This window comes from Gadus chalcogrammus, chromosome 9, assembly GCF_026213295.1.
Source record: "Gadus chalcogrammus isolate NIFS_2021 chromosome 9, NIFS_Gcha_1.0, whole genome shotgun sequence".
Classification (NCBI taxonomy): domain Eukaryota; kingdom Metazoa; phylum Chordata; class Actinopteri; order Gadiformes; family Gadidae; genus Gadus; species Gadus chalcogrammus.
In genome coordinates, this window is record NC_079420.1 from 22845905 (window position 1) to 22917993 (window position 72089).

Below are 72089 nucleotides of genomic sequence, written 5' to 3' on the forward strand. Positions count from 1 at the left end.
CCCATCGGAGGCTAAAGTTTATAAGTGTACCAAGCGACAATTGTGGGAGGTGGCTGAGCATTATGGATTGGAGGGTCTGCGGAAAGATTTAGGAAAAGAGGAACTACAGGAATTGATAAGATCGGGTTTGGTAGAGAAGTCTATTATAAGAACTCAGACTGAGCCCTCTACACCAAACGACTCGGATGAAGATTCGCGTTCTGGGGACAAGGATTTGAGTTTCGAACAAAAAATGGCGCTCAGGCGTTTCGAGGCGGAGCAGAGGCATCTAGACCGTGAAGCTGATTTAGAGCGGAGGCGTCTTGCTTTGGAAATCGAGAGACTGAGAACCGAGTCTGAACTTCAGAGAGAGAAGTTTAGATTAATTGCAGAGGGGAAAATGCGGGGTACTGAAGCTGGGGAGTCAAGATCGGGCGCAGAGGGAAACCTCTCTAATATGATTAGGTTTTTACCAAGATTTAACGACCGAGACCCAGACATTTTCTTCTCCCTCTTTGAGGGGATTGCCGATCAGCGGGAGTGGGATGATGCGGAGCGCACTTTGCTTCTACAAGCAGTTCTCGAGGGGCGCGCCCAAGACGCATATGTGGCGTTGTCAGTGGTTGAAGGTAGGTGTTACAAGTCGGTGAAGGCAGCAGTATTGCGGGCTTACGAACAAGTGCCAGAGTTTTACAGACAGCATTTTAGAAATTGGAGAAAAGGTGACCGGCAAACATACTCTGAGGTGGCCAGAGACCTTGTTGGTTATTTTAACCGATGGTGTTCCGCAGTCAATGTAGTAACCTTGGAACAACTGAGTGATTTGGTGGTATTGGAGCAGTTTAAAAACATTGTACCAGAGCATCTGGCTGCCTTTATAAATGAGCACAAGGTTAAGACGGCCGCGGAGGCTGCCGTACTCTCGGACGAGTATGCTTTAACTCATAGACCTGTCATTCACGATCGGGATGAGCGTCGGACCACTCGGTACAATGGGAAAGATAGTGGTCAGGCTGTGTTTAGACAGGATTCCTCATATAGGAATAAGGCTGACAATGAAAGGTGCCATTATTGTGATGAAAGTGGTCATTGGAAGAGGTACTGTCCGTCACTACGGTATAGACTTCCAGCCAAGTCAAATTTCAGCGGGCCATCCTCCGCTAATGGGGTTGGATGCGTGGCGAATGTTCGGCAGTCAAACCCCACACCCAACGTTGAGCAGGTGAACAAAGACCCTACGGAGGGTACTGCCTCGAAAGGGGGTTCAGGCGGTGGGGTGTTAGATCTTCCTGGGGAAGGTCAGTGTTTTTCTGAATCCGCCATCGGGCACGTAGGTGAAGGCTACGGACCGTTTATTACGGACGGATTTGTTTCACTTGTAGGTAGTTCAGAGAAGAGGCCGGTAAAGATTTTGCGGGGTACTGGTGCTACTGAAACTTTTGTTGTTGAGTCCGTTTTGCCATTCTCAGGGCAGTCGAGCACGTGGAATGTTGTGCTAATTCGAGGCATGGGAGTGCAGACTATGTCTGTTCCCCTCCACCATATCGAACTAAGTTCTGATCTGGTGAAGGGGAATGTTGTTGTCGGCGTGTGCCCTGCGTTGCCTGTACTGGGAGTGCATATCATTTTGGGCAACAAATTGGCAGGAGATCGTGTCTGGCCAAGTGGGCCAGCACTACCAATAGTGACCATCGAGCCGTCTCAAAGTTCACAAGGCCGCGGTATATCGTGCAGTTCAAAGCGAGAAACGACGCCACCAAAGTCGGATCAGAGCGAAGGAGAAGATGCTCTTGACGGCAGACATTCTACTGAGCAGAAACTAGGAAGCAGCGATGAAAGTAAATCTGACTCTGAGGAAGAGGAGCAGAAACTTTGGGAGGAGACTCAGATTTTCAAGGGACTCAAAAGACGTCCAGGTGAACAGAGTCCTTCAGGCAGTGAAGCCAGCAACTACAGCAGCAGCAGCAGAAGCCGGAGGAGAAACCAACACAGGCAGAAGAAGGCCGGCTTCAACTACCCAGAGAGCCTGCCGCCTGTCGGAGGCCTGAAACGGAGGCTTGAGGGAAAGCTGGAGTCGCTGAAGGAGGTGCACCGAGCGCGGCAGGCGAAGCTGAGGAGGATGGAGGGGGACGTGGAGAACGCCAGGAGCTCCATGGAGAACCTGGAGGGCAGCGCCTCGGACAAGCGGCTCCGCTTCTACAGGGCCATGACCCAGTACACCAACAACCTGGTGGAGTGTCTCCAGGAGAAGGTGGTGGAGATCAACTTGTTGGAGCTGGAGCTGCACACTCTCCTGGCAGACCAGATGGAGTCACTGTTGGCAGACCGGAGGAAGAGTGTCTGAGAGCGGGCCGCTCACCTGCAGCAGCCCTACAATATTCAGATTCGCCACATACGGGGCGTGGACAACGTTATGGCAGATGCTTTGTCCCGCGCTCCGGAGTTGATGGAGTAGGTGGTTGGTTTCATACATATAGGCATGGGGTTATTTCTCTCCTTCCCTGTCCCTCTTAAAGTGCTTTTCCGGGCCCGGTTTTGCTGTGGGACAGGAGTCTTGGGGGGAGATAACTGGTGGTAGTTGGGTTTTGATGTTTTGGATTGATTGGTTATTGTTTTTATTTTGATCGATTATTTTATGTGGTTGTTTCTTTGGAACAGAATCCCATTTAGGTGGGCTTCTGTTTTAAGGGGGGGATGTGACGACCCAGTTGGGTCTTTGACCCCGCCCCTGCTGTGTGTGCCTGTGTTTCTCTCCCTCCTGATTAGGAGATTGTGGGCAGGTGTGGGATGGACCGGTGGCAGTATAAAGAGCCTGCCCAGACAGCAGACGTGGCTTCTCCCTCCTCCCAGCATTGGCTTTCCTTTGGCTTCCTTTGTATTCACATGGACTGATATTTACATTACCTTTTAGGTTACTTACATTTATACTGACTTGCACCACACTTCTTATTGTTAAGTTTATTATATAATAAATTACTTATTATTGTGAAAATAGCGTGGTCTCCCCGGTTCATGTTGCATGCATGGAGCCAGCATGTCACAATACACACACTGTAACGCAAGTGTTTCTTGTCGGTTCTTTGACGTGTCTTGTATTTCCACAACGAGACTGTTGTGGGGGTTATCTGAGCCATGGTTGAGAAGGAATTGGGGGAAAGGAACTTTGGCTTTGACTCGCTGAAGTACATGAACTGCGACATGCCGCCGGTTGCCGCGAGGCACCATCGCCCGGCAGCGGGCAGCCGGCAGCGGGCAGCCGGCAGCGGGCAGCGCCCGGTTCAGTCGACTTCAGGTTGATGTGAAAGTGGAAGAACCAGAGACGTCGCAGAACCCGACAAAGTCGTTTGTGATTCATAATATCGTCTGGAGGCGCACACAGCTTTTGGCCGTGATAATATGTATTAAATGATATAGATTTCTATGTATTATATGATATTATTTAGATATAGAGCTCCAGGACTGTAACGCAAGTGTTGTACACTTCCTTATTATTTGGATAACCGTTCTGCTTTTGGTGTTATGGCGCATAACACGTCGGACTCTCGTCTCTGGTATTTCTACAACGAGACTCGTATTGGGGGTTATCTCAGCCATGGTTGAGAAGGAATTGGGGGAAAGGAACTTTGGCTTTGACTCGCTGAAGTACATGAACTGCGACATGCCGCCGGTTGCCGCGAGGCACCATCGCCCGTCAGCGGGCAGCCGGCAGCAGGCAGCGCGCGGTTCAGTCGACTTCAGGTTGATGTGAAAGTGGAAGAACCAGAGACGTCGCAGAACCCGACAAAGTCGTTTGTGATTCATAATATCGTCTGGAGGCGCACACAGCTTTTGGCCGTGATAATATGTATTAAATGATATAGATTTCTATGTATTATAGGATATTATTTAGATACAGAGATCCAGGACTGTAACGCAAGTGTTGTACACTTCCTTGTTATTTGGATAACCGTTCTGCTTTTTGTGTTATGGCGCATAAAACGTCGGTAACCCTTCCTTTTACAGTCCCCTAATTACTAGGTATTTACCCGGTACATACATGGTAAATCATAGTGTATTACTGGGTAATTACCACTGGTAATAAGAAGGTAAATACAGAGGTAGTTACCCGGTAAATACATGGTAAATCATAGTGTATTACTGGGTAATTACCACTGTTTATAAGAAGGTAAATACAGAGGAATTATCCGGTAAATTATAGTGTATTACTGCGTAATTACCACTGGTAATAAGAAGGTAAATACAGAGGAATTACAGCTGATGTACCAAGTAAAACCTCCACTATCACCCATCAACCCAACTAAGTAGCGTGTAGTTGTAACTGTTTTAGGTTGGTAATAACTCCGATTTTGTGTACTTCCTAGGAAATTAGGCAACCAATTCTTAGAAACATCTATTATCCAAGGTTTATGTTGGTAACAGCCCAAATTTAATGATGTACTATCTAGAAATTAGCATAGTACTTTCCATTAAAATATTTTTTCTTAGTTATTATTCATAGCTACACCCATTTAGAAAGGGTTTATTCGATTTACCACTATGGAATTACTTACCTGGTGACAACCTCTGCAGGAAGTTTTCCTCTAGTGTCATGGTACATCTTCTTAAATACTGGGTACGAAGCCGTTTGTTTCCATGGTAGCAGGTTCTTACCATATAATTTATAATAGATACATTTCATTATCCATGCAGTCAACACAAACATGTACCATGTACGTTATGCGACGTTACCAAGTAAAACACAACAATTTACCCAGTAAGTAAGCTGAAACTGTACTGTAAAAGGAAGCCTTGTTTGTTTCCATGGTATTACCAGGTTCTTACCATATAATTTATAATAGATAAATTCCATTGTCCATGCAGTCGACACAAACTTGTACCAAGTACGTTCTGCGACGTTACCAAGTAAAACACGACAATTTACCCAGTAAGTAAGCTGAAACTGTACTGTAAAAGGAAGCCTCGTTTGTTTCCATGGTATTACCAGGTTCTTACCATATCATTTATAAAAGATACATTCCATTGTCCATGCAGTCAACATAAACTTGTACCATGTACGTTCTGCGACGTTACCAAGTAATACACGACAATTTACCCAGTAATTAAGCTGAAACTGTACTGTAAATGGAAGCCTTGTTTGTTTCCATGGTATTACCTGTGCCCTGTACCACGAAGCTCGCTTAGAGGGTTAGCGAGGTATGTTGAGCTCCAAGCCTGGGTTAGTTGTACCACGAAAGTCGATCTCTTTTTAGTGTCGCTGTATCACCATGGTGACTTATGCTGGCAACCAAACCTGGTCGGGAGCAGTTTTTCGGCTTAGTCTAGCCGGAGATCGGCTACTTAAATCGGCGTGCGCATCTTCCTAGCCCCTACTCTGACAATGGCGTCACCATTTGTGGGTGTTCCCGTGGACCCGGCGTACTTCTCGTACAGGCGTCTCTCCGGAGACAGAGGGTTAGGGACAGAACCGATCCCTTGGCATTGTCTGACGATATTCAGATTTCAGACTTTATTGTCATTGTACAAACAACGAAATTGGGGTTCTTCATGAGAGATACAGATTCTCATCAGAGGGTGTTCGTTATTTGATCGTCCTTTTGGACCTTATGTAGACAATGATTACTGTTGCGCATTGTGTCTCCTCGACAGAGTGCTAGAGTGGAGGTAGCGCGTCAGTCTTGAATTTCTGCGCGGGGGGTTCGACTCCCAAGTGACGCGAATTTATGTGAAGCTTAAAAAGTCCTAATTCTCATGCATATGGAATACTTCATCGCTAAAGCATATGAAATTATATTTTTGTGCTTATTTCGAACTTGAACCCATATTTTCAAGGCCGTGCTGGCACCACATCTATGGGGGTAAAATGCATGATGATAGACCGGCGAATTTGAACCCCGGTCGCTGGCGTTCGGGTCTTATACTAATCCACTACGCTACAAACGCTACCTCTCAGCGGTCGAAAACATGCGATATATTTCTTAAATAGGGTGTATTTAAAGTGAATTCCCTAAATGATAGAATAAGGCAGGATGGACGTTGCTTATGCATTTTTAAATCATCATCATTCTATTTGGATTAATGGCGAACAATTCTGCATTTGGCATAGTTATTTTACAGACAATATGCAGAATCTTTTCACTTATACGCATATAGACTGCTTGATCTATCGTAAAGGTGAGAAAAATGACGCAAAAAATGCCCCTTTCACGTGAACGCGCACTGAACCTAAAGCGGAAAACCTGGTTCAACTAATTGAATCTAAAGTGAGCTTCGTGGTACCATTTAACTCTGATTGCGAGTTGCGGCTCTGTCGAGCCAGGTTTTCCCAAGAAAGCCTGGGTATGTTCAGCGAGCTTCGTTTTTTTTGTGTTTTTTCATAAAACACATGACAGTGTTATGGCAAGTGACCACAAGGAAGACTGCTTCAACCTCTACAATTTGAATAAGTGGTGAATTCCATGCAGCAATCTGCCTATGGGAGCATCTTTGTGGTCATTCACAAACCAATGAGTCCACTCGATGAATGAGAGATGGCTCTTTAGTGTCTTCTCCGTGAGGTATCCCTGCAGTCTCCACATCTGGGATTTGAAGGCTGACCAAGACCTGACCAGGTACCTCCAAATCTCCCCTTCCATACTGTAATAAAGAATCAGAAGACAAGAAAATAAACATTAGGACTGTCAATTAATGAACATTTCTAGAACATGTAGAACTCAAAGATTATTTTGTTTATCAGTTAAAAAAGGATGCTGGTCCTCTGGCCATTGTGTTTGGTCATATAGAAAAGAGAAAAAGGCATAGCCATAAATACAGTTAATAGGACGGGAGGGGTTAGCTCCGGTTAGCTCTTTAGCATCGAGCTAGCGGAGCTTCTGTCATTCAAATAACTCGGACATGTTGTTAACCTATAACACCCAATTTATTAAAATATCCGGATTTAATCGGGCTCTCTCCCATAAGTACAGTTAATAGGACGGGAAGAGACAGGCTCTGTTAGCCCCGGTTAGTGCGATGCTAAAGAGCAGCTCTACCGGAGCATGCCATCTCAACAGGTGCAAGTTAGCCTCCGGTTTGATATTCGCCAGATATTCGGTTTACCACCCAATCGGATTCATCAACATAAGTGCAATACATTACGGGCTTAGTATGTTGAGGACGGTTTAGGACACCGTATCACGAAAAATCACAAACACATGTTGGCGCTGTCACGTTAAAATTGTACCGGGGGCGAAAATTGTACCGGCCTACGTCATCGTTTGTTTACATCCTGACAACCTGCCCGGCAACAGACGACACGATGCAGAAAACATGTTTCCAAACGACGAAATAACATAATACAGATAGCGGATCGCTATCTGTATTATGATAGATAGCGATAACAATTGTTTTTACTTTATATTTGTATTGTATTTAATTGTTTAATCGAAACAATAAAAAAAATTGCCCGCGAAACGGGCGATCGCGTCAAATGACAAATGTTTTGCCCGCGAAACGGGCAATCGTGTCAAATGACGTAGGAGGGTTCTTGAAACATAATACAGATAACGGATCGCTAGATAACACTTGTTTTTACTTTATATTTGTATTGTATTTAATTGTTTAATCGAATTTAGCTAGTAAACTGAGTGTTTTAAGCAGGTTTCATAGTCTAGAATGTTCAAGAACCTTCCTACGTGATTTGACGCGTCATTTGACGCGATCGCCCGTTATGCGGGCAATTTTTTTTATTGTTTCGATTAAACAATTAAATACAATACAAATATAAAGTAAAAACAAGTGTTATCGCTATCTATCATAATACAGATAGCGATCCGCTATCTGTATTATGTTATTTCGTCGTTTGGAAACATGTTTTCTGCATCGCGTCGTCTGTTGCCGGGCAGGTTGTCAGGTTGTCAGGATGTAAACAAACGATGACGTAGGCCGGTACAATTTTCGCCCCCGGTACAATTTTAACGTGACAGCGCCATCGATGTCTGTGCAACAACGTCATTTACGTTCTGGCTGCTACCTGTTTTAGGGACCGTCAGCAAATTACATTCACCGACTGGTGGCAGAGACGTTACCATGGAATTGTTTCAGGAAATTAATCACACAAATATATTGCAATATAGTTTTTTAATCATAATGCAGTTAATAGTTTAATATTCGACAAAAATCGACTAAACTATATTTGAAATTATTAATTGCATCCCGTTTAACAATAATGCAATATATTAGCAAGGTACCGTAGTAACTGCAGTAAGTAGCAGGCTACCATTGGCAACTACTACTACAATCAGGTGACAAAATGTATTTTTTTGTGATTCTTATGTTATTTCATATGATTTATTTCCAGAAACAATTCCATGGTAACATCTCTGCCACCAGTCGGTGAGTGTAACTTGTTGACGGTCCCTAGAACAGGTAGCAGCCAGAACGTAAATGACGTTGTTGCACAGACATCGATGGCGACAACATGTGTTTATGATTTTCGCGATACGGTGTCCTAAACCGTCCTCAACATACTAAGCCCGTAATGTATTGCACATGTTGATGAATCCGATTGGGTGGTAAACCGAATATCTGGCGAATATCAAACCGGAGGCTAACTTGCACCTGTTGAAGTGGCATGCTCCGGTAGAGCTGCTCTTTAGCATCGCGCTAACCGGGGCTAACAGAGCCTGTCTCTTCCCGTCCTATTAACTGTACTTATGGGAGAGAGCCCGATTAAATCCGGATATTTTAATAAATTGGGTGTTATAGGTTTTAAACAACATGTCCGAGTTATTTGAATGACAGAAGCTCCGCTAGCTCGATGCTAAAGTGCTAACCGGAGCTAACAGCCTGTCCCCTCCCGTCCTATTAAAGGCCCACTATGCAACTTTTTTAGCCAAAATTACATTAAGTATGCAGGTTGAGAGTTATGCTGATGGTTCTGCATCCATTTCTGGGTCGATTGGTGGGTGTGTCATTTTCCCATGTCGCCTCTACAGTGAAAAAGCGCATATGCAACTTGATGTGTTCGGACCGAGCGCACCCGGATGTGACGCGGCGGAAGTATCCTCGAAAATGTAGTCAGATTGTAGTTTCGAAAATGCTTTACGGCACAGACACACACCCAAACATGGCACCGGCTAGATATAAACAGCCAGTTGCGAGGCAATTGTTGCATTCATCATGGATCAATCGACTAATGGTACGGACACACCAGCGTTACTCGCGTTATCCAACGCGAGTAACGCGCCTAACCTGACGCTTGATCATTGTGTGTCACAAAAATGGTTCAACGCGCCCAACGCGCCTGTGGCTGCGCTAGAGTCCGAGGTAGGAAACCCAAACGCCGCCGTGTTTGGGTGCATGATAGAGTTTAGATCGGGTTAGATTAAATAATCTCGGATATAAATAACGATCTCATCTCATCGTCATCCGTTTTTTCCGGGGTCGGGTCGCGGGGGGAGCAGCTCAAGCAGGGGGCTCCAGACTTCCCTTTCCCGGGCCACATTGACCAGCTCTGACGGGGGGATCCCGAGGCATTCCCAGGCCAGTGTTGACATATAATCTCTCCACCTAGTCCTGGGTCTTCCCCGAGGTCTCCTCCCCACTGGACGTGCCTGAAACACCTCCCAATGGAGGCGCCTAGTGGGTATCCTTGCCAGATGCCCGAACCAACTCAGCTGACTCCTTTCTAAGTAAAGGAGCAGCGGCTCTAATCCGAGTTCCTCACGGATGACTGAGCTTCTCACCCTATTGCGAGACGCCAGCCACCCTTCTGAGAAAACTCATCTCGGCCGCTTGTACCCGCGATCTCGTCCTTTCGGCCATCACCCAACCCTCATGACCATAGGTGAGGATAGGAACGAAGATCGACCGGTAGATCGAGGGCTCAGCTCTCTTTTCGTAACAACGGTGCGGTAAAGCGAACGCAATACCGCCCCCGCTGCTCCGATTCTCCGGCCAATCTCACGCTCCATAGTACCCTCACTCGCGAACAAGACCCCGAGGTACTTGAACTCCTTCACTTGGGCTAAGGACTCATAAATAACGATAATCAGGTTAAATAACTTCACATGGTGTGTCTCTCAACCATTTTGTTGTGAGCCCTGTAAAATTGTTTTCTCGACCGTTTTGTTGTGAACCCTGTATGTTTCTAGCTTGCTTGGTTGCAACCAAGTTTCCATGGGTGTTTTGCTGTTCGTCCGTCTCGTCCCCCAGATACAGACTGAATCCCCGAATCCAGGTTCTTGTTTATTTAGATTATTATGTTGGCCAAACCTCTTACACTGATTGTTGTGTTCAACCTAAGATATAACAATTATAATCTAGGATATAAATTCTCCCCGTCAACTATAAAAAATGATGGATTTATGTTTATTGCAATACAAATACACCATTTAAAAAATGTATAACCTTGCCTACACTTTATGAACATCTACTTCGGACATGGCTCCACGCATTCGCCGGCTTCTTTGAAAACAAATGCACATGGCTCGCGTAGAAGTGCATGGGGAAGGGTCGTCAACGAGTTGTTACGACAGTGTTGTGAAATATCTACTACGAAGCTGTAGGGGGCGCTGTGTAGAGAAATGTGCGTGCCAAAACCAAGAAAACAACGAAGAAATTCCCAAAGTTGCATAGTGGGCCTTTAACTGTATTTATGGCTATGCCTTTTTCTCTTTTCAATATGACCATGCACAATGGCCAGAGGACCAGCATCCTTTTTAAACTGATAAACAAAATACTCTTAGAGTTCTACATGTTCTAGAAATGTTCATTAATTGACAGTCCTAATGTTTATTTTCTTGTCTTCTGATTCTTTATTACAGTATGGAAGGGGAGATTTGGAGGTACCTGGTCAGGTCTTGGTCAGCCTTCAAATCCCAGATGTGGAGACTGCAGGGATACCTCACAGAGAAGACACTAAAGAGTCATCTCTCATTCATCGAGTGGACTCATTGGTTTGCGAATGACCACAAAGATGCTCCCATAGGCAGATTGCTGCATGGCATTCACCACTTATTCAAATTGAAGAGGTTGAAGCAGTCTTCCTTGTGGTCACTTGCCATAACAATGTCATGTGTTTTATGAAAAAACCATCAGTAACATTTAAATTGAGTTGATGTGGACGGCTCTTTTTTTTGTCCGATTTCTTCAGTGTTCAGTGCCTGTTTGTGAGATATGCATTGTTTGAAAGATAAGCCTTTGATTTTGTTTAATTTTAATATGCCTTTCATCAACAGTGGTTTGGGGTTTTATAACTAATATAATTAAATCGCTTAACTACTGGTGAACGATGTTGCAGAACATATATGGTTTGTGTTGATGGCATGGAAAAGGGAATTACCAGTTACAACTTATATGGTAAGAGCCTGGTAATACCATGGAAACAAACAAGGCTTCCTTTTACAGTACAGTTTCAGCTTACTTACTGGGTAAATTGTCGTGTTTTACTTGGTTAGTCGCAGAACGTACATGGTACAAGTTTTTGTTGACTGCATGGAAAAGGGAATAATGTATTACAAATGATATGGTAAGAACCTGGTAATACCATGGAAACAAACGAGGCTTCCTTTTACAGTACAGTTTCAGCTTAATTACTGGGTAAATTGTCGTGTTTTACTTGGTAACGTTGCAGAACGTACATGGTACAAGTTTGTGTTGACTGCATGGAAAAGGGAATAATGTATTACAAATTATAAGGTAAGAACCTGGTAATACCATGGAAACAAACAAGGCTTCCTTTTACAGTACAGTTTCAGCTTAATTACTGGGTAAATTGTCGTGTTTAACTTGGTAACATCGCAGAACGTACATGGTACAAGTTTGTGTTGACTGCATGTAAAAGGGAATAATGTATTACAAATTATATGGTAAGAACCTGGTAATACCATGGAAACAAACGAGGCTTCCTTTTACAGTACAGTTTCCGCTTAATTACTCGGTAAATTGTCGTGTTTAACTTGGTAACATCGCAGAACGTACATGGTACAAGTTTGTGTTGACTGCATGTAAAAGGGAATAATGTATTACAAATTATATGGTAAGAACCTGGTAATACCATGGAAATAAACGAGGCTTCCTTTTACAGTACAGTTTCATCTTAATTACTGGGTAAATTGGTGTGTTTTACTTGGTAACGTCGCAGAACGTACATGGTACAAGTTTGTGTTGACTGCATGGATAATGGAATGTATCTATTATAAATTATATGGTAAGAACCTGGTAATACCATGGAAACAAACGGCTTTGTACCCAGTATTTAAGAAGATGTACCATAACACTAGAGGAAAACTGTTCCTGCAGAGGTTGTTACCAGGTAAGTAATTCCATAGTGGTAAATCGAATAAACCCTTTCTAAATGGGTGTAGCTACGAATAATAACTAAGAAAAAGTATTTTATTGGAAAGCACTATGCTAATTTCTAGATAGTACATCATTGCTAATTTCTAGATAGTACATCATTAAACTTGGGCTGTTAACAACATAAACCTTGGATAATAGGTGTTTATAAGAATTGGTTGCCTAATTTCCTAGGAAGTACACAATATCTGAGTTATTACCAACCTAAAACAGTTACAACTACACGCTACTTAGTTGAGTTAATGGGTAATAGTGGAGGTTTTACTTAGTACTTCAGCTGTAATTCCTCTGTATTTACCTTCTTATTACCAGTGGTAATTACACAGTAATACACTATAATTTACCGGATAATTCCTCTGTATTTACCTTCTTATTACCAGTGGTAATTACCCAGTAAAACACTATGATTTACCATGTATGTACCGGGTAAATACCTAGTAATTAGGGGACTGTAAAAGGAAGGGTTACCAACACGTCGGACTCTCGTCTCTGGTATTTCTACAACAAGACTCGTATTGGGGGTTATCTCAGCCAAGGTTGAGAATGAATTGGGGGGAAGGAACTTTGGCTTTGACTCCCTCAAGAACATGAACCACGACATGGCGGAGAAAGGGATTGTTGGCGGCGAATGTCTCCCGCTTAAGACCCGCTGAGGGACCACCGCCGGAGGCGGAGGTGCCTATGCGCTGCCCGGCAACGATCCCTTTCTCCTCCTTGTCGCGGTTCAGTCTACTTCACATTGATGAGGACGTTGAAGAACCAGGAACGTCGAAGAACCCACTGACAACCCCAATTCCCAGAATCCCCCGCGGCTCCGGAACACGGCGTATCTTATATTAATCTTTATTATCTGAATGGGAAATGCAATATTTTAGGAGAGATACACCATTAAACGCGTTTCCAATGACATTTCTTGCGAGAAATGTACATTTTCCTTACATAATCTTCAGTCAGTGAATGTGTATGATCTTTATTAATCTTTATTATCTGAATGGGAAATGCAATATTTTAGGACCGATTCACCGTTAAACGTGTTTCTAATAACATTTCTAGCGAGAAATATACTTTTTACTTGCATAATCTTCAGTCAGTGATTGTGTCTGATCTTTAGTTTTATAGTTATTAGGATTTGATCGGCTCGCTCGCATGTTTCAACAACGTCAGGTTGTTAGGAATAGGGACGCTGCTTTCGCCAAACTAGCAGCTCACGTGCTTCCTGCGTTTGTGTTATTAAACTGTTACTTTATGTAACTTTTAATGATATCATCTTGTTAGAAACACGTATATCTGAGAGCCAACCCAGTCGCCAAAAGCATACGTTGACAGTGTACGTTTCGTGAACACTGGATTACGTCGCATTTCAACATAAAATAGCGTGTTATACACACACGCACGCACACACACACACGCACACGCACGCACAGACACACACAGACACAGACACACACACACACACCCGCACACGGTGTATTTCGCTGCTAAAACAACAACAAAATTCCCTCAAATATTATTACTAAAGAACCGTTTTCCAAAGAACGAAATGTAAACCAATGCATTCTGAATGGGAGTGTTTCTCCGATTTTTCCATGCTACACAGAACGAAATGTAAACCCATGCAAATAAAGACTTCATGGTCATAATAATTTAAATATCATTAATCTCCTGAGTGTGTTGGGTGGTATTCTATTTTTTTCAACGGGGCTGCATCCAGTCACTTGACCGTCATGGTTGCTATGGTGGTTGCTATCGACCGCCCCCTCTAATCCTTACATGGCTCTAAAAACCACACGGCAAAGGAGCTGCCGTAAATTGTGTTGTTTTTGTCGTAAACTGGGGTCCGACGGTTAAAAAATAGACAGATATTCCGAGGTATCCTTAAAAGGCAGCTTGGATGTTTTTATTTTCTGCAGTTTAGACTTATTCTATAACCTATTTTTGAAAGCAAAACACCAAGTTCATTGATTTAACGAGGCAGGGTTATTTGAAACAATTTATTCAATAAATATTTGTGAGAGGTCATTCCTTCTCCTGAGTTTGCTTCCTATTTATGTCTAGTGTACACCCCTACTGTCCAAAAGCATCCCCCCCCCCCCCCATATGGATTTGGAGAGTTGTTGCCACGTCCCAGTGGTGGAAGTATCATATAATATGAAAGAGGGCATTCAATTATACTACAATGATCAATTAGGAGGCCGAAGCCCTAAAGGAAGTGATGCAATAGGTGACTGAGGCGAGAACATTTAAGTAAACTGTACCTTGGGGTCTCTTATATATCAAAGGGGGTTTCAAAGGACGCATATACGCTTCAACCTGTGGCTCCAGCCCTACAGGAAATGACTCAGCAAGTGCTCCATCTCGTTGCACCTGCACCCAGCAGCTCGCTTGCAAGATTTTGGCCTGAAGTTCTTCCCAGACCTATACCCTAACAGTCCAACATGCATATCTGAGAATCAGGCCTCTCTTCAATAATGACAAAATGTTATGAGAGAAATACAGATTCACTTTTTGTTATCTCATAAGCGGCGTGGTGCCGGCTCCTTTTGACCTTTTGACCCCAGACTTCAAAGACGTGGCCACAGGCCAGCTGTGTCTGCACACATTAAGCCACAAATGTACACCTCCATCCCACAAAAAATGGGGCCTAGAAACTAACCTCTGTCTTATGTACAGTGACTGTACTGTTGGAGGTCATGCCCCTTTTCCGGCCTTTTCGAGATAGCTAGGGATGCTAAAATGTTTACACACATTTCCCGGGGCCCCGAGAACGACATATCAAAGATTTGTAGTTCTAGCCCATAGAGAAAAAAAGTTTTCCCAAATGGACTGTCATTTGGACAAAGCCCCTCAGAAGTGTTGCCTGCGAGACCTAATGGTTCAGAATGTGGTGGAAAAACAGTTTTTGAGATAGGAACGTCCTACCGCCCTGAAATTTGAATACCATATTCTAGGGCCTAACTGGGACCCCCGCACCGAAACTTGGCCCGGTCGGACCCCGAGTGCAGGAAGGGGGGGCCTGGACTTTCATAATCTTCGCTCGGTGAATGTAAAGGATGTTTGGTCGGATGTTATGACGAAGAATCATAATGTGAATGGGAATATTCTATTAATGTCTTGATATCATCTTTCGTCTCAACACTTCTGCTGCAGCCGCTTAAAGTCTCACTCCGAGAACCTTAAAATATGAATCAATCCATCAGAAGTATGAAAATATCTTCCCGGTCGTGCAACAGGGCAAACAAGGTGTCCTTTGACATCTACGATTCGATTGCAACAGTGCACATGATCATATTTGAATATGTTTCGGGGTAGTAATTAGCTGTCGATTTTGGAGGCCTTTATCAATAATGACCAGCTATAGATTTGCTTCCCGATGGAGATTTTTGACAAATTACATGTTAATTAGCATCTACACGTTAAGCTGAGTCCAATGAGATCAAGCTCGGCCTCTTGCTACATCGAGATCATGTCCTAAACCTAGATGTACCATGTAAAATACATGTTACCATTAGCTAGAGTGTCATGCTTGGTGTCATTGGACTCAGCTCAACGTGTAGATGCTAAATAACATGTCATTTGTCACAAATTTTTTCATCAATAGCTTCTCATTATTGATTAAGGCCTCCAATTTCGACAGCTAATTACTACCATTAAACATGTTCGAATATGCTCATGTGTGGCACCGTTGCAATCGCCTGGAAGCGTAGATGTTGAAGGACACCTTGTTCGTCCTCCTACGCCACCGGGAAGATATTTACATGCTTCTGATTGACCCCAGAAGTCTGGGGTCAAAAGGTCAAAAGGAGACGGCACCAGCCCCGTTGAAAAAAATAGAATACCACCCAACACACTCAGGAGATTAATGATATTTAAATTATTATGACCATGAAGTCTTTATTTGCATGGGTTTACATTTCGTTCTGTGTAGCATGGAAAAATCTGAGAAACACTCCCATTCAGAATGCATTGGTTTACATTTCGTTCTTTGGAAAACGGTTCTTTAGTAATAATATTTGAGGGAATATTTTTTGTTGTTGTTTTAGCAGCGAAATGCACCGTGTGCGTGTGTGTGTGTGTGTGTGTGTGTGTGTGTGTGTGTGTCTGTGTCTGTGTCTGTGTGTGTCTGTGCGTGCGTGTGCGTGTGTGTGCTTGTGTGTGTGTGTGTGCGTGCGTGTGTGTGTATAACACGCTATTTTATGTTGAAATGCGACGTAATCCAGTGTTCACGAAACGTACACTGTCAACGTATGCTTTTGGCGACTGGGTTGGCTCTCAGATATACGTGTTTCTAACAAGATGATATCATTAAAAGTTACATAAAGTAACAGTTTAATAACACAAACGCAGGAAGCACGTGAGCTGCTAGTTTAGCGAAAGCAGCGTCCCTATTCCTAACAACCTGATGTCGTTGAAACATGCGAGCGAGCCGATCAAATCCTAATAACTATAAAACTAAAGATCAGACACAATCACTGACTGAAGATTATGCATGTAAAAAGTATATTTCTCGCTAGAAATGTTATTAGAAACACGTTTAACGGTGAATCGGTCCTAAAATATTGCATTTCCCATTCAGATAATAAAGATTAATAAAGATCATACACATTCACTGACTGAAGATTATGTAAGGAAAATGTACATTTCTCGCTAGAAATGTCATTAGAAACGCGTTTAATGGTGTATCTCTCCTAGAATATTGCATTTCCCATTCAGATAATAAAGATTAATATAGGCTACGCCGTGTTCCGGAGCCGCGGGGGATTCTGGGAATTGGGGTTGTCAGTTGACAAAAGGGGCTTTTGTTAACTTGTTTTGTTGTTAGGATTAAGTGGGGTTAATGGGTTCGGGATGTTATGTGGTTGTGTGTTGTTCTATTAACATTGTTCGTGTGTTCATTGTTGTCGACACCGTCACCGAGAGTGACGTGACCATCGTTTCGTGCAGCTGTTCCGTGTTGAAGTCTCGTTCAATAAAAACCAACTCTCGTTGTCGAGCGTTCAATAAAAACCAACTCTCGTTGTCGAGCGTGCCCCCCCCCCACTACAAACGTGTCTCCCCCATGGACATAATAAAGGTCTCCCCCCCCCCCCCCTCAACAAACGTGTCGCCCCCCCCCCCCCCCCCCCTACAATCGTGTCGTCGTCGTCCACCTCAACAAACGTGTCTCCCCCCCCCCCCCGGTCAACAACAGTCTACCTCCCCCCCCCCCCCCTAAACAATCGTGTCCACAATTTGCCGCGAAAGCCGTGAAACCCAAACCCCGAAACCCGCCTCCACAGCGGCACGCGTGGATACTGTAGGTATAACACGCTATTTTTTACGTTGAAATGCTACGTATCCAGTGTTCATGGAAACGTACACCGTCAACGTATTTTCTTGGCGACTGGGTTGCTTCACCTGAGTATATTTCACTCTTGTTTTCAATGTCTGGTGATACTTTCAGACCGTCCCATATAGCTTATTAAATATTTCCAGAACAACCGTGCCAAACAGCTTTTTCTAATTCCAAACCGTTTGGCCGTGCAGACAATCAAACTTATCGGCAAAGCCTGGCCGCCATGTTGAAAGTGGCCAATATCAACATTACATATCCACAGGCCAAAAGTGTTGTCCAATCATCGTGAAACTTGCCATATTTGATCTTCAGACCAAGCCGAACAAACGTGCCGAACAGCTTTTTCTAATTCAAAACCGTTTGACGGCAAAGCCGCCTAACAGGGAGTAAGCCTGTTCTCAGCAACTCTTTAGCATATCATAGCCAAATTTGCTACATAGACTCATGACATCATTCTGGGGACAGTCAAACAATTTGGTGACCTTTGACCTCAGGGGGACGTTTGTTGGCGCCGCCGAGGAAGAATCGCATTGTGCGTTCACACCAAACGCGACGGAGCGACAAGATCCCATACAAAGTGAACGTAGAGACGCGTATCGGGCGAATTTTTCGCGAGAGAAAACCGGCGAGAGGTTTTTGTCGTGATGACAGCCAATCAGCGTTCAACAGCGTGACAACTGAGTGACATGTGAAACGTAACAGCCAATCAGCGTTCAACGGTCAAACTGAGTGCAGTGCAGTCCGGGGTGAACTGCGGCATGGAGGAGAAAGTGATTGTTGCAGTTAGCGACTCTATATATAATAGTATATAATATAATATAATTGCATATATAATCACGGCCAACAGCTCTGTCGCCTCCGGATGGCCGTAGCGTGGGGAGCTCTCATAGGGATTGGGCTTCTCTGGGTTTGTTTACCGGCGTTGCTATGGTTTCCGGTCTTGTGTGTTCCAACGGTTTATTAAGTAGGCCCATCTAATAAATCTCTGTCTAATCAATGCTTCATGTTGTTTATGTCAGTTGAATTTTGATACAAGTTGAATGCAAATGAGCACTGTTAGCATTCCAAAAGGCACAAGCTCTTACTTGACTGTTTTCAGTCTATGTTTTTAGTTTTCCGGCACATAATGATGGCATTTGTACGACGGAGTATTAGGGCCACACATGTAGAATTTTTGTTTTTTGCCGTGAAGAGATTAAAGTTGACGCGTCGATTTTAACGTCAACATGCCGACATTAAACTCGAAATGTCGAGAATAAAGTTGTAATGTCATGTCGAATTTAATCTCAACATGTCGAGATTAAAGTCGACATTCAACTCGAAATGTCTAGAATACAGTTGAAATGAGTTAGGAGGGATAGCAACCGCTCCAAGGGCCTGCACTGAATCCAATCGCTTGTGTAGATAATTTGGCAAAATTGTATTTCAGAATCGGTATGAACATGGGAAATGGGCAGATGCAAAGATACAGATGGTTGCACCTCCGTGCAATACATAAAGGTTGTGTTGCATCGCAAAATACAGCAAGACAATTGATCAAATTGCTTGATCCTGAGGCTGTGGAGCAAAGGCGTGCCCGGCGTCTGAGGCGCAGGCAATATCACAGCAAAGGTCCGAAATGCACTCTGGCATATGGATGCGTACGATAAACTAAAGCCATACGGCATTTCCATCAGTGGTTGCATTGAAGTTTTTAGTCGCCATATTGTTTGGATGGAGGCCTACGCCACAAACAATGACCCCAGGATTATTTCCGACTACTTCGTGTCATCAGCTGCACGCTTGGGAGGATGCCCGGAGCGTCTGCGTGCTGACCTGACAGAGGAACGGAAAATGGACAGGTCGAGATTAAAGTCGATATGATGTTTCCACTTTATTTTCGACATTTCGAGTTTAAAGTCGACACGTCGAGATTAAAGTCGACATGAGATTTCAACTTTATTCTCGACATTTCGAGTTTAATGTCCACATGTTGACTTTAAAGTCGACGTGTCGACTTTAATATTTAAATATTTAAAAAAAAAAAAATCTTCACGTGTGGCCCTAATACTCTGTCGTACATTTGGGCTTAAAAAGCCAAACATATTTTTTTTTTGTCTAGACCAATTGATTTGAAAATGTACAATTTCCTAATACTAGACGCACTTCTGATCAGATATTAAAGAGATTTAATACAAACAAACACATTTGTACTTATTTTCTCACCCAATGAGAATCGATAAGAGAATCGATAAGGAATCCGATCGATAATCGGAATCGTGAAATTCTTATCAATTCCCATCCCTACCGATACGGTCGTCATGTAGCCACCTAGCCAATTACCTCCGTCCGGCAGAATTAGTTTGGTTTGCGGATTACAGAGAAGGTCGTCATGTAGCCAACCAGTTGATTACGTCCGTCCAGCAGAGTTAGTTTACCGATTACCGATACGGTCGTCATCTAGCCACCAAGCCGATTACGTCCGTCCGGCAGAATTAACTTATCCAGTCCCATTATGCTTGACACCCACATTGCTGCATGCAGCTATATTATTGATATTGATTTGTTCTTAACCACTGTCAATAAACAGTGGTGATTTTCCTGGCATTTTGGCAAAGACAGGTGTTATCTCAAACCGTATTCTCTTTTGGGTTCCATCGTGACTATTAGTTTGTGTAGTGTTACACTTTGTGTGTTCTCTGCTTTCCATTTTCATTTTGGAGGTATTGCATATTCTCGAAGAAAGTTGTCCAATCCCGGGTTGCTTTGAACTCACTTCATTTATTATAAAGTCGTCGGCATGTTTCGGCATGGTAAGTGAAGCTATACGGAGGGAATTCTAGGAATTGTGTAGAACACGTGTGAGAGATAATAACTCTGGCTACTATGGGCCACGGGCAGAGGCCCGTGACCCTTCGCGGGTGTCGCTGAAAATCTCTGGCCACTATTCACCCCTTGTCCTCAGGTAGAGACCGCCAAGTGGGCGTGGCCTAGTGGGCGTGGCCGGGGTGCCGTAATGGCTTCGGCTTCTTCTTATATATAAAAGTGCTGCTATCTGTGGCTGGAGCAGCCTCCAATAAGGTCTTGCTCCCCTTGTGGCTATGTATAGTATTTACGGCTTATATGTTTGGTCCTGCATCATTTTGGTCTATGTGTGGGTAGCTTAGATTCTTAAAATACGTAACAATCCCTCCTTGGTCATCTTAGATGACCATACAATAATATTTTAAATCATAAACACCATTTACCACACCGAAAACATAGTCAAATTAGGATCAATCATCAACACCATCAACCGTGTGGAAAACTCTTGAATAGAGGAAAAAACCACAACGCGCTCATAATACTGAGACGGCATTCACCTTGTGGGTCTCATTGGGAATACAGGTCATTATTTAACAATACAACAATGAACATAAATCTTGTTATCATACAATCACATGGCCAAACAGCACACAAACAAAACTATTCATAGAAATCCTGAGCTAATACTTTTGGTCATGTGCTACAAGGTCATACAATTTTCATCATGTGCAAAAGTAAAGTAAAAATTGGTAGTCATAATACAATTTTAAAAAATGCAAGATTATTGATAGCCTAGCATGGATTCGGGTGGTTCAGGTGATCTTCATGGATTGGTTCGCACGTGGGTGGTTTTGGGCGTTGTTGTTATCGTAGCCATTGTTTCTTCTGTCGCCGTCGGGCCTGTAATTCATGAACCCAAGACTCGTCCCTCCTTGTCAAGGGCTCAACTCAGAGAGGTTACTCCTACATCATGGGAGCCTCCAAACAGGTTCTCCGTCGTCGTCGTGTCAGTAACAGGTGGCCTGTAAAACAACCGTCTCAAGGAAGATCAACAGTACCATTATCAATGCAGCGATTCAGAAATAACGGGTTGCACTCGCAACCAAACAATACTATATAATAACAAACACAACTCGTCTTGGTGGTTGTTTTAAAATTTGTTATTTAAGTAAATCCGGGATATTGATTATCTTATATACAGGCGATTCTACTAGAATAGTATAGGTGTTGACTATTCTAGATATTACAGCTGGATAGGGTCGGGCCCCTCAGGTAATGTAAGCCTGAATGGCACTTGGCACTTCTGTAGCGCCCACTGCTGTGGTGATCAGCAGATGCAGTAGCCATCGTGCGCAGGGAATACAACGGCAGCCGGTGACAATTAACACGGCCTCTGCATTTATTCCCGCGACGGGCACTTACTGGATTCTGCCTTTCCACCTCCCAAACATATTCTCCATCCATCCTGTGAAAGGGTCATTAATGCCGGAGTTCTCTGCCAATTCTAACCTGAGGGATTGTAATTATGCCAGCGCCCTGGTCACCAACCCATACGGAGCGTCATTTGATTTCCTCATGTGACTGTTAGTCCTTGCTCGGCGGTGGTAGTTTGTAGGCTCCGGGTGTGTCTGCATCTGGTTCTGGAACTTTTGTTTCTATTGCAGAAATACAAACTCATGTACAGCAGTTAGTTGTTCAAAAACATATTTCCATGAATTCTAATTTTAATTGTTTTACAGTATCTACTTTGATTTAATTGCACACTACATCCCTCCTTGCGCATTGCTTCAGCCATGCGCATTGAATGACAACCAAAGCTAACAACACCGTAGTGCAAACAAGTTCCTATAACCAAAAAGATGTAAAAGGGAAATAACAATGTTAAAATGTGCATGTTCAATATCACTTCTGTGTTAACCGTATCTCATAATAACAGTTACCTTCATCATACTACCTGATTGTCCTACACTAACTATGCATATTGGATGACCTAATCTTCATTTATTCTACCTATTGCTCGCATTTGATGTTGTCCACACTTTGATTCACTCCTATGTACATCGCATACCACATCAAACGTGAATACGCCTTATTCTCTGCACAACATCCTATTGCGCCACTTTCTGCATACCACATCAAACGTGAATATTGTGGCAACCCGGCCCAGGCCAATTAAGGATATTGAGAGCACCTGAGGAACAAGTGGAGAAGCAGGGCTTAAATAGCCTGCTTCTCCACTCATTCGGGGCTCTCCCAGCCCGGGAGCTCCTGCAAGGAGAGACCGGTCCTCGTGGGTGACGGGTTTCCACCCACGAAGAAGGGGGACCGCTGATTCCTCCCGAGGTTTAAGTTATTTGTGTTTGGAGAGACTTTATGTTCTGTAATAAACCTGCCTTTTTTGGCTTTCACCAACGAAATGCTGTCCTGTTTGGGAGGAGTTGGTGCGCTCAACGTGGCGGGTTGCCACAATATGTCTTAGCAAAGTGAAGTAAAGTAAAACCCAGTTTTATCTTTACTTATTTTATAGCTATACATGTCCCGGACACGTTCATTACTATTTCCAAAACAGTTTTTTTAGCTACGCAGGTCCCAGACCTAACTATACCATTACATGAACAGTATTTATTATTATAATCTAGTTTTTTGTTGGTCAACATCAAATCGATACATTAATTCAACCTTCTGACTTACTGACCCACCCGATTTCTCCCCGTGTGAGCCCGCGAATGACAACTCTCCCGGGGCCTCCCCATGAGCCCCACCGCCACCACTCCCCGTGTGAGCCCGCGATTGTACTCTCCCGGAGCCTCCCATTGAGCTCCACCGTTACCACCTCAGAACTCTGCAGGAACGATTAGTCGATTAACGCGTGGCTCGGAGGCTCCTCAAGGAGTGCAACAATCCTACGTCTTGACACCTGGTGCAGTCGACGTGTGGCTCGGGGGCTCCCAGGAAGTGCCACAATCCTACATCTGACACCTGGTGAATCTTGAGCTAGGTCAATCAAAACCGTCTAAACTAGGTAGAATAAAGAGTCATCCAAACTTACAACAATTAGGCACATCTTGGTATTAAATATATGGTGATATTCTATAAACAAAACAAAAACTGAACCTAAAAGAAAAATTCAGAAGTTATCGGTTGAAACAAATGTTATTGTAATTGAACTACAGCAGTTGAGCTAACTCCCGCCTTGTGCACCGGTTAAAACCATGTGCATCATTTATTAATTAAACATATTATTTTAGCAGTTGAACCCCGTGTCTATTTGAACCATCCTGGTTCCCTAATCAATGTGCATGACACAACCCGTGTCTATTGCACTCCTGTTTTGATACACAAAACGCATGTTGAATAGACAGAAGGGCTTAGCAACCTGAAAAACATAATGTCTGAGTGTTAGGCATTCGTTACTGCATATACTGCTATTTCCTGAAGAGAGAGAGAGAGAATATTAAGATCAATGCACACAAACACAGGTTGCAAAGGCTAAATTTACATCCTGGTTCCAACACATGGCTAGGTGTGAGGGTTTGAGGGGGCAAGGGGAAGAAAATACAATAAGACAAGAATTTCAATTTAACCAACAATAGAGAGGCGAGTTGCCTTCTCTAAGCAATATGAATGAGGAAGGGTAGGGAAAGAGAATGTTTGCAGGGACAAAGGGTGGGGAGGGGGGGGGGGGGGGGATCTGACGATCGGACTTGGGACAAAAGGATGGGGGGGGGGGTCTGACTACCGGACCTGGAAGACTGGGACAAAGGGTGGAGCGGGGGGGTACACGTGTGTAGGGGGCCTGGAGGGTCTTTTACTTTTATAATTCATCGTCTTTAATAACAAAATACCAACAGACTTGAATGTAAAATGAAGCATGCAGTCTAGGGTGGCATTTAGCGGATCGGCAGATAAGATAGTATACACTCCGTACGTCCGCTATGATGCTACTGCTTGGAACACAGACCGTGCCGGCCTCAGCGGAGAAGTGAAAGGTAACTCTCGTTAACATATATTTTGGCCCGATCTATACAGAGACCGATAGTGGAGGGCTACACCTCTCAACCAGTACCAAGAATGATCGTTAACGACGAGTACTAAAAACAAGTGTGAAGAAAGGGGGAGGTTGGGCCTTCAGTGTTCCTTGCAACCGTTGATCTACACGTGTTGTTATGCTAGGCTTCTGGAGCAGCACGATCGGACGGTGGCTAAAACAAACTTACACCTACATTTTCTTATAACCAATCCTATTTCAGATTAAATCTTTAAGACAATGAGTTCTACTTACCTCAGACGTGTGTGGCCTGTTGAAGTTGTTTTAGCGTCGCGCCCGCCGGGATTCTCGGGACTTCCTTCCAAACGTCGGGGTCACCAAATTGCAGAGTTCTTCAGGGAAAGAGGGGTCGAATCCAAAGGAATAGCTTTAAAGAGACTTTATTTGTATAAAGTATTTTCGGTATGGTAAACTGATACTCTGAAGCAAAGAGAGGTTGAAGATGTATTCTAAGCACGTGCGAGAGTATTCTCCTAGCTGATCCTAGCCATAAACCCACCTATGTCTAATCGCTGCCGAGAGAGTTCTGAAGACAATCCGGATCTGTCGGCTGTTATGGTCAGAACAGCGCGGTCCGGAAGTAAGGGGGGGGGGGGAGCCGATGTGAGATAACTCTCGGGTTTCTCGCCTGGTCTGTGATGCTGCCTTCTGTGGCTAAAGTATTTATTACAGCCTTCAGTAAGGTCTTGCTCCCCTTGTGGCTATGTATGGTATTTACGGCTAATATGTTTGGTCCTGCATCATTGGGTCTATGTGTGGGTAGCTTAGATTCTTAAAATACGTAACAGAGGAAAGAAGTTTTTGCAGGGTTTAAAGGGGAAGATTTATTCTCTCATTGCCAACCTTTACTTCTGCGTAGATTAGCTTTGCCTGCCTATCCATTCAGTCTGTAATTTTTTTTTCTTTTAAAGACCGGACGAGGTGGGCCCCATACAAATCTTCGCCTTGGATCCCCAATTTGCTAAATCCGCTACTGCAATCATGGATATATAGTACATAAGAACAAATATAATGGTTGATCAAAGTTTTTTTAATGATAGCAGTTTGAAACACAGACAAACATCCCAAACAACCAGATACCTTTTGTAATTTCCATGACAAAAAGTTGATCTAAAACCTATGAAAGACAATGTAAAAGAAAGGTCAGTTTACATTTAAACAGACTATGTCATTTGTAATTATATCGTTAGTCAAAAAAAGTTTAAATGACTCAAAGACATTGAGTATTACCCAATACGCAAGGGTATTTTCAATGGTTTAGGGGGAAATTAAGGTTTCCTAACTGTAGAATAGAAGCATAATAATGACTGAAAACCAAAGAATGATGTTTGTATTGTGGTTTCATTAGAGACACTGAGTTTCATTACAACCACACTTGTCAATAGAAACGTAGGACTTTGTTTTCTTCTGGCCATCGGAACAGGTAACCTCCACCTGCTTCGTGATGGTAGAAACTTCTTGACAACAGGTACACGTGTGCACAAAGGCATTATTCTCCTCTGAATACCTTTACAGAGAAACAATTGGACAGCAGGTTTAATTCACACCAAATGGAGTTTCTATCAAACCGTTTTCATAAACTTAAGTCCATCGATAGAAAAGAATCACAGACGAATATTCCTCTGTTAAAAAGGTAATTTAATTCCTACATTGAGGAGGTTCCGCAGGATCCCTGGCAGGCTGTAATCTCCACTTGCACCGTGGATTGGCAGTCTTCAATATGAAGATAGGTGGTGTTTTTCTTCATTTTGCAACTGTAAATGGGAGTGCCTGGAAATGAAGCAGAAATAGTTTGACCAATACTGGTGAATATTCAACAGCTGGATTAATAGTATTCATTTTACAATGGATACTTCAGTTAGACTAAAGTATTTAACCTACATGTTTTGCAGCAGCCATCTTTTTCACTTCTCTCCGTTCCCTAAAACATTAATAAATGTAAAATTACGTTGTGAGATGTACGTTGTTTGCCGATGAAAAAAATATTATGTCTGTGGCTGGTGGTTTTTAAAGTGAGGGAGGAAGGACTGCGCGCTTGGTTGCCATTGGCCTGCTTGCACTGTTGGTGTATGGTGGCATAAGAATGTGAGACTCAAGTTGTTTCAGGGTGTTTTGGTGAACTACAAAATAGCAGGGAGGGAGTTATGTGAACAAAATGTATACAAAGCCACCAGTGGCATCACTGTAATTTGAGAAGGAAAGGATGCAAAGCATATTAGTCAAATCAGGCCTACTATTGATTTGTAAAAGTAAATAAAAAAATCTGGGCCTATTATTGGGCCTATTTTTGCCCTCACTGACTGAAGTTATTTAGCTATGTTTATTTTCAGTTACAATTGCTTGTAATGCTACCAGTAAGTCATGCGTACCTAGCAAAACATGTAGCACTCACAACACGGACGTTGCCATTACTTCTGATGACCTTGATTTTGGGAAGTGGTCTACCTCTTTCTGAATGAAAGGAATGGTTTTTGTAATAAGACGTTAACAATGTCCTCCGTTTCCAATGTTTCCATTGTGCATTTAGGATCTCGCTATCGCAGATTTCACTTGCTCTGCGTCTCTCAGACTGAGCACCGCGGCAATGTAGACCGGGTCTTTATCGACAGCGTTGCCAGATTGGGCAGATTTCCCGCCCAATGATAATTTTTCCAGCCTAACATGGTTAAAAGTAGCCCAATTGGGTGGGAAATCGGACCAATCTGGCAACACTGCTCAACATCCAGGGATCCTGCTTATTGGTTCATAGCGCAGACGGATAGATTTTTGCGCAAATCAGACCCCTTAAGGTCCCACCCACTCAGAGGAGGATTTTCCTCCTCTCTCCCATTGAAACCCATGTTATCCACCGGCCGCCAGTACTTTCGGGAAAATGAATGGGAGTGAACGGCGGCGGAGGGAGGACGTTCCTCCCTGAAGTAATTGTCAATAGGCGATAGGGGGTGCTAATGTCCCTTTACCCAGGGAAACGAACATTATATATTCAAAGGCAATAAAGTAGTCATATTTAAGGGCATTCATTCATTACAATAGTTGGGGCAATCTAAATTTTTTATTCTCAACAATGTTAGGGAGGGTCTTCCTCCCTCTCCTCAATGGAGAAGCCTCCACATATATATATATATATATATATATATATATATATATATATATATATATATGTGTGTGTCTGTGTGTGTGTGTGTGTTCTTGTGTGTGTGTGTGTGTGTGTGTGTGTGTGTGTGTGTGTGTAATTATTATTATCCATGAGAAAAAGTTTGACAGATGTTTTATATTGTTAAAATAGAAAGATATTACACTTCATACACTCACAGGAATGCAGTTCTCTTGGTCAAAGTCAGCACACTGAACGTTTGTCTCAATCAGGCTCAACCCCGGCTGGACACACTCATACTTGGTGCAGTTATTGCCTGGAGGTGACCAGGTTGTGGAAGGCTACGAAAAATAAAGAGCAGGAAGAATTGTGTCAATCCAATTGCTTAAGTTTAAAGATTTGAAGCATGGAGCCCTATTTTGTACGTGCTGAACTTACCGCTACGATTTGAGTTGAGTTATCTGGAAGCTCAACCACACAATTCGTCCTTTTACATGTTCCACAACATTGGTCTGCCACACTTTCATAAACTGACCCCTTTTTGATGAAAATACACAAAAAAAAAACAATTTATATTATTATAAACAAATAAATAGTTGTTATATATATATAAAATACCAATCCAAGCATCGGTGAATCAATATTTACTGATGCTGTCTCTAGCCCCATTTGTATACAGTCGTCATAGATAGGAATTGATTGTAATACACTATAGATAGTAAAGCATTTACAATAGTGATTATTTGAGTTACTGTTTCAAAAAGAGTAAAGGAGAGACAATGGATATGTGCACGTGATTCATTCATGCATTGGTTATACAAAAGATCATAAAAAAGAAATAGGATTTGTCTTATCGCTATAAAACATTCATGCTGATGTATGCATATTTATCATACAAATATTAGACTTATATTACCAGTGGACACTGAAGGTCGCAACCAGTTGTGGAGCAGGCTACGGCTTTCAGCTTGCTGGTTGGATCAATAGCGTCTAGACAGTAGCAGTGCTCACACGGGGATTTGAAGAATGCAGCGCCTGGCTGTGAAATGATGGTTATTTCTCTATTGTTTTTACTAGAAAGCAGGAGGCAGCGTCACTGACCTATATAATATATTGGACCGCATAATGCATAAATCTGATAAATGTAGCGATGTTAATAAAAAGTCACGCTCAAACAGACATAATACCATCTAACTTGCTCATGGGTGATTTACCAAGATAATTAATTGCTGACTAAGATTGCTGTTATATATGCAAAGGGACTAAATCATAGGTCTAATCTGTCTTCAATTAAAAATGAAAATTCTTACCTTGTACAATGTGTCATTGTAGACACAGTTTGGTGTGGGTACTAAAGAAATAATAATTAAAACATATTCATGTTGTCAAAAGATCTTACTTTTTGTAAATGTAATTTATGATGATGTAATAACAATGGAGAATTAGTCATGTATCATATCATGACATTTCTCAAGAAAATGAACTCATAAAACAATCTTACCACAATTATAATTGGGGCAGCATGTTTCATTGAATGAACTCATCACAGGCACAAATCCAAGCGCACAATGGAGAGTTGGCATCACACAGAGTTTCACATTACAACCTGTTGGGACGGACGTACAATACAGACAGACAGAAAGACAATTTCGATCAGGTTGATTTTGGATGAACTCATCAGTGTAAGTGAAAAGTGTAAAATGATGACTTTCAATGAGGTATCTTGGATGATACGGAAATAATGGTCCTTATGTGCGTTTAGCTTACTCATATGATCAAAACATTTGTTTTATTTACAATCGAGTACACTACTGTGTACTTATGGTGTGATCTAGATGCCTCGGACACCAGCCTTCCGAGTTGGAAGTTGGGAACTCTCCCAGCTTTCTTGCGGCATTTCACAGAGGCACGTCCCCTTTTGGTCGAGCCCCCTCGAAATTTTACCGATTCAGTTATGACGCTCTCAACAAAAATGTCTGCGCCCGTAAATAGATTTATTTTCTTTGTATTTGTACCACGTTGGTCATTTAAATGTCGATTTTAAATGTTGTCACACACCTGATTACATTGCTACTTTATTTTGGTCACCAATTTATGCATTGCACAGTCTTGCTGTGCGTGCAAGACAATGTAAAGTTGTGTTGTTTGTTCGAAAGGCTGGTGTCCGAGGCATCTAGATTTACGGCCTTCGTAGCGTATAGTTCGTCTTTGTGGTTGTGTCGTGACATTGGCTAGTTGTTCTTTATTGTTAGCTACATTAGCCTCTTTAGCAAACCAGCTCGAAAAGCAAACGCACAGCAAGACCGTGCAATGCATAAATTGGTGACCGAAATAAAGTAGCAATGTAATCAGGTGTGTGAGAACATTTAAAATCGACGATAATGACCAACGTAGTACAAATACAAAGAAAATAAATCTCTTTAGGTGCGCAGCCATTTTTGTTGAGAGAGTCATCACTGAACTCGGTATACTCTGAGAATTCCGAGGGGGCTCGACCAAGTGGGGGCGTGCCTTTGTGTCTGAGGCATCTGGATCACACCATTAATCTCTATGCATCCATAGCGGCAGGAAATAGCTTTGAATGGACCACTCACGACACTCAAACTCGTCACAGCAGTCCACACTGATCGTCACAAGCTCCTCCCCCGGCTGGTCGCAGGGCACAGGCTCTTGCACCTCACAAGTGATGTTGACACACTGAATCTCATAGGTGTCCTGAGCACAGACACACTCCTGGCAACCCGTTTGCCACTTCTCCCCAAGCTGTGGGACAGACAATTATGAATGTGCAGAGTAGAGAGACACATATAATCTCAATACCTAATAATTTCACCATTTCATCTAAATAAGGCTTTAGGATAAATCTTTTATTTAATTTTTACCTTTTTGGGTTGGCCATCGGGCCCGGAACAACCTTGGAAAACAAAAGGGAAGAAACGTCACTTATCTTGAATTAACATGAGTGAGGTTAGGTGAACTTAACATCGTTATTTCTGATAGTTCAACTTTATATTAATTTTTTCTCACAGGATTCCACACAGGCCTCAGAGTTTGTTCCATGATGGGTGGTCCCTTCGGGACAGAAGCACCCCTCTGTGGGAATATTACAACTGGGATCGACAAGACTGGGGTCTCCTTTGCATCGATCCACAAATTTCTGATTGTATCTGTGATAGAAGAAAATATATACATATTTAGCTGAAAATATGTTAATATTGCTTTCTTTATGAATATGAAATGGGCGGCATGATTGTGCTATCACTGCAATCATAATACAGTTCAATGTAATACATAATATGACATACAACCATTTTACATAAAAATACAAATAACAAATGCAAATAATTCATTTACTATTTATCGTGTAGACATTTGAACATTGGGAGTGTTAATTGCTAATTAGATTAGCGAATGTGGCCTTACCTTGAATCACATGTTGGGAAAATAGCTGGACCACATGCGTTGTAGACCTTATTGGCTGAACATGGATATTCTACCATAACAGAGGGAGTTAAAACAAATGGTTAGTTTCAATGTAATTCAGCAGAAAGGCTTCCAGTGCACACAGCGTTAATAACTTAAACAAATCCTCATACCACACATTCCACTTGTAGAAGGTCTCCAGTCTATGCAGACCATTTCTGATGCACACAATTCTGCGTACATCTCCAAACTAGAGCAGCCGCCTTCAACTGTCGTATGGCAAACATCATATTGACAGGCAAGGTAGAAAGGATTTGGGGACAATAATTTATGGCACTCCTCAAAGATGCTTAATTGAAAAAGGAAAAAAACAATAGTATTGTTATGAATTATGTTATGAACCCATTTCAAAAGGGTAAATGTTTATTTTCCAAAAAAGAATTATGCTTCAAAATATAATTTACAGTGTTTTTATTACCTGCTCTTGATAATTTCACATAACACAGATGTGCAATTGTTTGACAAAGTAGTTGACAAAGTAGGTGTAGGTGTTGGAGTGGTTAGGTTGAGGGTCGGTGGGACATTACAATACGGTTTATTATTGTCTTCTATTTCCCAATCCGCAGCCATCTCATAACACGAGGGATGAGTCTCGCCATTCCTAAGTCTGCAATCATTTGTTTGGTCATTGTCACAGGTACCTGAAAAACAAATGCAGATATTAGTGTCATTCCTTTGAAAGTTTATTTTACAATAATATTAATCAAAGGACCAGGCAGTTGTCATCTCACCGCACTGCCCCTCTGTATTGTTGTGGAAGTGAGAATAGGGCAGGTCAACGGAGAAAGACAGCCCTTTGAACCACACAATCGCCTCAATCTCTGGTATTTCCACTGTCATTTGGATAACAGTGCTTCTGATTTCAAAGTCATTGTTTGAAAAAGGTGGGAATACTTGTCTTCCATTCAGATGTACCTTGAAGACGAAAAATCCATCAATCATTTCAACACTCCATAAATCATAACAATAACAAATGTATGCATAGGGATCAGATATTTTTAATAGTTATGATAATGATCTCAACATTAATATTAGCCTTATTACCATGTTCACAGTCTTTTGGGACCTCTCCTGTGTGAGGACGATCTCGTACGTTTTGTAAAACACAGTCATTGAGTGAGTACAAGTTGCCATTCGAGTATTAGTACCACAATTTTCATTGTCGACAACTATGGTAAAATTGTGACGCGGAACAATTTCCTTCACCAAAACATATGTGCAGTTTTCCTGAAAACTGTAATATTTCCCATCAAATGTGATGTAATGAGGATCACCCCAGCCCAAGCATTCACCTTTGAAAAAGACAATGCAACGAGAATTACATCAAAAACAAAGCAAAATAAAATATACTCTTTGAGCTGCTATGATATTTTAAACTTACATTTGCAATGATATTGGAAACAACAGCCACTGTGGTCGTAAATCTTCTTTGGTTGGTAGCTGTTTACACACACAGGTCTAACGGCGGGCGGACAGTCTACGTGTACACGTTCTATTTGTCCAATTTTACATGTATCAGTGTAACAGTTTTTTTCAGACCTCCAGGACTCCCCATGCTGTTAAGGAGAACATGAGACTTTAACTTCATCAATATGAACCGGGATTGGTCAACAGTAATTGTGTCTTAAATTATGTCAGGAAATGCTGTACATTTTCCATAAATGTCATTAGTTAACGTATGTTGGTGAATTAATATTCCTTCAATTTGATTTAGATTCCATGACCTTACCTTTCTGGGAGGTGTAAGAAAGTCACAGTTCTTCGGAGGAGGCGTTGTAAACGAGCTATTTTCTTCAGTGGTGCTCTGGCTGGTTGTGGTTGAAGGAGGAGGACTGGTTGTGGTTGGAGGAGGAGGAGGAGGAGGAGGAGTGGTGGAAATACATAGCGTGGCATGCTTCTCAACATGACATGTCACATTGCAGAAGGACGTGAAGCACCAACCGCTTCCATCGGTCTTATTGTAGATGTAAGTATCTAACATTAGGATATACAAACACATTGCGTTATACAAACACAACGGGATAATGACTGAGAAACCAAGAAAGATCAAAGGCTTTGCATTTAATTTAAACAATATTTCTTACCAGGAGGGAAAGATTGATTCATGTACTTGCAAAAACATGTTAGTAAACCCTGCGTACTAACAGAGAAAAAAGTTTTTGTAGATTCTGGACCTGTGACTACAGATTCTGAAGTTGTTGTGGTGGTAGGCTGTTCTGTAGTTGTTGGGGTGGTAGGCTGTTCTGTAGTTGTTGGGGTGGTAGACTGTTCTGTAGTTGTTAGGGTGGTAGACTGTTCTGTAGTTGTTGTTGTGGTGGTAGACTGTTCTGTGGTTGTTGGGATGGTAGACTGCTCTGTAGTTGTTGTTGTGGTGGTAGACTGTTCTGTAGTTGTTGGGGTGGTAGACTGTTCTGTAGTTGTTGGGGTGGTAGGCAGTATCGTAGTTGTTGTTGTGGTGGTAGACTGTTCTGTAGTTGTTGTTGGGGTGGTAGACTGTTCTGTAGTAGTTGGGGTGGTAGACTGTTCTGTAGTTGTTGGGGTGGTAGACTGTTCTGTAGTTGTTGTTGTTGTGGTGGTAGACTGTTCTGTAGTGGTTGGGGTGGTAGACTGTTCTGTAGTTGTTGTGGTGGTGGTAGACTGTTCTGTAGTTGTTGGGGTGGTAGACTGTTCTGTAGTTGTTGGGGTGGTAGACTGTTCTGTAGTTGTTGTGGTGGTGGTAGACTGTTCTGTAGTTGTTGGGGTGGTAGACTGTTCTGTAGTTGTTGGGGGGGTAGACTGTTCTGTAGTTGTTGGGGTGGTAGGCAGTATCGTAGTTGTTGTTGTGGTGGTAGACTGTTCTGTAGTTGTTGTTGGGGTGGTAGACTGTTCTGTAGTAGTTGGGGTGGTAGACTGTTCTGTAGTTGTTGTGGTGGTTGTAGACTGTTCTGTAGTTGTTGGGGTGGTAGACTGTTCTGTAGTTGTTGGGGGGGTGGTAGACTGTTCCGTAGTTGTTGGGGTGGTGGATGGTCCTTGACTGGTTCTAGTGCTGATATGTGGCTGTTCTGTTGTTGATGCTGTGGTAGACTGTTCTGTTGTTGTTGGGGTCGTAGGCTGTTCTGTTGTTGTTGTTGTGGTAGGCTGTTCTGTTGTTGTTGTAGTGGTTGACTGTTCCGTAGTTGTTGGGGTGGTTGACTGTTCCGTAGTTGTTGGGATGGTGGTTGGTCCTTGACTGGTTCTAGTGCTGATATGTAGCTGTTCTGTTGTTGATGCTGTGGTGGTAGGCTGTTCTGTTGTTGTTGGGGTGGTAGACTGTTCTGTGGTTGTTGGGGTGGTAGACTGCTCTGTAGTTGTTGTTGTGGTGGTAGACTGTTCTGTAGTTCTTGGGGTGGTAGACTGTTCTGTAGTTCCTGGGGTGGTAGGCAGTATCGTAGTTGTTTTTGTGGTGGTAGACTGTTCTGTAGTTGTTGTTGGGGTGGTAGACTGTTTTGTTGTTGTTGGGGTCGTAGGCTGTTCTGTTGTTGTTGTTATGGTGGTAGGCTTTTCTGTTGTTGTTGTTGAAGTTGTAGACTGTTCTGTAGTTGTTGGGGTGGTAGACTGTTCTGTGGTTGTTGGGGTGGTAGACTGCTCTGTAGTTGTGGTTGTGGTGGTAGACTGTTCTGTAGTTGTTGGGGCTGTAGACTGTTCTGTAGTTCTTGGGGTGGTAGGCAGTATCGTAGTTGTTTTTGTGGTGGTAGACTGTTCTGTAGTTGTTGTTGGGGTGGTAGACTGTTCTGTAGTAGTTGGGGTGATAGACTGTTCTGTAGTTGTTGTGGTGGTGGTAGACTGTTCTGTAGTTGTTGGGGTGGTAGACTGTTCTGTAGTTGTTGGGGGGGTAGACTGTTCTGTAGTTGTTGTTGGGGTGGTAGGCTGTTCTGTAGTTGCTGTGGTGGTAGACTGTTCACATTGTTCACAACATTTAACTCGTATCTGATAATCGAGACAAGTGGGAGGTATTTGGTCCTTGCTATGGCAAACTAGACCAACTGTTGTGTCACATGTCACCCTTTGTCCTAGTGCCTCCAAAGGAATATCTTTATACTCTGACGCCCTGCATTGTATTTCTAAAGATGAATTGCATTTGCTCAAGTCTATATGTGGTATTGATTCAATGGTTTCATACTCATTGTAATCATTGTCATCAGGGTAGTGTTTACTACTCCAATCTGTCCATTTACAAACCAGGCAGCCATGAGGAGTAGTTGTCAACGATGTGGTCGTTGTTTTGACTTGAGTGGTAGACTGTTCCGTAGTTGTTAGGGTGGTTGACTGTTCCGTAGTTGTTGGGGTGGTTGACTGTTCCGTAGTTGTTGGGATGGTGGTTGGTCCTTGACTGGTTCTAGTGCTGATATGTGGCTGTGCTGTTGTTGATGCTGTGGTAGACTGTTCTGTAGTTGTTGGGGTGGTAGACTGTTCTGTGGTTGTTGGGGTGGTAGACTGCTCTGTAGTTGTTGTTGTGGTGGTAGACTGTTCTGTAGTTGTTGGGGTGGTAGACTGTTCTGTAGTTGTTGGGGTGGTAGACTGTTCTGTGGTTGTTGGGGTGGTAGGCAGTATCGTAGTTGTTTTTGTGGTGGTAGACTGTTCTGTAGTTGTTGGGGTGGTAGACTGTTCTGTGGTTGTTGGGGTGGTAGACTGCTCTGTAGTTGTTGTTGTGGTGGTAGACTGTTCTGTAGTTCTTGGGGTGGTAGACTGTTCTGTAGTTCTTGGGGTGGTAGGCAGTATTGTAGTTGTTGTTGTGGTGGTAGACTGTTCTGTAGTTGTTGTTGGGGTGGTAGACTGTTCTGTAGTAGTTGGGGTGGTAGACTGTTCTGTAGTTGTTGTGGTGGTGGTAGACTGTTCTGTAGTTGTTGGGGTGGTAGACTGTTCTGTAGTTGTTGGGGGGGTAGACTGTTCTGTAGTTGTTGTTGGGGTGGTAGACTGTTCTGTAGTTGTTGGGGTGGTAGGCTGTTCTGTAGTTGCTGTGGTGGTAGACTGTTCACATTGGTCACAACATTTAACTCGTATCTGATAATCGAGACAACTGGGAGGTATTTGGTCCTTGCTATGGCAAACTAGACCAACTGTTGTGTCACATGTCACCCTTTGTCCTAGTGCCTCCAAAGGAATATCTTTATACTCTGACGCCCTGCATTGTATTTCTAAAGATGAATTGCATTTGCTCAAGTCTATATGTGGTATTGATTCAATGGTTTCGTACTCATTGTAATCATTGTTATCAGGGTAGTGTTTACTACTCCAATCTGTCCATTTACAAACCAGGCAGCCATGAGGAGTAGTTGTCAACGATGTGGTCGTTGTTTTGACTTGAGTGGTTGACTGTTCCGTAGTTGTTGGGGTGGTTGACTGTTCCGTAGTTGTTGGGATGGTGGTTGGTCCTTGACTGGTTCTAGTGCTGATATGTGGCTGTGCTGTTGTTAATGCTGTGGTAGACTGTTCTGTAGTTGTTGGGGTGGTAGACTGTTCTGTGGTTGTTGGGGTGGTAGACTGCTCTGTAGTTGTTGTTGTGGTGGTAGACTGTTCTGTAGTTGTTGGGGTGGTAGACTGTTCTGTAGTTCTTGGGGTGGTAGGCAGTATCGTAGTTGTTTTTGTGGTGGTAGACTGTTCTGTAGTTGTTGGGGTGGTAGACTGTTCTGTGGTTGTTGGGGTGGTAGACTGCTCTGTAGTTGTTGTTGTGGTGGTAGACTGTTCTGTAGTTCTTGGGGTGGTAGACTGTTCTGTAGTTCTTGGGGTGGTAGGCAGTATCGTAGTTGTTTTTGTGGTGGTAGACTGTTCTGTAGTTGTTGGGGTGGTAGACTGTTCTGTGGTTGTTGGGGTGGTAGACTGCTCTGTAGTTGTTTTTGTGGTGGTAGACTGTTCTGTAGTTGTTGTTGGGGTGGTAGACTGTTCTGTAGTAGTTGGGGTGGTAGACCGTTCTGTAGTTGTTGTGGTGGTGGTAGACTGTTCTGTAGTTGTTGGGGTGGTAGACTGTTCTGTAGTTGTTGGGGGGGTAGACTGTTCTGTAGTTGTTGTTGGGGTGGTAGACTGTTCTGTAGTTGTTGGGGTGGTAGGCTGTTCTGTAGTTGCTGTGGTGGTAGACTGTTCACATTGGTCACAACATTTAACTCGTATCTGATAATCGAGACAAGTGGGAGGTATTTGGTCCTTGCTATGGCAAACTAGACCAACTGTTGTGTCACATGTCACCCTTTGTCCTAGTGCCTCCAAAGGAATATCTTTATACTCTGACGCCCTGCATTGTATTTCTAAAGATGAATTGCATTTGCTCAAGTCTATATGTGGTATTGATTCAATGGTTTCGTACTCATTGTAATCATTGTCATCAGGGTAGTGTTTACTACTCCAATCTGTCCATTTACAAACCAGGCAGCCATGAGGAGTAGTTGTCAACGATGTGGTCGTTGTTTTGACTTGAGTGGTAGACTGTTCCGTAGTTGTTAGGGTGGTTGACTGTTCCGTAGTTGTTGGGGTGGTTGACTGTTCCGTAGTTGTTGGGATGGTGGTTGGTCCTTGACTGGTTCTAGTGCTGATATGTGGCTGTGCTGTTGTTGATGCTGTGGTAGACTGTTCTGTAGTTGTTGGGGTGGTAGACTGTTCTGTAGTTCTTGGGGTGGTAGGCAGTATCGTAGTTGTTTTTGTGGTGGTAGACTGTTCTGTAGTTGTTGTTGGGGTGGTAGACTGTTCTGTAGTAGGTGGGGTGGTAGACCGTTCTGTAGTTGTTGTGGTGGTGGTAGACTGTTCTGTAGTTGTTGGGGTGGTAGACTGTTCTGTAGTTGTTGGGGGGGTAGACTGTTCTGTAGTTGTTGTTGGGGTGGTAGACTGTTTTGTAGTTGTTGGGGTGGTAGGCTGTTCTGTAGTTGCTGTGGTGGTAGACTGTTCACATTGGTCACAACATTTAACTCGTATCTGATAATCGAGACAACTGGGAGGTATTTGGTCCTTGCTATGGCAAACTAGACCAACTGTTGTGTCACATGTCACCCTTTGTCCTAGTGCCTCCAAAGGAATATCTTTATACTCTGACGCCCTGCATTGTATTTCTAAAGATGAATTGCATCTGCTCAAGTCTATATGTGGTATTGATTCAATGGTTTCGTACTCATTGTAATCATTGTAATCAGGGTAGTGTTTACTACTCCAATCTGTCCATTTACAAACCAGGCAGCCATGAGGAGTAGTTGTCAACGATGTGGTCGTTGTTTTGACTTGAGTGGTAGACTGTTCCGTAGTTGTTAGGGTGGTTGACTGTTCCGTAGTTGTTGGGGTGGTTGACTGTTCCGTAGTTGTTGGGATGGTGGTTGGTCCTTGACTGGTTCTAGTGCTGATATGTGGCTGTGCTGTTGTTGATGCTGTGGTAGACTGTTCTGTTGTTGTTGGGGTCGTAGGCTGTTCTGTTGTTGTTGTTGTAGTGGTAGGCTGTTCTGTAGTTGTTGGGGTGGTAGGCAGTATCATAGTTGTTGTTGTGGTGGTAGACTGTTCTGTAGTTGTTGTTGGGGTGGTAGACTGTTCTGTAGTAGTTGGGGTGGTAGACTGTTCTGTAGTTGTTGTGGTGGTGGTAGACTGTTCTGTAGTTGTTGGGGTGGTAGACTGTTCTGTAGTTGTTGGGGGGGTGGTAGACTGTTCCGTAGTTGTTGGGGTGGTGGATGGTCCTTGACTGGTTCTAGTGCTGATATGTGGCTGTTCTGTTGTTGATGCTGTGGTAGACTGTTCTGTTGTTGTTGGGGTCGTAGGCTGTTCTGTTGTTGTTGTTGTTGTGGTGGTAGGCTGTTCTGTTGTTGTTGTAGTGGTTGACTGTTCCGTAGTTGTTGGGGTGGTTGACTGTTCCGTAGTTGTTGGGGGGGTGGTAGACTGTTCCGTAGTTGTTGGGATGGTGGTTGGTCCTTGACTGGTTCTAGTGCTGATATGTAGCTGTTCTGTTGTTGATGCTGTGGTGGTAGGCTGTGCTGTTGTTGATGCTGTGGTAGACTGTTCTGTTGTTGTTGGGGTCGTAGGCTGTTCTGTTGTTGTTGTTGTAGTGGTAGGCTGTTCTGTAGTTGTTGTGGTGGAAGGGTGTTCTCTGGTTGTGGTAGGCTGTTCTGTTGTTGTTATAGTGGTAGACTGTGCTGTTGTTGTTGTGGTGGAAGACTGTTCTATTGTTGTTAGGGTGGAATATGTTGGTGGCACTGTTGTGGTGAAGGTGATCACTCCTGAAAATGAATCAGATTTTGCAACGTAAAGTACAATACAAAATGAAAATACAGTAATCTTTATCTTTTCGTTTTTTTTTACGTAAAACTCACATGCTTTTAATATTACCATGAGAAAGAACAAAATGATAAAATATATCCAATTAATTCTTACCAGACGTTGAAAAAGTAAATATTGTAGTTGTAGGTTCCTGGGTTGTAGTTGTCGGAGTAGGAGTAGTGAACGGACAAATTGTTAAGGTCCTGTTGATGTGTCCACCTTCTTCACACACAGCAGTAAAACAGGCCCCATCGCCATCATGTGTGCTGTATATTGTTGCCCCATAATGGTACTTATTCCCATTGTATATACAGATGCAAGCTGCAAAAAATATACATTTGTTTTTTACTTGCTGTTGTCAATGATGTTGTTCAATTGAAACTCATGTTGATGCATATTAATATAGCATATTAAAGTAATTCTGACCTTGCACGTCATATTTGCACGTTCTCTGTGTTGATGAGCACCGACTGAAAAAGATAGGTTATTACAGAAATAATATTAGTATTTAATTTTTTATATATTCGTTATTTATTCGCATAATTTTTAATACAGTACAATATTAAGAATACAAACATTAAGAATATATTATTCTTCCGGAATTAACCAGGCAAAGCGTGCATGACTACTGTATTCTTATTTCAAAATATATTCATATATTTGCCTTTTGAAAATTTTGGGCCCTTTTTTACTAGTCTGAAGCGCAAGTGAGACGCGCGAAACGCAAGTAGCTTTGTGGGCGGAACTCTGGGGCTCTTGCTATTATACCGGCGGATAAATGACTGTTGCGGCCTACCTAAATCTAAAATCGGTTGGTCTGAAACCCGTAGGTGTGATTTGGGCGTAACGTGCAACAAACCAATGAGAGTTCCATCTCCCATCCCCTTAGCAGCCAGCGCATTTGAACTTGCGATTGAAACGATTTATGATGACTATATGCTCTGTAAGGTGACCTTGGGTGTCTTGAAAGGCGCCTCTAAATGAAATGTATTATTATTATTATTAACTTGACGAGTTGATATTTTGACAGCGCTTTTGCAGTCTCCGATGAGACTGATGCATGACCACATGAATTTCAAACTTAAAATGGCTCAGTTTAAGGCCAAATAATAGGCCTATTTCACACATGGAATAGCGTCTTCTTCAGAAACACTGAGTCGTTATGTACATTTCGGCAAAGTGAACTTAACACATATATGATATGCAGACCTGTGGCCGCAACTGTGGGTCTATTTAATGATATGTGGCACTACATTAGCAAACATTGTTTCTTTCCAATATTGTTTACATTATCGTTATCGACTTGTGTTCATAATATGCATGCGTCCCCCAGTTAATATACATTGCTATGGACTGTATTATGCGTTACGTGTTTAGTTTGCGTGTGTTTAAACAGATGGGTGCACACACGCGCCAAGCATTAGGCCTACCAGCATTCATTCATTCTTTTAAAGACTTACTCCCTGTGAAACTTTGTTTGTGTTTTCTCACGATCAAATCAATCCTAAAAGTTATGGGTTTGTACACGATGTCTGTGTTAAGAAAATATGTGTTTGCTGTGATGTGTTTGCAGATGCATTGTTTTAAAAGTAAAACTTCTTACCGCTGTATCAGCTGTTCTTTCCCAAATAATTTAACCAACGTTATAAATTACCCTAAAACAAGATTTTGTTTTGGAAGGCTGGGATATAGCCTACTTTGCTCAAGTTTATTATTGTTATTATTATTATGATTATTATGAGGGGTCCGAGCAGCGAAGCTGCTTGGCCCTTATTGTTTCTGTAACGTTTTTGTTTTTTTCTCAAATTCTGTAAAAGTCATACTGCAGCCTAAACCGTAAGTCGAAAACACTTGAAATTTTCAGGTATGGTTACCAATAACCCCCTGTACCCATAAACCCACATTTGTGGTAATGCACCCAAAGGTGGCGCTATTGTAAAAAATCATGAACCTGGACTCAAAATCCTTTCAGAATATTCATCTCTAGGATCAGACGCATTTATAAAATGTTGCCCTAAAAATGTATACTTTCCCACAATTTCATATTAAAGCTAAACATGATAAAAAGATTCACAGGCTACAAAAATAATCAAAATTCACCAAAATCGCCACATAAAATCTTTAGACCAAGCCTCACAAAAAACGTTCAACAGAATTTGTTTTACTTAGTTCCATTTGAGAAATATTGGCCAAAGAAGTTGGAGCAGTAAACCCATTTTTCTTCTATGACCATTTTGTTATTGTATAAAAAAACAAGACTTATTATTAGGTGGGTACCAATATACCCCACTACTAATAAACCCAAATTGTGGTACTGCACCCAAAGATGGCACTATTTAAAATAAATATGAACTAGCCTTAAATCTCCTTACGAGATGGACCTGGACTCAAAATTCTTTCATCATATTAATCTCTAAAATCAGATGCATCTTTTTCACCCTGGTCTTCTGCTCTAAAAAGGTTTACTTTTCCCACAATTTCATAGAAAAGCCAAACGTCCACAGCCTCAAACCATTTTGCCTGTATGACCATTTTGTTATTGTATAACTACCATACGGCTATCATTAGGTGGATACCATTAATAGTGCAATTTTCAGATCTGTACTCTTTTAAGAAAGCCCTTAATTCTCTTGTGAAATGTGTGCTTGGAGTTTTACAGTGTTCATTCATGCAGCCCCTATGGATTTTTTTTTCCTCAATCGACATCATAATCATAATATTTAAATTAGGCTAATCGTTTGCATGTTTGTGCTGTGTAAAGCCTACTGGTGTTGATGTAAATTATTCTAGTCTATGCTATTTCTGATGACATGTTTCAAGCTAACCACTGTTATGAATGGTTTCTTCACCACATAATGGACAACAGCATATAAGGTTTTAATGATAAGTTAAAGGCTACAAACATGGCCACTTTGCCATTTCCGTTTAAGCCAAGACAGACCAAAGGTTTACCTGAGTAAATTAGAACATGTAGGCGTGGCCTAAATACCGTTCCGCCCACTTTCAATATAACTGTTTGTTTACCTATGTTCGGCAGATGCTTAATGAACCACCTCCAGAACGCAAGCCCGTTTACCTTGTGTCTCTGTTAAAACCACGTGTTGAACATTTACCACTCTCCGAGTCATACCTAGCACAAGACCACCACACCACAAAGGATCAAATTAGTTTTCCATCAGTGCTTAAGCTTATGTTGCGGTTCCGACCGCCATGGTACGTCAAAGTAGCAACACCAACTGCGCTATCCGCTCTTGCACTTAGACCAGGTATTAAGCGGTCAGTAGTGCAATTGCTTTATCGATCAGTAAGATAGCACCATGTATTATTTGCCCCGGAACACGCCTCTGCTTTTCGCCGAAATGCATCTCAGGGCGCAAGTGTAGTGGCGCGAGTTTGCTGCGGGGGAAATCTGCTTAACGCCGGGTGCAAACTAGCAATGATACATGCGTCGTGTAGAAAGTAAATTGCGCTGGGTGCAAGATAGGGCCGATAATGTGTCGGACTCATTTCCCAACCGATGGTAATTCAAATATATTACCATGTTTTACAATTCCCCTCCGAGGGCATGGTATCTCCTTCCTCATAATGTTTGTCGTTGTTGTCATAGCAACCACACTGCTGATTGGACACACACTTCATGGTCCTCTCTTCCAAGTACGGCTGATCAGGAGGGCACCTCGGATAGCAGCCTGAGAAAGTCGAACAAAAGACGTGTGTGTAAAGATGGACTACACAACTTGTTATTGACAGCGAATGTATTACTTGACAGTTGTTATGGGCCGTTGTGGCTTGGCTTACCTTCCATTGCAGGGATCTGACTGGAGCACGTAGCTGTGGGGTTCTTGCATGTCTTCAGGCATGTGTCACCGCACGGCTCGTAGTGCCACTCACATTCGCCAATGGGGTTGTAGAAATCACAGAAGAGGGCTTGACGGGTAAAGAGATGTGAAATTCAAGAGGCTTTAATTATGATGCAATTCATCCCCATCTTGGCAAGCTAAAATAGCCACATTTTGTGTTTGGGAACAGGAGGACTCACGACAAATGGAGGGAGTTCTCCATCTCACACAGGCCCCAGCCCTATTACAGGCCGCTGCATATGCTTCCACTGCTGAACAGAAACATTCACAGTCTCCTCCGGAGTTGCAAGCACACGTGTCTTTCACGCATGCGTCATAATAGTTTGTGGGATCCACCTGAGCGGGACAATAATAGTAAAGGGAGTTCATAAGTTATGGATAGTATTGTGTAATCATTTAGCTGAAACTGTAAATTTAAGATACATTGTCTTGATGGACATATACATTTTTTACTGATCCAACTCTATTTGTCACAAATTACCTGTGAGTGACATGCAGCGAAGACCTCACTGTTGATGATGCTGCAGTGCTTCAGGGCCCAAGCCTGCCTGTGGGAGTACAACTGGCATGGCCTCTTTATAGCGTCTACGTCGGGGCAAGTAGGAGACACTTTCCAGCTATTTCCAAACTGAACAGCTTCCGCCACCACCTCATGATTTCTGGTGGTGAAATCGTTCTTCACACTGCCATCATAATTCCCACAAAGACCACATAGTTGTCCCTGGAAGGCAATATGACAAAATGTAAATATCGAAAGCAAAGGCTAAAATATAGGAGGTTATTGGAGGTTAAATCGGCAATATCTCTAGCCAACCTGTATGACGCGTAACCGTACACCAAAGTGTATTTGCATTCAGCGTTTATTTATCATCTAAATGATCCAATGCAACAGCAACAACAGCAACAAATGGCCAGTTTGTTCATGTACCTTATAGGAGGGGTTGAGCTTGATCATCAACGTGGTCTTCTTGTTCCAGATGAGAATGAGACCATTCTTGGCCTCGATCACCAGGTAGATCCCAATGCTGTGGACCTGATACGGTATTTCTGCTTCATGGCTCTGTTTTATAACTTTAATCTTTTCATCAGACAGCAAGATCTCAGTGTTCTGCAAAAACAACAACAACAACAACAACAACAACCAGAATAGATCATTTAAGTTCATATACAGCCCCAGATGTTATCTTATTGGATTCTCTCACGGTGGACAACGTGGACGCCTCATACCCCAAGGTAGAGTTTGATGGCCATGGAGCAGGTGCTGTCGATGCTTGCACACGGTATGTTCTCCGTGACCACCCGGAACGTCCCGTTGCTCATTTCACCATGACAGTAATCCTGCGTGGAGAACGTAGAAGACATTCACAGGTTTAATCAACTTTCTCTGCTTCTCATCCATTTGACGATGGCTCAATGGTTTGTTGGTGGTTTGAGCGCTATCACTGAGGAGGAAGCATGCACGCCGTACCTGCGCGAAGGTGTATCCACAGTCACCGTTGAAGGAGAATTTCTTCTCGTCAAAGCTGATGTAATGTCCATCGCCGTAGATGGTACAGATTCCGTCACACTCATGAGTCGTGCATTCCCATTTTCTCGCTCTGCACTCACTGTGATGTGGACGAAGGAACAAGCCGACATTTTATTAAGGTCCAACGTTGACATTGTGTAATTTAGCAGGTGGTTTGAGGTTGAGGACATCACAGTACATTTACATTTAGGGCATTTAGCAGGCTCTTTTATCCAAAGCGACTTACAATAGGTACATTTGTCATAAAAAGTTAAACAATATATCACTGTCATAACAGTAAAGATGTTCATAGAACCAAGTGCAAATACTAACTATTGCTAGGCTAACCCATTCCCCGTATACAGCAGTGATAGCAGCTACTGCAGATGCTACACAATTAAGTACTATGAATAAGTACAACGTACATTAAGTGCGTACAATAAGTGCGTACATTAATTGCCATGACGTACAACATACAATGGTGGGTGGAAGGGACTGAATGGCTATGCAGAGTCTAGGTGAACTCTGAACAGGTGAGTTTTGAGGCTTTTGTCTTTTTGCCACACAAGAATGTTTCTCAATAGCAGCTAATAGTAGCTAAAATAAATAATAGTAGTTCAAATAACACAATGTATAGTATTGTGGATCACAAAAGAGAAAGTTATATATTCTTTATATAAGTAGTTAAAACAGTTGTAGTAGGATTCTAAATCTGTCTATATGGAGTCAGAGCAGGACATTGCGTTATGCTGTCTTTATACGTATTATATAAGTATTTAAAACAGTTGTAATAGCACTCTAACAGTGTCTATAGAGAGTCAGAGCAGGGCCCCGTTTCCCGATAACAATGGATCCACGCTCGTACGATCATTCTCACGATGGATCTTGCGATCCATCGTAAAATTCTTTGGAGCGTTTCCCGAAACTCCTCTTAACATGAACGCGCGTTCACTGCACTCACGACTGCACTGAAATGGGCTCCGTAGGAGGGGGAGACGCAGGAATGTCGCAGGAAAATGGGGTTAAAAAGCGTTAAAATATCTCCCCATCAGTCCAATCAGTCCTAATCCTGAATGCAGTGTGCGTACATTTTTTTATTTTTTCTTTTCCCCCCTGAAATAATTCCATATTAACAAAAATCAAAAATAGCTTGTGTGACAACTACATTTATCTTAATGTGCTGATTTCTGAAACGTGCTTTGCGCAGCAAAGGGAGCCGACTTTATCTGATTCCGCATAAGGTTTCATTGATTGGCGCGCACTCTCTAGTCTAGAATATTTGTAGACATTAAAAATGCAACGTTCCAGAATTCAAACACAGAGGCTAGGCATTGACCCACGGCTGCTGACCCTGTCAGGAGATCTTGGTCTAGAACCTGCCCATGTTGTTGGGCAGGATGAAGTAGGCTATAGGTCTTTTTACACTGCCAAGCCGGTTCGGTTTCCTGTGTAAAACCGAGGGGGTCAAATCCCCCGTTCGTCACGGCGCAGGCTTTCTTGGTTCACTGGAGAAGGCGGGGCTGCGCACAGAGTCTCTGACCTCTTTAGAATAATTTGTATTATTGCATACTCCCGAATGTTTTAATTTTTTTATGAATGAAGACACCCGCATGCAATAATGAGTTCCCATCTGAGTGTACACTACAAACACGATAACTATGGTCAGGGAAGTTCGTTACTGTCTAAACAGGGTCCAATAAATAGTGAACTTCATCACAGCCTCACCAAAGCGTCTACAGTGCTTAATGCAAACAATCGCAACAATAAACGCCGGCAGAAATTCTCCGACACCTGCTGGTCTCAGCATGATGCATGTCTACAGTAGGCATGTCTTCTGTCATTGATCAATTTTAACCACGATGGTTGAATTAAAATCAGAGGGAGGCAGCAAGTGCAGCTTGAAAGCGACCTCCCACACAAGAGCAATGGAATCATTTGATTTTCTCATATGCCTTGTGACGTGGCGTTTGATCGGTACATTTCGGCTGCGCATGTATTTTTGGAATTTTAAATTGCTGCAATAAATTATGTTGTTGTTGACTTCTAACATGTCTTTATCTTTGCTGTTGAAATATAACAGTAGTCTATGAGTAAAATATCAGCGGTAACCACTGTTTTTGGTTGCGAAATTGCACCAACTGGGCATTCGGTGGGATGTGTCTTAATAAAATGCATCCAATACACGGAATGTCCACTGGTGACGCCACTGAGGCTATAGTAGGCTAACGATGCTCTTAGCATCCTACGAGTACCCCTGGAGTCCTCGTTAGCTACGAGCGTTTTCACGACGTTCGTTACCAACGATGCTTTCGGGAAACGGTGTGAAAACTGTACGATGCTCGTACAACGCACTTCACGATCCACTTAGGCTAACGATGCTTTCGGGAAACGGGGCCCAGGACAATACATTATGCTTCTCACCAGGTATTGCAGTCCACCTTGACCGTCTGTCCCGGGGTGTAGGAGACACTGTTGTACAAACAGGGACAGAGGTCCTCCTTGACACAGCCTCCTGCACCGTCGGTCAGTGAGCCTTCAGGACACATGCAGCCCGAGACGCAGCGATCACTGATCTGTTGAAAACATCAAATCATGTTGATTTAAAAAAACTATCTGGAAGAGTACAGTTTTGTTGATTCTGGCGACATCTCTGGCAACAAGCGGTACTTCATTGCAGGTTGTCGTCGCCACCGACAACCTAAAATTCATAATACTTCAAATGCAGGCTTTCATCAGCGGGCTGTAGGCTCCATCCCCATTGGGTTCACTCGTTCGACGATAGATGGTGACTAAACAGACATTTCTTACATTCAATCTTCGAGGTCACCACTTTAACATGGGTACCGTGGGTATTATATGAGTCTCCCAAATTAGACATCAGATTAATAATCGGAAATCTGGATGAGAAATCTGGGGATAATGAGATCAAAACTCGTCTTTGAATGATTCAATGAAACCCGTGTAGATTGGCCGCAGCAAAATGACACGTGTTAAAAACCCTCATCTACTCGCAGGCAGAAGACAAAGTCTCTCTTCGGTAGAATATCTCCATAACAAACAGGAAACAACACTCCCTCCCTCTACGTGTTGGTCCCAGCCCAGTCTCTGTGCGCCCTCAGCAGCTCTGCTATAACACATGGATCCACTTACACATTCAGAGTCCTCAGCCCTGCAACTCTTTTGGCATTCAGACCCCCTGGCGCCTTGCTGGAGCCCCGAGCAGTTGAAAAACACCATGGGAGCCGTACATGCTGAGGGGCCATAGAAAGTTTATGGAGGATCGGATCATACCTGACACATTGCCTGTAGCCGACTCTGATTGGCTGTTGATGTATGACAAAACGCAGTGATGTTAGTTTCCTTGTGTACTCACACGTTGCCTTGCCAACACAATGTTGCACTCCGTCCTTACAGGTGCTGGAACCAGATCAGCACAGAAAGGAAGCAAGGTCAGATACAAGGTCAAGGTCAAAGGTCAATGTGTGTTGTTCCCCTCTCTAGGCGGATAAAAAGCAGGATTATTAGTTTGTCGTCAAACTGGAAGTGCTCTCTCACCAGGCGGTTCCCTGTTTCCAGTGTGTCTGTCCGGGGCGGATCACCACGTCCCCCTCGTAGCAGCAGCACTGCGAGGCGGGCACACAGCGGCCCTCCTCGTTCAGGTAGGTCCCCGGAGCACAGCCGCATCCGTCCATCGGGCTGAAGGCCACCTGGCAGGACGCATGGGGCTGGCTGAGGCCGAGGCAGGACGGCTGGCAGCCGGTCAGGCGGTAGGAGTAGACCAAACCCTCGGGGCAGCTGCTGGAGTATTTTGCTGTTGAAAAGAGACATGTATATGATTTGAAATGCAGGTTGTTTTATCGTTCATAGGTGATGTCACGGGCCGGACATGAGATATGGCTGAACCCTGATTTCTGATTAGTTTTGGTAATTTTTCTTTCTATCAAACTCTAATTTGACTGGCCCCTTGGAACCAAATCTCTCCAAACTGCCCCCTCAGATCCCTCTTACGTGTTCCCCTTTAAATGTTTCTTTGCTTGGATCGGGGGGTTCTCTTTTAGAGAGAGACTGTAACTGTAGAGACTGTAACTGTGATGAGGGCTACAAAAAAACATGTGACTCGAGGTGGGGTTGCTGGGGCTTACTGCAGGTGGTGTTCCGCCACCCCTTCAGGGACACGCCCACGGCCCTACACGCGTGCACATAGGAGGAGAGTGCGGCGCACATGCAGTCCTCGCTCCTCTCACAGAGACACGTGTCGTGCAGGCAAGCCTGGGGAGGAGCAGTTCACAAAATGATGTCAGTTATATGATTATTGTTTGTTTGTATTATGTACTATGTATTATGACTTCATTTTGGCGTATGTCTATAATTATGTCTTACAACTTCGTAAACCGATGGGTCAATCTCTGAATGACACGGAGCGAAAATACCGTTGGCGTCGGACAACAAGGCACACCAGTAATTGGAGTATCTCTCTATAGAAAAAAGGAACACAACATGAGTTTAACAACGTTAGAATGACTCAAAGCGGAGGCGAAGAGTTTCACCCCGGCGCTTGGGAGTACAGGTGAGGTGGTCTACCTTTGGGAGTACAGGTGAGGTGGTCTACCTTTGTCTACACTCAGACTGCAGGGGTTGCTGATTCGGTTGGTGACATCAGGGCAGCTGGGCTGGGCTCTCCACGTGTTGGCGTACGTCGCAGCCGTTCCCGCAATCATCCCGTTGGTTGTCTTGAAGTCGTCTGCTTCCACGTCGTTAAAGTCTCCACATAAGCCTGGATCGTAAAATAAAAGGCATGGTTTTATCATGTATATACATTTACAAATATTCTTTCAACTCCTGGTTGGAAAAAAGGAAAAAACACATAGAGGCAGTGATATTCAAAGTACGTACCTCGTAGCTGTCCTTTATAGGAAACATCCACTTTGATGTAGAGTTGCATTGTTGGAACTATCTGTATCTCGAGCTGGAGTCCGTCGACCGCATGGACAACAACGAAGAAGGTTGATGGCCTGAAGACTGTTATGTTATCTGAAATACACACAGTCAAATGGTGGTTTGTGTATTTGTATTTCTGTCTGTATTGTTTTGAGGGGGACTCGATGCTACTCACCAATGTTGAGGGGTAACTCGTGGGCCAGGTGGTTATAAAATACCTTTCCAGTAGATTCGATCTTAATCTTCTGTCATTTTAAACATGAAAATAATTAAACGGTTAATCATTTACCCTTTTAAGTTTAAGTTTATAACATTGGTCAAAAAGGTAGGAGAGAAAGCACATTTAATAAAATGCATTCCGTCTTAGTGGAATAGCTAAACTAAGCTGAATAAAACCCATTTATCTAATAAAGATGTGTGCAAATGTTTTTTTCCGATAATTAATTAAAAAGTGATTATAGTGATTTAAACGGTGTAGAAGACAAACATAACTCACCCTCTTTGCTCCGTAAAGCAGTGTGACGGCCATCAGGCTCTCTGTGTCCGTTTGACTCAATTTGGCAATGTCCCCTAGAACTATATAACTGCCATTTATATCCTAAAAACAAGTAGGCCTATATCAATAATATTACAATATAATATTAGACAATATAAATGACATTCTATAATATTACATTTCAGATAATTAAATGTATCTATAAAAGATCATCTATACTTTGGGTATCTTATAATTGAACACCCAGTGACAATTCAAAATGGCCTCCTCGCAGTGGCGTAAATATCGACGGTGCTGCACCGGTTGCCCAGACACCGTCAGGGGCCCATGGTGGAAGAAAAAAAAAGGACCTCCTACCTAGGCGATCGCCTAGGACGGCAAATGGGTCGGGGGCGCCCTCTGGCGACGCCCTTAATTAAGTAATTAAATTATACGAAACAAGCAAAATGAAATTACACATGTTCCCAAATTGAACGGACAAGGGAGGGGGCGGGGGATTCATTGTTAGGGCGCAGTGAAACCCTCACTGCAGTAAGCAGGACAACGCGACAACCCCCCCCCCCCCCAATCCTTAGGGCCTCTGCTTGCCTCACCTTGGAGAGTACAAAGGTGCATTCTCCATGGAAGGTATAGCTTTTGTCATCGTAGGTGGTGATGTGGGATCCTCCCAGGAAGGAGCAGGTGGCTGGACACTCGTGCTCCTGACAGCTCCACTTGCCCAGGGTACAGGTACTACAGAGAAATTAAGTTACTTCCTCTACCTGAGCCCCAGTTGAGCCCTCTGCAGTCAGCCATCCATCAGTCACTGTACGAGATACGCATTGGAATACATCGATAGCAGAGTAGCAAATGAAACCATTTTGAAAAGGACTTTTAGTGCCCGCATGTAATATGTTTCTGGGCATTTGGATAATTTCCTCATTTCCTGTACAATTGCATCAAATGCTACAAAATACCTAAATTATCTATGTTGCATGACGGACCAAAATTGAATGACTCCGATGAACTAAAAGTCCTGCTCTGCAAATGCAAAATAAAATACACAAGTTAACTCTTCATTTTATTGGGGCAATTAACCCCCCCCCCACCCCATTATCATTTCAATTATCTTTTTTTAGGGGCGAAATGCCCAGAGTCCCAGCTAATTTCTGACCCTGATGGATAAGTACAGGCAAGGGAACCAACCATGTGCGACATGGTCCGGAGAAGGACTCCCCGGGCCCGTAGGCCTTCCCGTTGTGTTGGCAGTAGCACAGCTGCAGAGCCACACATCCACTCTGAGTGACGTCGTCAAACACCATTCCTTGATTAGAAATATAATAAACATCACTTCACATAATGCTGTTGATCCGTTTTTTCCAGGGCGAATGAAAAACATGCTTTGGTGTGGATGTGGATGTGGTGAGGTTCAGGTTAAGGTTAGCATGGGGGAAGGGGGAGCGGTCATGTTTGGGTTGAGATTCAGGGATTGGGGCTAGGGTTGAGGTTGAATGCTTTACGGTGTGAAAGCTCTTTGTGACTGGAGGAGCTCACCGGCTGGGCAGAAGCAGCCACTCTCACAGTGCTCCTCACACGGCTGGCTGCTCTCGGGCTGGGCGCAGGTGGCCCTGCAGGTGTTGCCACATTCCATGTACTCCAGGTTGAAGGGGCATTCATTGGCTGTTGATCCGAGTCAAGAGCAAAAGGGGAGAAAAATCAGAGGAATAGAAGACACTTCTATTAAGGGTTGCAGATTGAAGGTGGAGATTTGTCGGTTCTTACCGCAGAGTTCGGCGGTCTTCCAGGGCAGGGGCGTCCCCCCAGCATGGGCGCACTGGCGGGAGAACTCCGCCATGGTGGGACACAGGCAGGTGCTTCCGTTGCCACAGTGACAGAGGTCCTTCTCACAGGCCTCCACGAAGGCGTCCATGTTGAGGAGGTCCTGGCAGCTGAGGAAGGCGGGCTCTGACAGGAGCTCCATGCACCGGTTGGTCTGCGGGGCAAGGCGTAACGTCGGATTGAGACGGAGAGTTAACAGCGGTTCAGGGAGGTGTGGGAACCACTGATGGCTCTTGGGCTGGGGGGTGGCCCCCCTCTCTGTCCCCCTTATATGTGGAGTCTTAAATATTAATTATTTGTAAGTAATATTGAACCTAATTTCTTAATAGTTACAAAAATTAAAAGAATGCAAACACAAATATGCGAGATTCAGGGTTCTCAACCAAGCTCTGGGTGGCTGTATGAAAGACTTTCCAAACAAGCCTCAAAGCACAAAGTATAGTCATCATTTCAATGCTCTTGGCTTGAGGGTGTGCCCTATCCCTGCGGTTTCTTGTGTACTTTATTCTAACCTGTCAAAACAAATGAATACATTTTTGTAGTGAACCTCGTTCACTACAAAAATGACCCTGGGCTTTCTTCTAGAGCTGCCACTGGTGAGACCAGTTCTGGCTGTGTCACACACCTGATCGGCACAGGCGGTGGGCTCCTGGTGGGATTCCATGCAGGTTTCGGTGGGAGCGTCGACCTTCCAGGAAGTCCCATAGTTGAGGGTGCCCTTCACCACACCTGTGTGCAGAGCAAGTATTGAATTGAGATTGTGAATGTACAACGATGAGGAAGTGCATGGTGTATTTAAACAGCTCAGCTACCGTGACTGATGAACTCGTTGTAGAGCTGGACGCCGTTGTAGTCGCCGCACAGGCCGCACGTTTGATTCATGTATTTTTCATCCATTTCAACCTGAGAAGAATTTTGTAGTGAAATGTCATTTTTTTCTTTCATTCTTAATAATCAAGCATAATCAGACAATTATAAATTGTTTTCTTTAATGCTTATTACTACATACATGTAATGCATGGGTAGTCTCATTCACACAAATTATTTCAAACTCAGTCCACATCGCACATTTTCCATCCAGTAGAAGCTCTATCTTCTTGACTCTAGCAATAATATCATGAGTCAAAAGCAGCCATCCTGACAGTAAAGCGCTTACCCAGAGAGTGTCGTTTTCGTTCCACATGACAACCAGACCCAGCTTAGCTTCGATGCGGACGTAGGAGCCCTTCCTCTGGATGGAGAGGCCGTACTGGCTGAAGGGGATTGTGATCCTGGGGGAGAACATTAAGATATGAGCCCCTCTGAGGGGTCAGGACTCAACAGGGATAACATAGAATCATCTGACCTTCAGACAGGGGGAGCGACAGAAAGAGAGAGAGAGAGAGGGCGAGAGAGGGAGGGAGAGAGGAAGAGAGGGAGAGGGGGGGGAAGGGAAGGAGAAAGGGAGAGAGACCAATAGACCCTTGCATAGAAGAAGTCCATTTGTGGTTTACGAACCTAAATTACAAAAATGGGAATGAACGTTCTCCCAATCATAAGGAATTCTCGGCATTCCTTACAGAATAGCCGCTTAACCTATCAAAGGGTGAGAGAGAGAGCGAGAGAGAGAGAGCGAGAGAGAGAGAGAGAGTGACAGACAGAGAGACAGACAGACAGACAGACAGACAGACAGACAGACAGACAGACAGACAGACAGACAGACAGACAGACAGACAGACAGACAGACAGACAGACAGACAGACAGACAGACAGAGAGAGACATATATATATATATATATAGAGAGAGAGAGACACACACACATAGAAACACACACACATGGCGACATAAGAGAGAGGCCGAGGACCTAGGGAACATCTAGAGAGAGAGCGAGGGAGGACAAGAGAATCAGAGAGAGAGAGAGACTTTCCAACTGTAAGACATCAGAGGAAAAGGTCCACAGCCTCACTGTTTGTCATCGACGGTGAGGGTGGTGTTGGCCAGCTCCACCAGGACCCCGTCCAGCCTCATCATGACCCTCTTGATGGAGGCCACCCCGTCCACCTGCTGCCGCGAGAGCTGAATGTTGAAGTCCTCGTAGTCACTCCTGCAATGGGACGTTAGGACGTAGTTGCAAGCGAAGGGAAACTGGAAGAAATCTCCGTCGAAGGTCTTGAAGTGGTGGTTGCCCCATGTGCTGCAGAACTGGCCGTTATGCAACGGACTCACATCTGGTGGTGGTGAAAGACGACAGTTGTTTTAGTCCAAGTCACACTCACCGCCATGTAATGTCATGTCATGCATTATTGTTCAATGATATGCTAAAAAATATAAAATAAATACCTGTTATGTTCTGCATTAGTGAGCTGGTCTCAATAATTACTTTGGGAAAAAAAAGAGAATGATATTTTTACTTGTGTGTTCACATTAAATATAAAATTAAATTAATAATTCTGTGTTCTTAAAAAGCCCCACTATCAATTGTGAAACAAATGGACAGTGGACATAGCCGCTGTTTAAAAAATGTAGAACATTTAAAATATGTATTTTTCTCCATTCAGAGTTGAGTAAATGCTAACACACTGCTGTCCCAGTCCACCTCTGTGTATACCAACCAGATCGTGATGTCAGTGGTCCGAAGCAGAAGAAGAGCCATACGGTGGCCCACCCAAGAGGCATTCTGCTTTTCCTCATCCTCTAAAAGCGTCTAACAACGTCTGAAGAATATGCCACTATCGGGCTGCATATTCTTTATATACATGAGGGCATTATAATCATAGTCTGTTTATAGTTGAGGTGCGGTAAGTGCTTCCATTATGGGTGTCAACCCTTGTTGTCTTTGTCTATGTAAGCCGATAAGTGTAGCGCTAATATGGGCATGACACATCCACTGTTATGTTTGCTGTGAGAGTGTGATATTACAAGCAGCCAGGGCTTAAACTTCGCTCATCCGGCCTCGTCTTACCATACCCTCTCTGTTCGTGACAACTTTCCACATGTTGACGGGGCAAATCTTGCGGTGTAACTCAATACTGTTATCTGTTCATTAAACATGCAGTGAGTGAGTGTTGATAATAGGTGTGCATGTTCATGCCATCCAATGGACCACAACGGGTTGGACGTCAACCCCAATGCCGACGGAGATTTCCCTCAGGAACTTTTGGTTGGCCCTCATATTTGCAAAAGGACTGCCATCTCAATATTTACTGAGCACATAAAAAAATATTTCAAAGGGTGCCCATAGCATTGACAGCATTGGCCAGCCTAAATGTATACGGAAGGTGTTTCTTATTTAGCACCCCTTACATATCAACATAGCCTACTGCCCCTCAGCTATGGAAAGCCAAGAAGGCCACAATCCGGCCCTAGAATATGGAAAGCCAAGAAGGCCACAATCCGGCCCTAGAATGGCGCGGTAAAAGTGCAAAACCGCACGGAATCCGTACGGAAATTCCGCTAAACGTATTAGCTGTAGATGGATGGTTAAATAATGTCACAAGATCGGTCATACTGCAGGCTCTCATTTGCAAATGCACTGATTGTGTGCCCGTCTCCGATATGACCTGGCATTTATTCAGTTCATGTTCTTCTGAGTGCGCAAGAACGGTGCCAATTATTGTCGTGTTTGCATTGTAATGCACAACTTTGCCCCTCCCTGTTATAAAATAACGTGCATCGCAACAACTTTAGCCAATGCAGGCTCCTATTGCTTTACCAGTGTGTTTAAAGTGTGTGCGTGTGTGTGTGTGTGTGTGTGTGTGTGTGTGTGTGTGTGTGTGTGTGTGTGTGTGTGTGTGTGTGTGTGTGTGTGTGTGTGTGTGTGTGTGCGTTGTCATGTAGGCTATAGATATAGATTGATTGTATTGGCTTGCTTGCATCCATGAAATATTGTAACGGCAAGTAGAAACACTTCCTTCAACAACTTGCTCTACACACACACACACACAACTCTCTCCGACCACATGTCACAAGATCGGTCATACTGCATGCTCTCATTTGCAAATGCACTGATTGTGTGCCCGTCTCCGATATGCTATATACCTGGCATTTATTCAGTTCATGTTCATGTTATGTAATGTTATGGCCTAGCTGGCTACTGCATATCGAGAACAATCTGGGGATGAGGACATCCCCGAATATTGTCGGCTATTTCGCACACTGCCATTTCAATATATAGCCTAACATATACAAATATATCACTGTACTAGACGCAAATGTATTTTCCACTAGCTAATGGTGGTCATTACATTGTAGTGAAACTAGTAAAGACAAGACAGCTTTATGTTACAGCGAAACATGGAGGCACTGCAGCTCTGATTGGTTAGAGAGCCTTCAAACTTAGTGGTCAAGCAAAGAAGAGGGAGGGGCTCGTTCTGCATACCTAATAGCCGGAGTGAATAACTAATAGCCGGAGTGAATGACTAATAGCCGGAGTGAATGACTAATAGCCGCGGCTATTAGTCATTCAAAACCGGACGGAATTCTTGCCGATTCCGTACGGATTCCGTACGGATTCCGTGCGGTTTTGCACTTTTACCGCGCCATTCTAGGGCCGGATTGTGGCCTTCTTGGCTTTCCATACTAGAATGGCGCGTTAAAAGTGCAAAACCGCACGGAAACCGTACGGATTCCGTACGGATTCCGTGCGGTTTGGCAAGAATTCCGTACGGAATCCGTACGGAAACCGTACGGATTCCGTACGGTTTTAACTGACTAATAGCCGCGGCTATTAGTCATTCACTCCGGCTATTAGTTATTCACTCCGGCTATTAGGTATGCAGAACGAGCCCCTCCCTCTTCTTTGCTTGACCACTAAGTTTGAAGGCTGTCTAACCAATCAGTGAAGAGAAATACCAGACTAAAGTAACGCATTCTCGAGACTAAAGCTGCAGTGCCTCTGTCACGTTAAAATTGTACCGGGGGCGAAAATTGTACCGGCCCACGTCATCAGTTGTTTACATCTTGACAACCTGCCTGGCAACAAACGACGCGATCGTCTGTTGCCGGGCAGGTTGCAAAAAACATTCGGCTCATGTTTCCAAAAGACGAAATAACCTAATACAGATAACGGATCGCTAGATAACACTTGTTTTTACTTTATATTTGTGTTGTATTTAATTGTTTAATCGAATAGCAACAGGGAAACGGGCGATCGCGTCAAATGACGTAGGACGCGAATGTTCAAGAACCTTCCTACGTCATTTGACGCGATCGCCAGTTTCCCGGCAACAGACGATCGCGTCGTCTGTTGCTATTCGATTAAACAATTAAATACAATACAAATATAAAGTAAAAACAAGTGTTATCTAGCGATCCGTTATCTGTATTATGTTATTTCGTCTTTGGGAAACATGAGCCGAATGTTTTTTGCAACCTGCCCGGCAACAGACGATCGCGTCGTTTGTTGCCAGGCAGGTTGTCAAGATGTAAACAACTGATGACGTAGGCCGGTACAATTTTCGCTCCCGGTACAATTTTATCGTGACACCTCCATGTTTCGCCGTAACATAAAGCTGTGTTGTCTTTACTAGTTTCATTACAATGTAATGACCACCACTAGCTAGTGGAAAATACATTTGTGTCTAGTACAGTGATATATTTGTATATGTTAGGCTATAGATTGAGATGGCAGTGTGCGAAATACCCGTCAATATTCGGGGATGCTCTCATCCCCAGATTGTTCTCGATATGCAGTAGCCAGCTAGCCTGGTTCTACCAGACTCTCGTACTTCACTTCAGTTCATTTCATTTGTACAGAGAGTCTGGACCTAATCAATTGACAAACGTTAACTCACTTGAAGGCGGGTGTCTGTTGAAGTTTAAAATGATTGGATCTGCCCAGTGCCACTCTGGATCTGCCATAACCAATCGCTAACGTTTGGTTGTGACGTATGTCATGCGCCGGGAATCACGTGCAGGTTGTACACAAACCAAACACCTTGCGCGTCTGCACGAAAATATCCGTCAACGACAGCTGCAGGTTATGTTCGTCGAATTTCATTTATCAGAGAAAAATTGCACATTGTAAATCAACTACCGACCTACTACAACAACTCAAACTGGCGTACGACTTTATCGTCATTATTCTCAGACACGCCCTCTGTTCGCTGATTGGGGGCCGCTGTGGCGGTGTCACGTTAAAATTGTACTGGGGGCGAAAATTGTACCGGCCTACGTCATCAGTTGTTTACATCTTGACAACCTGCCTGGCAACAAACGACGCGATCGTCTGTTGCCGGGCAGGTTGCAAAAAACATTCGGCTCATGTTTCCAAAAGACGAAATAACATAATACAGATAACGGATCGCTAGGTAACACTCGTTTTTACTTTATATTTGTATTGTATTTAATTGTTTAATCGAATAGCAACAGACAACGCGATCGTCTGTTGCCGGGAAACAGGCGATCGCGTCAAATGACGTAGGAAGGTTCTTGAACATTAGCGTCCTACGTCATTTGACGCGATCGCCCGTTTCCCGGCAACAGACGATCACGTCGTCTGTTGCTATTCGATTAAACAATTAAATACAATACAAATATAAAGTAAAAACAAGTGTTATCTAGCAATCCGTTTTCTGTATTATGTTATTTCGTCTTTTGGAAACATGAGCCGAATGTTTTTTGCAACCTGCCCGGCAACAGACGATCGCGTCGTTTGTTGCCAGGCAGGTTGTCAAGATGTAAACAACTGATGACGTAGGCCGGTACAATTTTCGCCCCCGGTACAATTTTAACGTGACAGCGGCACCAGAAAACCAAATTACATACAGCAGGTCCAGACCTGTGCGTTCGAGTATTCTCTGCGAACCGACTCGGATCTCGGATCTGAGGGGAAAAACGGTCTGTCTAGTTACTGGACCAGATGAAATGAGACGGAGAGGTAATAAAGTCTTTTGGCGGATTTGGCCCTGGGCACGACCCTTCCAACTGCCTTACAGCAAGTTGAGCAGGCACAGCCAGTAACGCAGGTGGTTCAAGCGGTGGTTACGGCGTTCCCTGATAACAAAACCTCCCATTTGCACTCTAGTCAGGAACAAGATCCCGTCTTCCAGGAGGTTGTGCCACATTGGAGGCGAGGTGTTAAACCTGGGCCTGCTGAGAGACAGCGAATGTCCAAGTCGGCATTGGTTCTCTTACGCCAGTGGGACCGACTAGTGGAAAGGGAAGGTGCCATATACCGTAGGGTGTTTCGTTCAGACGGAGCAGAGGAATATTTCCAACTGTTGCTTCCTGCTAAGTTGAAGTCTGATGTTCTGACCCAGCTACATCAGGAGCATCCTTGGTGCCTTGAGTGCGAGCGATGTCAAACTGCAAAAGACACTAAACCCCCAGCACGTAGCTTCATTGGGCATTTGTTGGCCTCAAGGCCAAATGAGGTACTTGCTGTGGATTTCACGTCACTGGAACCGTCTCGGTCGGGTGTGGAAAATGTTCTGGTCATGACTGACGTGTTCAGTAAGTTTTCGCTGGCCATCCCAACCCTGGACCAGCGTGCCTCCACCGTGGCAAGAGTGCTTGTCCATGAGTGGTTTTACAAGTTTGGTGTCCCTGCTCGCATCCATTCCGACCAAGGTCGTTGTTTTGAGGCAATTCTCATCCAACAACTTTGCCAGCTCTATGGTGTGGAGAAATCACGCACCACGCCCTACCATCCTGCCGGTAATGGCCAGTGTGAGCGGTTTAACCGCACCCTACATAACCTCCTCCGTACTCTGCCAGCATCTCGAAAAAGAGATTGGGTTGCGTGCCTCCCACAGCTGCTCTTCTGTTATAATACCACCCCGCATTCAGCAACCGGTGAGTCCCCTCACTTCCTGTTGTTCGGCCAGGAGCCACGCCTACCGCTTGACTTTTTGCTGGGAACAGTACCCGACCCTGTAGCCGGGACGGTGCATGATTGGATTGACGAACACCAAGCCAGGCTGCAAGTCGCCTTTCAGGGGGCTGAAGGCCGGCTTCGAGCTGCAGCCGGTAAACGGAAAGAGGCCCATGACCGTCAGGTTAAAGATCTACCACTGGGGGAGGGTGAGTTGGTCTACCTCCGTAACCTCAGTAGGAGGGGCTGCCACAAAATTCAGGACCTGTGGAGCCCAGTGGTATACGAGGTTATCAAAGCCCCCCCAGTAAACGGGGCGGCGTACACTATTGCTCCAGTGACTGATCGGAGCAAAGTCCGACAGGTACATCGTGGTCTCATTAAAGCCCGGCTAGGGAGCGATGCACCGGTAGGCCCGCCTTACACAAGTCCGCCAGTCGTTGAGACTGTTGTCGTGACGGAGGACGACATGGATGTTGATCTGGCGTTCTTGCCCCCGACGTCACTGCTACATCCAGTAGCGACGCCTGTTGTTGCCCTTGCCTGTCCGGGCCCCCAGGTGTTGCCTGCTGACCCCCCAACATCATCGGCTGGACCAAGATCTACTGCGGTAAACACCAGTATCCCAGCCAGCCCCTCCCCTAGTCTAGACACTCAAACTAGTACTAGCGGAGTGGTTCATACTGACGGTACACCCGTAGTACGGGTGGTAGAGAGTCTGGATCAGGTAGAGGTTAGTATGCCAGTGCTATCGCCAGTGGTCCCAGAGTCGAGCATTGGTGGAGTGGCTCTACGCCGGACATGTAGAGCCATGGCAGGCCAACATTCTAACATTCACCATTTACCTCAGACAGCCGGCCAGATGGGGGTGTGCCCCAGTGGCCCTGTGTCGAGTCCAGTTGGTGCTGCTCTTCAAACCCAGGGTTCGAATGGGGCTGCCAACCGGCCTATCGTCGGGACGCCGACTGAAAATGTGGGGGTAGATTGTGGTGAGACGCAGGGGCAGAGCCCTTTGTAATGATCAGGGCCGTCAGTGCCAATGGCTTGCGTCTCCACCTTATTTATTCTGAGTTAGTATTTTGTGTCGGGAGGTGCCACAATTTGTCTCGTTATTTCCTGCTACGCCCCTCCAGGCAACTTGCTACCGGTATGTACGCGTGCTTTCCCTATGGACGCTCTAGCTGATTTGTTTGTCATGGTGATTTACTTTTTCACACTGGTCGCTTTGCAGCGCTTGTGCCTGTTGCTTGCTGGTGCCTGCTGGTGCCCTGCCTTGGTTGGTGATGCGTGCAGGTTGTTGATCGCGTAACAGTCTCGGTGTGGATTCCAACCGAATGCTAACATTCAGCGGTGCGCTGTGAGCCGCTGGCTTAAGTAGGAAGTTGCCAACTTCCTGGTAGGTATCCCTTATTTTATATCGCTATTGTTTTTAGAATTATGTTTAGCACTAACGGGGTGACCTGTATGCCTTCTAGGTACTGCCGATTGTGTCGTTGCCGACTGCTGTTTTTGCCACCCGTTGTTTACCACCAAAGCTGCCCAACTGTCCTGGGCTAGCCTGGAGGATAGCGGCGAAGACGCCAACGACCACTATCTGAACGTGATCTGTCTGTTGACTTGTCCTTGTGTGTTTCCACCTGTCCGTGTCGCAACTAGTGTGTGTCGGTGTCTGTGTTTGTAGAGTGTTGGCGAGTGCGTGCGTGTTTGTCCTGGGCTAGCCTGGAGGATAGCGGCGAAGACGCCAACGACCACTATCTGAACGTGATCTGTCTGTTGACTTGTCCTTGTGTGTTTCCACCTGTCCGTGTCGCAACTAGTGTGTGTCGGTGTCTGTGTTTGTAGAGTGTTGGCGAGTGCGTGCGTGTTTGTCCTGGGCTAGCCTGGAGGATAGCGGTGAAGATGCTAACGACCACTCTTTGAACGTGATCTGTCTGTTGACTTGTCCTTGTGTGTTTCCATCTGTCCGTGTCGCAACTAGTGTGTGTCGGTGTGTGTGTGTGTGTAGAGTGTTGGCGAGTGCGTGCGTGTTTGTCCTGGGGAAGTGTTTGGTTTAATTTGGGGGATTCTGTTTATGGTTTGTTTTGAGCCCTGCTTCTGTTAAGCCACTGGCAGGAGGCCTTTTTTATAGCCGCGGATAACCAGTGGGCTATCACGCATGTTTAAGATCCTTTTTGGCCTGGTTTGTGTGTTTGTGTTATATTTTGTTTTCTTACTGATTTCCTTTTTGTGAATTACATTTTGTGTAGTTGTGTTTATTGTTTTGTTTGGTCGTTTGTATCTGCCCTCATCTCTCTTTTGTTACTTCGTTTCCAGGCGCTGAGTGCCCACCGCAGGGAGGCAACTAGATCCTTTAGGTGGTGGTGCCCCCTTCCCGAGTGTGGTTTCACGTGTGTCCTCTTGGAATTTCTCTTTTATCATTTTGATCCTGTATTGCTGTGTGCATGTGCGAGCACGAGTGACTTGTTGGTGTTTATGTGTCTCCCCCCTCCGTCTCCTGGTATCTTGCCCCCTGCTGGTAAGCCTCAGCCCTAACCATCCTGTCTATCCCCTACATACCAATTGATTTCATTTATCCTGTTTGTTACATGTGGAACACACATGTTTTAGTTAATAAAAACAACCTATTTTTGGAACTTCGTCTCTGGTGCCGTCAGTCAACGAACGTGTGTGCTATATAATTGTTTGGATTTAATTGATTAGTTTATCCCTGGGTGCAATCCCTAGGGTGGCGTTGTCGGTTAGCTTGTTTTTCCCCTAATGCCACATTTGTATGGCCGTTTAACTTGGTTTTTTCATTCCTTTGAGTTCCCTCTGTGTGTCTGTATAAAATGGCACATTGTGATGGATGCCGATTATGTCCTTTTATGAATTTTCCCGAAGGAAACTCTTGAGCCAGAGATTGCATACAAATATTAAAACTAAAAGTTAAATAAGTAAACTAATTTACTGATGACTTATGAAGTAATATTAGCAATGATATTCAAAAAAGGTTTTAAATAGTCGCACATGATATTGAAAAGTAATATTGTTGAAAATGTATAGATATATGGTATGATGGGGATGATATTGAGATTTTTTAATGTCCACTGTTTCAGCTGTCCCTCCAGCAGAAGGGGGAGGTGTTATATAGGCCACTTAAAGAAGGATGTGTGTACCTGTGAGTCCATGGCCTAACTGCAACCAAACTAAAAGGTCATTAAGATTAACCATAAATAATGTAGGTCATCAAATATATTAAAATAATGAATAATTTAAAGGGTGTACGTTTTCCTCCCAGAATGCAACGGGTGCTGCACATGCGCATGTGTGTACTTGGTAAAGGCGGAAGATTGAAACGCCGCCTTACATCCATGTTTACATCTCATGGGACAGCAATGACTTCTCATCTGGGGGTTTAAGGTCCTATTTGACAAAAGGGGTGGTCGAAATGAGTGAGTTTTCATTCCTTCATTCATTCACAATTTCTTTCATTTTCGTTCGCTCTTTGACATGGTGTTTGTTTTGAAGTGAACCATTAGCCACACACGAAGCTAACGTGAGCTTGCTAATGTATATTAATGTGAACCATTAGTGGTCCATTGCATGACATCTATTGTTAGGCTACATCAGGGTAAGGTACACATTGTCGACATAAAAAGTGAAGGTTGTGCGATTGAATGTCTTCATCAGTATCTTCCAAACATTGCTATTTGTATATCTATATCTATATATTTATTTTTTTAGTTTTGGTTTTGTACCTGTGAAGTACTGGTACTGGGCCACTCTATAATTTATAATTAATATCATTTATATTGTTTATACCGTTTGTTTTGTTTACCCTGTCTATTTTTGTCTTCATTAGTACTTGGTATTTTTATTGTATTGTATTTTATCCTCTGTTTTCAACTGCTGTTGGGATGTTGTCAAAAATTAATTTCGATATCTATCAGATTGTATAATACTGTAAGATAATCAGGCTTTGCATTCATCCCTGATCATGTTATTTTTCCATTCCTTGCCTGCCTATGTCAGATCATAATGAAAGTGCAGAAGAAGATGAGGCAAATGAAAGTTTCTGGTCACCAGAGGTGAGTTCGTCTGGCATGGACCGCAACCCATCACCTCCACCCGCAGATGGAGAGAAGACTGAGGAAGCGGGAGATGCCATAGGAGAAACCGTCTACAGCAAGCACTGGCTCTTTAGTACTCTAACCCGACTAGTCCAGGTAAGATCCAAGGATGTTTTTAGTGCTCTAACCCGACTAGTCCAGGTAAGATCCAAGGATGTTTTTAGTACTCTAACCCGACTGGTCGAGGTAAGATCCAAGGATGTTTTTAGTACTCTAACCCGACTGGTCCAGGTAAGATCCAAGGATGTTTTTAGTACTCTAACCCCACTGGTCCAGGTAAGCCAAAGATGTTTTTAGTACTCTAACACGACTGATCCAGGTAAGATGCAGCAATATTTTTAGTACTCTAATCCGACTGGTCCAGGTAAGATTAAAATATGTTTTTAGTACTCTACATTTGATTAAAATAGGCCATTATCAGAGACATAAACTTTTGAGTATACCTTGCACATTATCCACTTTTGAAGGGAGGAATAAACTAGTATTGAATTTTTAATGTTAAAATATTATGGACCACTATGATAAACTGTGACTTGAATATAAATATTATAATGGTATTAGAGTATTAGGAATGTGGTCCTTTAATTTATCATAATCACACCTTTGGTCAACCGGACCAAGCTTAGACCATTTTGGGCTTTGCAACCTAAAGGTGATATACTGTTCTCTTATAGATGGTGACAAAACATGAATCTGAAGAATCTGACACTCCAATGCAACTTGCTGATGATGAAGAGGAAGATCTGTGTAGAGTCTGGGATATGGCAATGGACAAGGTGTGTTTTTCAGCTTAAAACATTAAATTCTTTAATTAAATTCAAAAGGTTGTGTGTGTGTGCGTGTGCGCGTGCGTGCATGCTTGCGTGTGTCTGTCTGTAAACGTCTTGAAGCATAGCTTATTGGCACTAAAATTAAAACTGTTGGGCTGGTGAGATTTCGATCATTTGATAATTGTGTGGAAGTGTATATAATGTGGATTAATAAATATCCGGATTATTGTCTATAATAGTGTGTTGTTATCACCTTGCTGCCCAGCCCTATTGAAGTAGTTTTCATCTCATTCTCAGGTGACTAATATGTATCTGTTTGTTTATAGGATGTAGCTGGTTTCCTGCAGGAGTTCAAAGCCGCTGATATCCTTCTTGGGGTGATTGCCAAATCCCAATGTCCTCGCCTAACAGTGAGTGGAATATTTTCACTTGAAGGATACCTGACCGCTACCTGGTCCTTACTTTATCTACCTGAATTCGCTGTTGGTCTGTTTAGATACAAGCATTTAAAAATAGGTAATAGTGCTCGACATAAGTCGACATGTGGTGATGAAGTAGACTACATTGACAGATATTCTTGCGTTTATTTTCCTGCAGGAGATTTGTGTAGGAATCCTTGGCAACATCGCATGTTTCCCTGATTCATGTCTAGCCCTGAGCCAGAATGAAGACTTGGGGTAGGACAGAACTTTCACAACAGACTTCATACGAAATGCATTCTGGAGTCATGCACAACACTGTCAGTGTTGTGCATGAACGCCTTCATTGAACGATAGTTCATGATCTCGTTCATATTTTGGGCGAACATGAACTGAACGTGGTGTAATACTGCCTGATGAACGTTACTGTGAACTCGTTCATTCTGGTGTCTGTGAACGGCACGCTCACTTGGTTTTACTTCGTTCAATATGGGGGTTATTTGTTTATCAACACGGCGGATCCGCCCGCAGAACGCCGTGTTGTTTGACCGGTTGCCGTGGTTATCTCCGTGTGGTTAATTTGCAGTTGCGGTGATGTCAGCTTACTGTTACATTAAACTGTAATCAGAAAACCCGGTTATATGCTATAGACCCTATAGTATCTGTCGTATAAAGGCTGGGACGAATTTCAAATAATAAATATGTACACTTTATGTTGAAAGTATACCAACGCGATTCCCATTGAAACGAATGGCGCTGTGATTATTCTTCAAAACGAGAGCTGTTAAATTGTCAAAAAAGAATTAAACTGTAATCAGACAACGCTGTTATAGACCCTAGAGTATCTGTGGTATAAAGGCTGAGACGAATTTCAAATTATAAATATGTACAATCCATAACGTTATTTCTCTGGCTCATAGCTCAGCGGACTAGAATACCTCCTAGAATCATTGCTTGTTGGCCGGACACGGAAAGGGGGGCTGTTTACGTTTGGTTGTAGTCTTTCCGCTCGGTTCTCCGTCCCAACAGTTGGGCTAGAACCGAGCGAAAAGACTACAACCAAACTTGAACACCCTCCCCCTTTCCGTTTCCGGCCAACGAGCAATGAGTCATCCAACAGAAATCAATGGGATTTACAAAATGCTAAAATGTGCAATAAAACACGATAGAAACGGTTTTTCGCTACGATACTTGATTCAACCACTCTATATCATCCTAGACAAACCACAAAGGGGGCTCAATGTTCAATATACCGGAGAAAAATAATAGCTCACAGCAACATATTGAAAAAAAGAACTATGAGCTGTGAACTTAGTTCAAATTTTTAAATACGAACGTTTAACTGAACTATTTCATTTTTTAATTTGTGTACTGAACTAGTTCACGTAGAAAGTGAACTTTCCCAACACTGTCCACTGTTGTCCACAGGATAGTACTGTTGCTTCTGCTTGGAGACTCCGACCCTCCCACTCTGTTAGAGACCAGCAGGTAATGTCGTGTGTGAGAACGTTTGCGACTCAAAATGTGTCGGTAATATAAATCACCTGCTTCCTCTTCTGCTGTTTTCCCAGAATGCTGCTGACATGTGTGTCCCAGAGAGATGCTTGTGGGCTGTGGATAGAGCGGATAAGACAGCAGAGCGCTGTATGCACCAGCCTTTGTTTCATCATGTGCAGCTCGACCAACTGTAAGATCTGTGAAAAAACACCATGCCTTATTTAGACACAGGCATTTATGTACACATTTTCTGAACATAGAACCCGTATATGTTCAAAGTCAACGCATAACAGTTACATGATGATTATAATGATTCCATTTTCCCCTAATGACTAGCTCTACATCATTAACCCAATTATACATTAAAGTTCTTCAATGTGTTGTTGTGTCGGTAAATGTTCTGTGTACAGTGGATCTGCTCGTGAAGGTGGGAGAGTTGGTTGACAAGCTATTTGACCTTGATGAGGAGCTGATGAAGAGCTGGATTATAACACAGTTGAGAGAGGCAGATGACAGTGAAAGCCATCTGGATGTGGCGGCATCTTTACTTGAGGCTGCAAAGCAGCTCAGGTAAGAGATTTAAGAGATATTCTGGGTTATAATCGTATTACACAAAGACAATGGCAGTGCTTGAGTTCTGAAATGGTATTTTCCAAGGACACCCTTTGCCTATGTTTGAAAATTAAAATGCATTGTGTATTTACAGGAGTGAAAGCCCGGGGGGATTAGAAGTGTACCTGCATGTGCTAGAACTCCTGACGACCACAGACGAAGGCATGCAGATGTTTGGTAAGGCCAGATTATAATTGTTTACCAAACCTTCTGGCTGCTTGTACAGAATAATTGAGCCTAATCTTGACCATACGTCTGTTTCTCCCAGCGGCTCGAGGCGGGCCAGGCAAGGCGGTGTGGGACTTTCTGTGTGTGTTGGTCTGTGAGGACCTCTGCCAGCCTGACGATCCACCGCTGGTGCTACAGGAGCAGAAGGTGCTTCTAGTCCAGGCGCTGGCAGTGCTGTCGGCCCTCTACAGGCTCCAGCCCCAGTGGAACAGCCCGGTGGGTTCATGTAAGTAGACCGTCCCCTTGGGCTAAATGCCAACGATCTGAAACATGCCACGCTAAGGGGACCATTTCTCCGGCTGTGCTGTGTGTAGTGCAGTGTAGGGCTGTGCACCAGGTGCACATCACCTGGTGCTGGTGTGCGGACAGGATGAATGTGGTGGTGACGGAGAGGTCTGCCTGCCAGTGGAAATTCCCTTCACAAGAATCCTCTGTTGACACTTTGCTGTTGCTAATGTTGGTTGAACAGGATGTGGAGTTTTTTGTTTGATTGTTTTGCCTGGCTTGTCAGTATAATTATAATATAATTATATAATTATATAATTATAATTATAAGTACAGTATAATCAAACAAATTGATCGATCGGCTATAATATAAAAGCAAATACAATAAGTATGTGTTGATTTGTATGACACACAACGCCATACGCAGAGATGAGTTCCCCACTACTTGATTCATTATAATTCCTACAGTATCGACTCAAGTGTCACAGTATATTTAACTGTTTGTCATGGCGTCTGACATGCATCTCCATATGAGCAGCGTTCACTCTCATCTGCTTCATTCTTCAATGTTCCTTCACATGAAACCTCAGGACAGCGTGTAGTACTCGGGAAAATATTTGTTAAACATTACCCTTTGTACCCAAGACTAATTAGAGATCATCATCTCAATGAGCTATAGGAGGCAGGAAAGGGGGATGATGGAACATCAAACTTAATTGAGCATCTGATAGTTTATAATGTGTTCTGTCCACATACATTGTACATTGTAAAACAAATATATAAAATGTCTCTTAAATGAATCAAAGAACTTTACGATAGACTATTCTCTAACTAAATACAATAACAGCGTGTATGTTTGCATAGGCCCAGATTGGAGTTATGATTCATTCTTCTCATATGATTATACATTTAGTGTATAAGTTCTCCACAGCTAGATTCGTTCTAATTAATTTGTTAAAATGATTGAATATCATAATTTGAAAGGAGATAATAACAATAAAGGCAACCATGACATTAACCTTACTTTTCGCCTACTGAACAACGTAGGCTTTCTTTGAGTAACCACTCAAACAAACACTTCAGCCGTTGTGTTTGAGGAATCATCTCTTCCTCTTGGTAGGCCTACAGGCCTCGTCACGTGAATGATGTGCTGATGTTCACTGATATGCCCATGTGACTTGATTTAATGCATAGATACATCATCCAAATGCAAGATGCAGTGTGAGATTAAACAAATGTTCAGTTCAAGTTCTTCATTAAGTCAATGCACAACCAACATGTCATAGAAGCCATTGCTTGCAATGACATTCGAGTGTTCCAAATGTCTGTCCATCTAACGTCTAAATAATCCATCTATTCTCAAGACGTATGCCTTTTTAATCTAAGAAATATTTCAGCATTCCACAGAATTTAGATAAAAAGAATATGCCCATCACACGGTCCAATGCATGGTCCAATGCTGTAATAGGGGAGTACTACTGGGTAAGGGGTGTCCGCATGGGGGTGGTCCTCACACATGTAGCTTTAAGCCCTGGTAGTCACACTCTCAGGGTGGGTGCATGTCAGATATTTCCAGGTGATGCACTACGAGCTAGTTGAAATGTTACACATTGCGTCGTGACTCAAAACGCTGACACAAATCAGATCTTAGTCTCTCAAGTAAGAGGTCAAAATGCCAATGTAGCCACGGCACGTTGTAAGGCTAACTCCTCCCTGTACTCACTAAGTCACTACTATCCAACCATGCCAGCACTTCACAGCTGAATAAAGTGTGTGTGTGTGTGTGTGTGTGTGTGTGTGTAGGCCTGCCTCTGGTTGGCAGTATTCTGCGGGTGCTGCTGTATCACAGTGAGATTGTGGAGAACGAGATACTACAAGAGATTCATACCCAGAGCAACGCTGGCAAAGACGTCAAACCAAAAGACGACCAGCTCCAGGCCCTGCTGGAGACAACAGCAGAGTTTCTGGCTGAAATCCTCCACACTCTCCTCAAGGTAGCTAACCCACCAGGGATGTGTGTGTGAGAGACGAGATGACCTGATTAGCATTGCCTAATCAGGTCATCTCAACAAGTTCAGTGCCTGAACTTATAACATTTGAACGGTATGACGTTATTACACAAGCTTGCCCGGGGTTTGACATGTCAGACTTACGTGGTTTTTGAGGAAACCGCTGTTCTTCATTCGTCCCGTGTTTCAATCGACCCGGCTTTCCCCTACTGTAAAAGGAGCGTCGGAAATCCCGCCTGTCTTTGCGCACCGAGGCTATTAATTTAGGGAATGATGGAGAGTCGAGAAAAGAAGTCTAAATATGCAAACATGTTATGTGCAAACTAACAATTGCACGCAGGCCTATCGCATGTAAAAATAAGACTGTTGTTGTTCTGTGGCTCAAACAATTTCACCTGACCGGCTGTTCTGATCATCTCCGAGGTCGAGGGATATTGTTTAACAGTCTAGGTTTAACGGATTTGCCTTCTATGGCCAAAAACGGTTGGTTTATTTGTATTGCTCCTTAGAGAATTTGTGTGGAAAGGGGTGGGTCTAGGCTGTATTCTCACCTATCTCCTTTGTAAAACACATTGTATTGCCTTGGGCCGATATGAAGTTAACTGCGCCCATTCCTTGATTCGTTCTGCCTCGGCACTCCAAACAATTAATTTCATTCCAATGTTCATCCAATCCACTCCAATAGTGGTCCTGCATTGAATTTAAATCCAACTCTAAATTAATAAATTGTCCAGTTTTAAGTTTCATAGAATATTTTAACATTCCAATTATTTGAAACCTTTCATACCGGGCATGTTAAATAAGTGCACGCCCCGCCACTTGTAACACACTTGTTCAAGAAAATATACCAAGCAGGTTCAACAAACTTGGTTATTGAACCTGCCTGGTATATTTTTCCAGGATTCCAGTATTCCTTTTTAGTATGTACAAAAATTGAATTTGAAATGGACAATTAATATTGCACCTTTAAGGACTAATTGTCCTTAATTGTTGTTTTTCTTACAACAATTCTCTAATTAAAAAAGACCATTCAAGTTTTTGAGAATATACTGTAGGGGGGAAAGCTGCAGCTGCCACTAGTGTAGACTGAATTGACAGCGACAAAGCTTTAAAGCAACAATGGGGAAAGGCTGTCCCCTTAATGCTAATGTAAACCCTGGTTGGTTAAGGATTCAAAATTGGATATGAAGATGAAATCTGATGCCTAGTTTCAGTGTTAAAACTGATAAAATAATTGCTGTCTGTGTTTCTATATGGGCTGTGGCAATAATTTTTAATTATAAACTATGAACTGAAGTAATAGTAAATTTGTGAACTGAACTTTGAACTAGGTCATGTAGAAAAATAACATTCCCAACACTGGTGATTAGAATCAGGACAACAATGGAGGATGTATTGTGTGTGCTACTACTGTGTGTAAAGTTCCTTATCTCCCAGGAGGACGTGGCTGAGCTGGTGCAGAGACAGTACCTGACACCGAAGATGATTCAGGCAGCAGTAAGCGGCCTGCTCCCTCAGTTCAAGCCGGCAGTAAGTATTCATCTCATTTAGGTCAGGAAACTACATTTCCGGGCTGGGCCATCAAACATTGCACTTGTCTCCCCTGGCTTTACATCAATTACATTACCACTTGTCAAAAGTTCAACAGTTCGGCCGAAAGAGCATTTAGCGTGCTGGTCTCTACTAGGGGTGTAACGGTACACTGAAGTCACGGTTCGGTACGAGTTCGGTACAATGAAGGGAAAAGAAAAAACAAAAATGCAGAAGGCATTGGCAATTCGTTATTATTGTGTATGTCTCAGGTTGTACCACCTAGTGTCATACAGTCTCTCCCCTGAGATAGCTGCAACAGCCTGAACTGTGAAATCTAAGATTTTAACAGTAAACAATAAGTACCCCACATCACAGCATGTCTTATTTATGAAAGTGCAAAGTACACAGAATTGGCGCATTTCCATCGGAGGATGTGGGTCGGTTCGGTGCGGCTTGGTGGAGTAGTCAAGTTGCGGTTTGGCGCAGCTCAGTTACGGCTCGGGTTTCCAGCACCCTTATGGTGGAGGGGGGGGGGGGCTGCTGAGCCGACCTGTACACTCCGACATTTAGACCACTGCCCACTTTTGGCGGTGGAAACGCGATCCGTGCCGCACCTTAGCGAACTGAACCGACCCGCACCCTGTGGTGGAAACGCGCCATTAGTTGTCCCTGAGTAACTTGCGTATCTAACATTAGTTCTACATTACATTAATTAATTTGCACGCCAGTTTTATAAAATTTTATTCTGTGTATTCTCTGTGTAAATCCATGCTCCGAACCACGACGTCCGTACCGATTTGTTTCAATATGAATACATGTATCGTTACCCCCCTAGTCTCTATCCCGGATGTAAACTATGACACTATAGCATTCGTCGTCTTTTGGAATCACTATTGTTTGGAGCTGCTATTTTGTGACGCTATGGTGGATGGATTCCAACCACCTTTCCGTCAATGACGTATGCCTCTCCAATGCTTTATG

At 43.5% G+C, this 72089-nt stretch overlaps 3 protein-coding genes across 3 annotated transcripts in view; 2 read left to right on the plus strand and 1 right to left on the minus strand.

Annotated features, from left to right (window-relative positions):
* Positions 1-1286: 1286 nt before the first annotated feature.
* LOC130389503 (intron Large complex component GCFC2-like) lies at positions 1287-2928 on the plus strand. The gene is made up of 2 exons (XM_056599317.1): positions 1287-2430; positions 2746-2928. The coding sequence occupies exon 1, from the start codon at positions 1487-1489 to the stop codon at positions 2321-2323; it is 837 nt and encodes a 278-aa protein (XP_056455292.1). The 5' UTR covers positions 1287-1486; the 3' UTR covers positions 2324-2430; positions 2746-2928.
* Positions 2929-24166: 21238 nt separating this feature from the next.
* Positions 24167-54615, minus strand: LOC130389780 (mucin-5B-like). The gene is made up of 32 exons (XM_056599717.1): positions 54506-54615; positions 54234-54272; positions 53860-54121; positions 53070-53184; positions 52726-52816; positions 52539-52642; positions 51857-52067; positions 51629-51754; positions 51281-51398; positions 50689-50827; positions 50096-50197; positions 49775-49844; positions 49555-49692; positions 49271-49435; positions 49042-49136; positions 48804-48930; positions 48217-48472; positions 48035-48078; positions 47812-47912; positions 47083-47234; positions 44623-44761; positions 44382-44492; positions 44083-44262; positions 43636-43875; positions 43334-43490; positions 43093-43221; positions 42833-42983; positions 39721-39764; positions 39409-39615; positions 39085-39254; positions 30168-30336; positions 24167-24183 (listed from the first exon to the last, which is right to left on the minus strand). The coding sequence occupies exons 1-32, from the start codon at positions 54582-54584 to the stop codon at positions 24167-24169; spliced, it is 4248 nt and encodes a 1415-aa protein (XP_056455692.1). The 5' UTR covers positions 54585-54615.
* Positions 54616-62997: 8382 nt separating this feature from the next.
* The window catches only part of saal1 (serum amyloid A-like 1), a 14780-nt gene continuing 5688 nt past the window's right edge, over positions 62998-72089 (plus strand). Inside the window, exons 1-12 of the mRNA XM_056599150.1 lie at positions 62998-63137; positions 63718-63911; positions 64490-64591; positions 64912-64995; positions 65183-65262; positions 66433-66492; positions 66576-66691; positions 66912-67071; positions 67208-67290; positions 67382-67567; positions 69370-69560; positions 71013-71105. Of these exons, the coding sequence (XP_056455125.1) occupies positions 63134-63137; positions 63718-63911; positions 64490-64591; positions 64912-64995; positions 65183-65262; positions 66433-66492; positions 66576-66691; positions 66912-67071; positions 67208-67290; positions 67382-67567; positions 69370-69560; positions 71013-71105 (1353 nt within the window). The 5' untranslated portion in view covers positions 62998-63133. The remainder of the gene's footprint in view (positions 63138-63717; positions 63912-64489; positions 64592-64911; positions 64996-65182; positions 65263-66432; positions 66493-66575; positions 66692-66911; positions 67072-67207; positions 67291-67381; positions 67568-69369; positions 69561-71012; positions 71106-72089) is intronic.

What these genes read in the sequence shown, in the direction of transcription:
- LOC130389503 (XM_056599317.1), top strand. Translation starts at nt 1,487, where the DNA reads ATGGGAGTGCAGACTATGTCTGTTCCCCTCCACCATATCGAACTAAGT.
- LOC130389780 (XM_056599717.1), bottom strand. Translation starts at nt 54,584, where the DNA reads ATGAGGAAAAGCAGAATGCCTCTTGGGTGGGCCACCGTATGGCTCTTC. An exon ending in ACCACTGACATCACGATCTG is followed by an intron (nt 54,273 to 54,505) that starts GTTGGTATACAC and finishes TTTTTCCCAAAG; the next exon opens with TAATTATTGAGACCAGCTCA. An exon ending in GTGCAAATATGACGTGCAAG is followed by an intron (nt 39,616 to 39,720) that starts GTCAGAATTACT and finishes TATTTTTTGCAG; the next exon opens with CTTGCATCTGTATATACAAT.